The sequence below is a fragment of the Maylandia zebra genome, linkage group LG10 (genome assembly GCF_041146795.1).
Source record: "Maylandia zebra isolate NMK-2024a linkage group LG10, Mzebra_GT3a, whole genome shotgun sequence".
NCBI classification, from domain to species: Eukaryota; Metazoa; Chordata; class Actinopteri; order Cichliformes; family Cichlidae; genus Maylandia; species Maylandia zebra.
Window position 1 is genome coordinate 16649077 of NC_135176.1, and position 60948 is coordinate 16710024.

The window sequence follows — 60948 nt, forward strand, 5'->3', positions numbered from 1 at the left end:
CCTCAGTTTTGTATCACCACTATGCAGATGGAATAAAACTCTAGGTCCTCTTGCCACGTCAGTGTCACAATCTGGTAGAAGGAACTCAAGTGCAGAGCGGTAGGCGTCTCCAAAAAACAGGGGCCTGGAAGGAGGGCACAACGGGCTGGAGAGCACTGGCTTGACCTGAGACACATGAAATACATTGTGAATGCGCATGTTGCGCGGCAGTTTGAGGCGGACAGACACAGGGTTCACAATGGTGTCGATGGGGAAGGGGCCAATAAACGGAGGAGACAGCTTTTTAGACTCAGTCCGTAGTGGCACAAAGCCGGAACACGTGAGAGGTGAGGAGCCGGGCCGTCTCCAAGGCAGAGGGGAGCTTCGGGAGGGCGACAAAGTGTGCAGCTTTAGAGAAACGATCAATAATGGTAAGTATAGTGGTGTTACCTGCAGAGGGCGGCAGACCCGTGATGAAGTCCAAAGAAAGTGGGACCATGGTTGGGTTGGTGTAGGGAGAGGCTGCAGAAGACCCGGTGGAGGGTGGTTCGAAGACTTGTTCCGGGCGGAGGTCGAACGGGCTGACACATACTCCTTGGCATCCTTAGCCATAGCGGGCCACCAGAAGTAGCGTCGGAGGAAGGATAAGGTGCGAAGGACCCCAGGATGGCATGAAAAACGGGCGGTGTGAGCCCACTGGAGAACCTGAGAGCGGACGGCTGAAGGAACGAAGAGGCTTCCAGGATCCGGTTCGGTCTCCTGTGGTCGCCTGTAGGTGATAGTGAAGTCAAAACGAGCAAAAAACAGCGCCCACTTGGCACCCGGGATTTGAGACGTCTAGCCGAGCGCAGGTACTCCAGATTCTTGTAATCCATCCAGACGATGAATGATTGTGCTGCTCCCTCCAACCAATGTCTCCACTCCTCCAGGGCCAGCTTGACGGCCAGAAGCTCCCGGTCCCCGATGTCATAGTTACATTCTGCTGGAGAGAGACAGTGGTGAATCTCTCCTTGAGCAGGGCGAAGGCTCGCTGAGCGGCAGGATCCCACTGGAAGGGGACTTTGGGAGAGGTGAGTTTAGTAAGAGGGAGAGCGATCCTGCTGAAATCGCGAATGAACCGTCTGTAAAAGTTAGCGAATCCCAAAAAAACGTTGCAATTGGCAGCGATCAGGAGGAGTAGGCCATTCCACCACTGCCCGCACCTTCTACGGATCAGTCCCCCTTCTCGATGTTGCGGCACAAAAAACTACTGAAGTCACGTGAAAGTCACACTTCTCCCCCTTCACAAAGAGCCGGTTTTCCAGGAGGCGTAGCAGGACCTGCCGTACGTGGACTTGGTGCTCCTCGAGAACCTTAGAAAAGATCAGGATGTCATCTAAGTACACAAACACACAACGGTTAACAAAATCACGAAGGACATCATTAACCATCGCCTGAAACACTGCGGGGGCGTTGGTCAGCCCAAACGGCATCACAAGATACTCAAAGTGTCCCTGATGCGTATTGAACGCGGTCTTCCACTCATCCCCCTCTCTGATGAGGTCCGGGGTGTCGGACGATGAGGCCGTGGGCGGAACGGGTGAAGCCGCAGCCCGGAGGCAGTTCATGTGGCAGTTCACGCTCCAACCCAGTATGTCACCTTTCTCCCAGTCAATATGTGGGTTGTGGAGAACAAGCCAGGGGTGACCCAGAACCAGCGGAGTGAGAGGAGCTTTAAATGAAAAAACAACAACAAATCCTTTCTGTGTGACTGCCTGAGAGGGATAATGAAAGGAATTCAGAAACATGAGTGATGTCGTGCAGGCGCTGACCTGATGAACGCAGAGAGGGCGTGACAGAGGCTCCAAGGCGATGTTTAGTTTGCCGGCGAGCGAGGTGTCAATAAAGTTCTGCTCAGCCCCAGAGTCAATGAGCACAGAGAGAGAGTGAAAAACAGTCTGATAGCGTAGTTTAGCCAGTAAGAGAAGTCTGGGGAGAGGGCTTTCACTCGACAGATCGCCCACCAGCACCCTCTCGATCACTGGTGCCAGTGCCGGGCAGGAAGAGACAGAGTGGCCTTTACGGCTGCAATAAACGCACTCACCGGCAGCAAGGCGGTGCTGGTGCTCTGCGGGCGACAGCTGTGAGCGCCCAAGCTGCATGGGTTCTTCCTCATTCCGGGTGTCGGCGTCATGCGGCCCATGGGCTGCAGTAGAGGTCCCACAAAAATTCAGCGGTTCATGCCCTGAACGTGTGCGTGCACTCCCGTGTGCGCGCACTTGGTCGTCCATCCAAATACACAGAGCCAAAAGCGCATCTAGGGAGGAAGGTAGTTCACGAAGCATCAGTTCATTCTGTATTTCCTCATTAACGTTAGTAAGTAACGCACTCTTAAGGGCCTCTTCTCCCCATTCCGTCTGTTTGGCCAAAGTAGAAAAATCAATAGAAAAATCAGCCATGCTTCGTTTACCTTGTTTGAGCGCAAGCAAGCGCTGGCCGGCGGTGGCAGTTATGGCCTTTCTGTCAAACACACCTTTAAACTTAACAAGAAAGTCAGTAAAAGTGATGACCGGATCTGCTTGAAGCACAGCTTGTGCCCAGGTCAGAGCACGATCTTGGAGTAACTGGACAATATAAGCAATTTCGCACCATCAATAGAAAAGGCTTGTGGTTGCTGGCGAAACTGAAGGGCACATTGAGTAAGGTAACCAGCGCATTTATCAATTTCTCCAGTGAAAGCTTTTGGTGTAGGAAGAAATCTGTCATAGTGAACAGGTGAGGGAGCAGGTGGTGTGGCACTTACTGCTGGAGCTAGCGCCTCCTGCGGAGGAGCGGCGACAGGTGGAGCTGTCGTAGCGGTGTTAACCGGGCCACGGCCTGAGTGAGGTTTGCAAGCTCTGCTCGAAGGTGAACAAACATTTGCTCATGACGCTCCAGCAGCGCGGCCAAAGTGGCGAGGGTGGGGTTTGAGATCGTCAAATCTGCTGAGTCCATTTCCGTGGCTGGATGATTCTGTCACAATCTGGTAGTAGGAACTCAAGCGCAGAGCGGTAGGCGTCTCCAAAAACAGTTTATTTACAGCACCAGTGCACAATATATATACAGTGAAGGGGAATCCAAACTCCAGGGAATCACAGGGAAGCTCTCTCACACTCACTCACGTCTTCTTGCCCAAACTCACACACGTTCACACGACTGGGGGGGGTGTCACAGGTACGGGGAGGAAAGTCTGTCGCAGAAGAGAGGGAAGTCACACACAAATCACAAATCACAGGCTCACAAGAGCTGGGAGAAACACTAACGTCTCTAGTACAATCATCCAGCGACGAGAGGATCTGTGTTCCAGCCTCAAATAGTGCTCCTGGGTGATGACCGCTGATTGTTAACAGGTGTGTGGGCCAAGGGCGGGAGCCCACAGTGAGCTCCGCCCAGGCAGAGAGGGAGAGGGAGAGAGAGAGGGAGAGAGAAAACCAAAAAAACACATGTAGCCTTGTGGGGCCGGCCGGGCAGGCACGGAGACCATGACAGTCAGTCTTATTAGGAACCTTGAGGTGATTTTGACCCAGCCTTTACTTTGCATGCTCATGTTAAATCTCACACTTTGTTTATTAAATATTGCCAAGATAAATTCCATTGTGTCACACTCTGTTTTGGAAATTGTTATTCGTGCCTTTTCATTCATTCTTCACTTGTGTTAACAGAGCTTCCTTGGAATGACTGCAGGTTGTTCATAATGGCTCTGTCTGGCTTGTGGCTAATTCTTCAAAGTAATTAGCTGTCACACCATTGTTAATTCAGTTGCACTGACGCTGTTATCTGTTTTGAAAAGGAAACTTTGTTTTTAGCATTTTGTTATGAAGCACGTTGTAATATGGCAGCTATGTGAATACAGTCCCAATGCAGTGGTGTAATATGAAACATGAAGTCTTAGCTTAGAATATTTGATTTTGAGTAATCCTCATATGACCTGACTAAAAAGCTTAAACAAGCTGGGAAAAAAATATCATACTTTCACCTTAAAATGATAAAAAAAGAAGACTAATCTGAAGTGATGTGCAGCAGGTTCTTTTAAGGTCAAGGTTTCCCTTAAGGTGCTAACACATCACAGAAAATCAAGAATTATGAAATAATACTGTTTTCAAGACATTAAAGTCCATTTCATCAGTGTATATAAATGTATTATTACAGATCATGAAAAACCACGAGTGCTTTGAAGTTTCCTTTTTTAAAACCTGCTGAGTTCTTCTCAACAGGAGAGTATCTGGCATGCTGTTTCTGTCTTAAATGTGAAAGGGTCCTTGTGTTAAAAGGGCACACAGGTTTAGAGCACATGTTTTCTAAATCTCAGAATTGTGGCATTTTGCTCCCTTTTTACTCTACATATATGTGTTGCCAGTACAAAAGATTTCCCAAGAAACCCTCTTCAATTAAAAGTAAATCAAGCGATCTACATAAAGCTCCGGCCACACAGTATTTACCTCATATTTGCATACCTAATCTGTGATGATGATATGTAATTTCAGAAAACAGTGCTCTCTAATTTCATTTCATTTTAAACCTTAGGAGTTTTAAAATGAAATGAAATTGCATATTGTTGTTTCTGACTAAAATGAATACATGGATTAATCTAATGCATGGATTATCTTTGTTAATCCATGCATTAGATGCAATCAAAGTCCCCCTTTACACATTAAATGTTAATCAGAATTACTGAAGGCAATTGCATTCAGTGAGTTGAGCTTTGGTCTACAGCAGGCAGAGACGTCAGCTTTAAATATGACTTTAAAGTCTTTGCTGATCTTTTAAACTTTTGATATTCACTGTAGCCACTTAACAACAAATACTGAGGAGGATATATCTTTTCTGAGCTGAGCAGGGTGGTAATAATTACAGTAAAGGGGAACACAATAATTACACTTGTCATATTAATCACATTGATATAAAACCAGCCTACCTAATCAGTAGGTTGCTGTTATAAAGGGCCAAGTTTCTGTCTGTAGAGTATTATATACACTTAAGTTTCACCTAGTTAAGTTTTGAAATCTCATCACATCATATCCCCAGAAATTGTCATGTTGAATTTACAAAGTATTTCATGTGGAGAGAGTGTTTTATGAGGTGATATTACATGCTGTGTAGCTTCTATTGGAGCAGCTGATTTGTCTTTTTCCACTAATATCCCATTATAGTAGTGATGTGTGCACTGCGTTTGATAATGAGAGTGAGTAGACTACCATCTGGATATCAGCGCCTGCAATTATTCATCATGAGCAAGGAGAAGTTTCTCTAAACCACACCCTCATTTCTTAATCGTAATCTTTGCCTCCGGTGCTGAATCACCTCCAGCTACTCATCCCACGGTCTGTTGCAATCTAATCTGCTTTGACTTGACTAACAGCCACCCTTTTAGACAGTTCTTTCCACTTATATTTACTCTGCACAGCTATGTAAAAAAATATGTGTTTATTCTATTAAAGTGATTTAATTGAGAGCTCAAGAATCTAAATATAGGTTTGATAAATGGACTTAACTCTTAATTGCCCCTTGGAGATAAATAAAGTCTTTCTGATTCTGATTAAGTATACATTTTTTAATGTTTTTATCTCTCTGTGGCAATGTGAAGCAACTTTGCAGTCCCCCAAATTTAGATCTTCACCTTTCCCAGTCTAACATTCAGTGCGAGTGCAAAGCGGCATAGTCTAATGGCAGGGAGTTCAGGGAGTTCAAAAGTATGCACCACAAGCTGGCAAAAGCTTTCCAGCCCCAGGTCAGTCATAATTCTAAACCTTAGGAGAGTAAGAGGGTGTCTCATAAAAAGAAAAATGACCCTTAAAAAGTTCATAATCACACATCTACACAGAGATGAGTCATTTTTTAGTCAATTCAGGCTTTTAAGAAACCTTTTTAGCTGCATGCTGAAATATTATATGGAACAAGAGGCAACTTTTGTTGTGATTTGGTGCTATATAAATAAAATAAAATTGAATTGAATTGAACAAAGTGCTGGGAAGCACTTTTCTAAAATATGCCGATTTAAAAAAAAAAAAAAAAACAACACATCAATGACTAAATCCAACAAAGCATGATATATGAATTTTATTTTCCATAACATTGTGTTTTAGGAGAATTGTACATATAATTCATGGGTTGTTTTTTTTTTTCTTTTTACACACAGTTCATTTTAAGCAGACTCAGTATCACAACATTGTCTTTTTTTTTTTTCCTTTTTCTTTTTTTTTTGTGATGAAATTTTACATTTCGTTACATTCCACAGATTTCCCTTTGGTTACTCAGACTCAGACCTCTGGGCATCCTGCCCCCATTTGTGAATTCATGCCAATTAGTGTCAGTCATAAATAACATCAGACAAGCATGCACATTCACACAGCCTCTGGAACAGAAAACATTTATCATGACACAAGTAGTCAAGTGGCTACACACCTGAAATGTAACATAGCAACTGTCCTGCTTAATCTGGTGGCGTTTCACACCAAAAAAAAGTAATAAAGCATTTTAAAAAAATTTCACAAAAGCCATTTAGGACATTAAGATACACAGTCAGTTGCCACATTTAAATAGTTACAAACTGTTTATAAATTCTCCATCTTTTGCAGCACCTGGTCAGCATGAGCACAACTTCTTTTGTAAGACTGAAAAGATTTAGATGATTGAGTTCATCACTGCAGGCAGCAGACAAACGAAAAGTGTCTAATGAGCTGCAGACGATTAAGTGGCCACTGAGCATAAAAGTTAATCAGTTGAAAAGCACTTGTGCTTTGCAAATATTTAATTATTGTTGTCGTAGTCACAGTTGTAAATGACACATATAGGGTTTCTTATATGTAAACAGTACAAAAGGTGCATACACAAGGTTTTTTCTCTCTCCCTTTCTGTGGTTTGATTTTTTTTATGTCCTTTACAGGATACTGTAAGTGCATTCAGTTATGTTCCCAAGCCTATCATTTTATTTTCCTCTTCGAGAAAGTGCTTTGCTTGTAATTTGAGCAGTCTTTCATCCTTTTCGGCTGGTGTTGTCATGCTCTTAAATAATCTATTAGTGACACACAGACACGCACTCACACACATGCAAAACCGAATGCTGTGAAATTTGTGCAGATCAAAATAAAAGACAGGAACAGTGACATCTCAGGGTTAACGTGTTCATCATGTGCCAATATCCCTCAATCAATAAAAACTTTATATGAGGCATAATGTGTCATGTAGGCTTGTAGCTCAGATTTCGTGGATACCTTTTTTAATATTTGCTTGCCAGCCTGCTGCACGGCAGTCATTAAAAGGCTATGAAGGCTTAACGAGTAACGGCTTTAATAAGTGTATTCACCATATGAGTGTTTCTCTCTGATTCATTTAATTTTATGAAATTTTGACTTCATCAAGTTATAATTTGGGAATATCTTGTGATCTGTGTAGTAGCCTGTAATTTGGAAACCCATCTGTTGAAAGATGTAAAGCGAATGAATGATGAATGTGTTTACACTGCCAAATGGGTATTCGCTTTTTCAAATGCAAACTGGCACCTGGGCTCACGCTACAGATCACAATGTGGAAATGATCATTTAAAATGATTAGGACATTCCTCTTTTACTAGAAAGTCAATAGTGCGTTAATATTGCGTACAGTATTTGGGGAAGGTGTGAGAGAGACTCCAACACCATACTGACAGACAGACAGTGTGTGTCATCTCATTTAGCACTGCACTCAAAGTGATTAGTTGCACACAGAAACCTTGGCTTTAATCTTCCAATGAAAAACAGAGTGACGATCGTCACTGTTTACTTTGCGTATTCACTTTTTGAGGTAAAATTGTATGTAAATCATTCATAAGTAAGCCGAAAATAGCTTTTTCAATTCCAAAGTTGTGTGACTCAGAATTTAAAATGTTGTTTTGATTCATCTACAATTACACGTAGCACAATCGCACTGATAACTTCTGCTGGAACGCACCAATTTATCCCTTTGCTGCAGCATCTCACCTGGTGCAAACACAGTCCAGCATGGTGATCAAAAAGTAGGATGCCTTTAATATAAGGACCTCTAGGAATAGCTGTGCATTCAAGATAGTTATCTGTTACCATGCCAATGTAAAAACTCATCTTACAATTTACATGATTTAAGAGGATTGATGAATCACCTTGCTGCCATGTGGTAAAGCCCGATGAGAAACTGCAGTATGGTGGCTGGTTTTAAAAGTAAAGCTGGTGAGGGTGTGCTGTAGGTGATGGAAAACAGCATTTTAATTACAGCAAACCATTAATTTATCAAGGAATGTGTAATATTTGGTGGCATGGAGAAATAGGCCCACACTGCGAGCGCAGGGAACATAAATGAACAAAGCTACATAATTTTGCCCTAGTGTATACAAGACAAAGACACAAAGGAAAAAAAAAAAAAGATAACACTTGTTCTTGTGTTTCAGCAATTTAGTCTCCTGCCTGAGGTCTGCATATGAACTTATGTGCAATGCTGCAGAGAAAACTTTCTAAAGACAGCTGTCCTGAATACATAAAAAGAAGCAGTATGGAGGCAAACCAGGTTTGCTGAATGGGTTCATTATTAATAGACACTATGGCACTTGCCGTATAATATTTAAAAGTTTGACACGATTGTATTAACTATAAGGCAGTAGTTTTAAATTGAAGAAAAAACAAAAAGAAAAACTTTAGGGACTGAAGGTATTCTAAAAATGTCCCCCAGCAACATCATGATAAAGTGTATGTGCACATAACCCCCTTCACCTACATCCATTTCTTTGGTTTGAACTGAAGTCTTTAGCTCCCTCCAAGTGCATCTAAAACACTCTCCAGATTAGTTTTCTCTGTCAATACCAGCATCGCCTTTCTAGTTGTTGTTTTTACAACTTTCTCTTCCCTCCAGTGACCTGGGCACCACTTCTGCTTCCCTGATGGGGAAGTGACCTTCCCAATTCCTCTGTTCCCAAAGAAGCCGCACAGTCCCTCCATATGTTTTCCTTTCAAACACAAAATAATAAACCACTACTATTCTTCCCCGCCTTCCCTTTTCTGCACCACATATTTCAGTGTTTGCTTTGAAATATTCCCTCTCTGTCTGTTAGGTTTACACTTCTGTCTTTGTGGTATAACTTTGAGCTCGGCATCTGTGAGCGTCTGGCTTTGCACACGTCAGCCTGTATAGGAACACATGAATGTGCACCAACAGTGCATTTAAATGTCAGAGAAAAGCAGAAAAACAAATCTGTTACATTTTAATGCACATCTTATTTCACCATTCTTAGAATTTTTTAGTGATGCAATGTTCGTGTCAGTTACCTTAGAGGTTGTTTTAGATGCACTATAATGGGGTTAATGGGAAGAGATGATAAAAGTAATCCAATAATATAGTTATTATATGGGGTTGTTGAGTTTCAAATATACATAAAAAACACATTTTAATACATCTCTGATAACATCATAGCACAGGTAAAAACAACACTAACACTAATTTACAAAATATCCCTTTGAAATGTCTTCGGACTCCCTCGTAAGGTAGCTAATGAACTGCAAATGTTTTGGACAACAAAACATATCACAAGAAAAATGTTCAGTAGGCACCCTGAGATGGGAAAACGGATATGAACAGAACTTACTCGGACATCTACGATGTATAAAACACTGTTTACTGATAAGAGGCAATGAGTGTCATCCTCCTGTCAAATTTAATACAAGCAAGTGACCCGCTCCTTACATTTCACTAATGTACTCTCATTGCTTTTCTTTGTTTTACTTTCCACAATGAAAGCATCGACGTGTATCCATGGTGAATTCAGCTTTTTTTTTTAAATAAAAAATTATCACGAACAGCATTAATAAACAAAGATACTAAATTACCTATTAAATGAAAAGCTAAAGCTTTGCATAAGTATTTCAGCATAAATAAACATATCACCACTACATCGTACTGCACAGCATATGATGTAGGAGGCAGAGGAACCTGAGCCCAGTCTAAACTGCTTGCTGCATTCGCAGGGCTTTAGCAGTGAAAGGAGAACAGCTTCATGAACTTGTTGTGTGTCTCAGTCTTTTTGTTATTATGCGGTCTAGAGAGCAGCAGTGCGGCAAATCAGAAATATACCATGACATCTTCTTGAAATATGGACGTGCTAAGGTTAGGAACTAGCTGAGTTAACTTAATACTGTTTTCAGATGCAACTTATGTTGGAGAACTTGGATTGGAGCGCACAGTGTGTTTTGAATTGCATAGGAAAGTGTCCACAGGGAACTGTCCATTTGCTGCACTTGGATATTTGATGAAACTGAATAAGTTATTGCATTGCACTTTTATTTCTGTAGATTCAGATGGATTTAATGCTGTGTGTACCGAGTTTCTACCTTAGCAAAAGTACAAAAGGTTCACTATAACATAATACCTGTAGTATCAAAACTGATTATGATGCAAAATGACCATTTCTGGTCACCTTATGTAATTTTTTTAAATAAGTTTTATTTCACATTTATAGAACTTATAGAAATTTCTCTAATTTACAAGTATATGTTTGGGTCTTTTCTTCGGTATTACAAGAAGCCTAGATAGCCATATCACACCAACTATAGCAGATATGAAGCATAGCTTATTTGTTGAGTGACTGATTGGTTGAGCAGCATCAGCAGACACACAGGTATCCTCCACAAGCTACATCATGTGCACTAAAATAAAACAGATATGTCAATTAGCACATATTACATGGTTTGATGCTAGTTTTTCTCTCAACTTGTTTTGTGCCATCCATCACCTGAATTAATTTGTCATGTTTATTACTAAGATTTTGTTTCCTGTTGTTCGCAGTGCAAGAAGGTCAAACCAGGCAGTATTAAGTATTATGCTACTGCAGCATTTAGGCTTAGCACTTTCACCATATAAAACTCTATCAAACTGATATTATACTGTATATTATCAACAGTGAGACATCATTTCCTCTTGTACTAATCTGACGTTCAGGTGAGGCGAGTTTTACGATTTGAGGCTTCTGAAGTTACTAAAGACAAGTGTGTGGTTACCATTGCCACCCAGTTTGGTGAATTATGTCTTAAAGTCTACAGCAGCAGACATTAAAGGATATCACATTTTAGTAATGTGTCATTCAGATTGTTAGAGTAATAACAACATGAAACTGCAATACATGGCTTAGCTGTCAGATATAATCTCTAAAGGGTTTGCTCCATTGACGCAAATCACAGTTATTAAAACCTATCACTGGTAAAAACTCTGAGTTTAAATGATAGAATTCTTCATATCTTGATAAACTACAAGAAAACAAAGCCATGTCTTTCAGTTTCATTCATTACTTAATACTCTTTAGCTGCACAACTACCTGGATGTAACACAAAACAGGAATTAGCATTTAATAGGCTCATGAATTCAGACTTCATTCTTTGTTTGTGCGATCTCTGACTGACTCGTTGTTATTGAGCGGCGGAGGCGGCGATTGCTTGCTCCTCATGCTCCTTCCGTCCGTGACGGCTCGTGAAGTCTCCGTCACGAAGAGCCGAGTCACCCAGACGGAGGTGACAATGCGTTTGTACTCATTCCTGAAATTTCGGTTCAGTAAGCCATAGATTATGGCGTTCAGACAGCTGTTGAAGTAGGCCATAAAGTAGCTGACTACAAAAAGCCACTCAGGGATACGAGGAGCCACGCGGGACGGATCAATCGCCACCGCCAAGCCAATCAGGTTAAGTGGAGCCCAGCAAATGGCAAACAACACAAATACCACAAACATGGTGATGAAATTCCGCAAGTCACTCGGTCTCAGGCGAGGGCTTTCTTCTGTCTTCACTTTACGACGCACCTGGACATGAAGAAAACATATTGGACATAATTGTAAATGATGTGAATGAAAAATTCTTTGCTGAGAATGCATTTTTATGAAGTGAGCTTTTTGAAGTGCAGACTTCCAGCTTTTATTCAAAGGGCTGTAACAAAAATATTGCATTAACAGATTAGTATTTACAGCCAATTTTATACAAGGTACCCCATTTTCAGAGGCTCAAAAGTAACTGGACAAACTAACATGATCTTAAAAGGAAGGATTATTTTTATTGCTCTATTGGGCTGAGATCAGGTGACCGACTTGGCCACTTAGAATATGCAATTTCTTTGCCAGACATCTCTATACCATACTGTGGTATGTTTCAGGTCATGAGCGCTTCCTTTCCTTCTCAATAGTATACATTTTATTATTATTCTGGCACAAGTTAACCTTTCTATGCAGATGTTTTGTGGCCGTCTAATCTAGCATTCTTGTTCTGGAGTGTAATAAGTAGTTTGCATTTTGCTGTAAACCCTCCGTATTTACATTTATGACAGTGTATTTTGATCACGGTTTGGAAGTGCTGCATCAAACTCTTTCTTGAGTCGGTTAGATATTATGAAGTTCTTCAATCATTCTATTTAAGTATGTGTCACATTGTTGATTTTTAACTGGTTTATTTATTTATTTTTATTTATTTATTTATTTTTTTGGGGGGGGACTACAAAAATGGCTATGATTCATAAATAGTTGATGCAGTCCTTTTGTTAAACTATTTTGAATTCAAGCTGAAGGTCACATTTCAATCATATTTTGACTGTTTGATTTAAAGTCTAATGCAGTGGTTTACAGCAACAAAATTACAAAAATTTCGGCGCAGTATTTTTATTGACTGTACATTCACTAACCCACACAGAAACACAAATACGCACTAACCTTGTTTTTTGTAGCTTTAATTAAAAAAAAAAAAATTGCTCTAATCATTAATTGAAATTTAAATGTCAACCAAGGATTTTATGGACTGTGATGAGTCTTTCAGTACATGAAACTATTTATAATGTACACTCAGCAAGTAATGGGTCAATTATCCAGGGTTTAAACATAAAATCATCACATTTTTCTATTCTACTCTTGGTGTTTCTGTATTATTTACAGCTGGTATTGTATTTACTGGTTTTGTTGGTGGTATTGCTTTGTTCTAAAAGCTTTAATATAATTTTTGAGACTGTAAATATTAATGTAGAGAGCCTGGAAACTCACCTGAATAACAAGTACCCAAATGCGTAAATAACAAAAGGTAACCACAGCAATGGGAACCAGAAAGTGAACCACCACTACTGCCACTGTGTAGGAACTGCTGACATTCTGGGCGAAGGTGCAGGAGTAAACTCGCGGGTCATAACGCAGGGAACCAACGAAGAAATTCGGGACAATGGCCACTACGGTGAGCAGCCAAATTAAGGCAACAAACATCAAAGTGTTGCGATAGCTGTATAGCCGACTGTATGCGAATGAGTGGCAGATATAGCAGTATCTGTTCACCGCAATTCCAGTGATGTTGAAAATGGAACCGATGACACTGAGCCCCATAAGGAAACCACTGACCTGAACAGAAAGAAAGAGAGTGAAGTGTTTTTGTCAGACTGTGCTGGGAGTATGCTTATTGCTGCTGTAGTGGTGGTAAACTGAAACAAGCTGAAAGCTCTGTGGTCTTACCATGCATTGTGTGTTTCCCAGAGCCCATCCATCATGGAAAAGAGCGTAGAGAACCAGAGGGTAGGGGTAGAAGGCTACCACAAGGTCAGCAAATGCCAGACTCACCACAAACACATTACCTGTAGAGGAAGATATAAGGAGACGCTGTCATTTCTATGATATACATTTGCAGAAATGTGCTCTCCGATCATGTGTTGACTCGCATCACAAACACCATAACTGCTGCTCTCTTAGCACTAGCCTGACCCTCAAATGTGAGCATGATGAATTCAGCTGTCATCTTCTCTTTCTAAACGTTTGCCTGCAAATGCTCAGTCTTTAGTGTCAGTCACTGTACTGACAACTCTGCAGTACATCTAGAAAATGGAATAAAACCATTACCAAAACTATATATATCCTCATTTCCATTGTTGTCACTAGTCACTTAGGATGATCACCATGCAAAAGGACCCTTGTTGAAACTATTTTAATAATGGAGTTTTGTCTTGCACTGAACATTGTCCACCTTGACCAGTTACTGACTACTACATGGGATGCACTTTTCAGTGAACTAGGACCCTATCTCAGCAGGTCCAGCATGGTGTGCTTGTTGGCTGTGAAGACAGAGATTACAAACGGTTTCTACCCTCTGCCCACAGCTGATTGCCTCATCCCAGACAAAGTTTTATCACAAATGGCAGAGTCACTGTTTTGACAGAGTAGAAGGGCAGGAGTGTGGACACAGCTCTTGGGGCATCCAAGTCTTTTTTTGGCTTTTTTTCTGGCTAGTCCCCTGCCCAATTCAAAGAATGGTACGGTCGCTATATCTCAATGATATAGCTACAGCCAGATTGGCGTCTCAGAATAGGTTGTGTGGTTAATTCTAAGTCAAATATCTTTTGCTTGAAACAAAACATAAACAAACAAAAAGGAGAAAATGGAAACGATGAGAAAAATTGAAGAAGATTTGGAGGAGATTAAGGAGGAGGAGGTCTGGTGGAGATGAGCCCCCGGTGGAGGAGCAACAAACATTAGACCGTCAGGTAGTGGAGTTTTTTGCGAATAAAAAACTTCCCCTGCATAGCAACAACATCGCGGCGTGTTATACCCTCCCCAGAAAGAATGCCGGCGCACCTCCAGCAATAGTAGTAAAATTTGTGAATCGAAAACACAAAATTGAGCTACTGAGGCAGTCTAGACAACTGAAAGGGAGTGGACATCTCACAAAAAAGAACGCCGATATTGCCAGACAAGCCCGTATCATGCGTAAAGAAAAAAAAATCCAAGCAACATGGACAAGAAATTGCAAAGTGATGATAAAGCTCAACGGAACACCAGAAGAAGCCAAGGTTGTAATGATCAGGGATCTTCATGATTTGGACAACTACGGGGGATGATTACACTGTTGCAGTCGGACGGCAGAAGGTCTGTTATGATGTGTTTGCTAACAACTAGCCGAACGTATTCAATAAAAGACACTATTTTCAACTGTCAGAGGGGGAAAATGGCAAGGTATGAGACAGTAGACTGGAAGAGTATTAGTGTGAAGCTGCAGGTGGATATGGAACTGGGATTGATTATGCGTTGTGAAATACATGTTATGTCATAAGGATTACAGACATTTAAAGAATACCCAATCACAATGACTGAAGATTCGGATTACAAATTACATGATTTTGAAAATAATATAGATCCAGAAAGGAATGTGCTTAATGCAATTAATGTTACATGCGAGTATTATGAGAATCGATTTAGGGATAATGTTGACTTGGGTAATACATTTTCATTAATTCATTTCAACTGTAGAAGCCTCTATAAAAGTTTTGTTCTGATCAGTGATTTTTTGAATAATCTGAAAGGCAAGTTTAAAGTGATAGCACTATCAGAAACATGGGTAGATGAGGAACGGGGTTGGGACTTTCACATTGATGGGTATGAATTATATCATATAAATAGATCTAATAAGAAGGCAGGAGGTTTGGCACTTTTTGTTGATAGTGATTTGAAATGTAAACATGTTGAATATATGTCTGTGGAGTGTGTGACAGTAGAAATAGAAATGGAAAGAAAGAGTAATATAATTGTTACTTGTATGTATAGGAGGCCTGGGACACTGATAGAAACATTCACAGATGTAGTAGAAGATTTATTGAGCAAGGTAAAGGGAAATAAGACATTCTGTATTTGCAGGGATTATAATATTGTTTTTTTTTTAATGTCCAATCATAAGACATCATCAGATTGAGTTATTATTTGGAAGAGGGTTCTACCCTCTGATTACTAAACCTAGTAGAATAACTGAAGAGTCAGCTACTTCAATTGATCACATTTTCATTAATTGCTTGGAAAGCAACATTATAAGTGGTCTTGTCATAAATGACATAAGTGATCATTTACCTATTTTTGTTACTTTCGATTATAAAATGACACGAAAGGAGGAAGTGTGTGCGGACAGATATATAAGAATTAGAAATGATGATGCAATAAATGAGTTCAGGCAAGATCTTATGAAAGAAGATTGGAATGAGGTTTATGTAAATGACGTCAATGCTGCATACGAGATATTCTTAAATACTTATCTGGTTTTGTATGAAAATCACTGTCCACTGGTATTATATAAGCAAAAGAAAAAGAAAACTACTGGTAAACCATGGATAACAAAAGGATTAGAAAATGCATGTAAAAAGAAAAATAAACTGTATAGAGATTATATAAAACTTAGAACAAAGCCTGCTGAAATGAAATATAAAGTTTATAAAAAATAAGTTAGTATTAATGATCAGAAAGGCTAAGAAAGAGTATTATAATAAATTATTTTACAAAAACAAAAATAATGTTAAGGGTACGCGAAATATCTTAAAAACATATTGGGTAATAAATATACATCTTTAAATTTACCTTTAATAAGAAAAATAAGGTCATAAGTGATATGAATTAAGTGGTAAATTAATTTAATTCTTTTTTGTAAATATTTGGCCTAACCTGGCAAACGTAATTAGAAAACAGGATGATTCAGAATGGAGTGACGAATGGAAAGGAGATAGCAGAGTGGTACAGTCTATGTTTTTAGGGGAAATCACTGAAAAGGAAATCATAGCTATTGTAGCAAAATCTAAAAACAAGACATCGAGAGACTGTGATGGGTTAGATATGGTCATCGGAAAAAAGACTTTGGATTGTATAATCAAACCTCTCTGTTAAATTTTTAATCTCTCATTTTATACGGGTGTATTTCCTGACCGAATGAAAGTGGCAAAAGTTACTCCCCTTTATAAATCAGGAGACAGTCATAGTTTTAATAATTATAGACCAGTATCATTGCTATCACAGTTTTCTAAAGTGCTTGAAAAACTCTTTGCACAAAGATTTGATAGTTTCATTGAAAAACATCAACTGTTAAGCGAAAGTCAGTACGGATTTCGACGGAACAGATCAACAGCAATAGGATTAGTGAATACTATTGAAGACATTTCATCAGCAGCACATAATAATAAATATTCTATAGGGGTATTCATTGATTGAAAAAAAGCTTTTGACACTCTGCAACACTCCATGTTGATTTCTAAGTTAAGCAGTTATTTAGATAATAGGTTTCAGTATGTGCAGTGTTTAGGCAATTCATCTGATAGAATGAAAACAGAATGTGGGGTCCCTCAAGGTTCTGTTTTAGGACCAAAACTTTTTAATTTATATATAAATGACATTTGTGATGTGTCAAAAATGTTACATTTTGTTTTGTTTGCAGACGATACAAATTTTTATTGTTCCGGAGAAAACTTGAAAGAATTGGTTAAAATTATGGTTACTGAAATGAAAAAAATAAAAAAATGGTTTGATGTAAATAAGTTATCGCTGAAAGTTTATGATATTCGGAAACTGTGTAAAGGAGGAAAAGTATTAATTGAAAGAGTGACAGAATTCTGTTTTCTGGGTGTAATAGTGGATGACAAGTTAACATGGAAACCTCATATTGAACATAAAAAAAAAATTTGCTAAAAGTATTTATATCCTGGGTAATGTAAGATATATATTAGATTACAAGACAATGAGAATAATATATTTTTCATTGTTTCTACCCTATCTGAGTTATTGTGTTGAAGTATGGGGGAATACATACGTGACTAATATGAAACTATTATATTTATTACAGAAGAGAGCGCTTCGAATTATGCATAATGTTAAATATAGAGAACACACTAATAGTTTGTTTATAAAATCGAAATTATTAAAACTAGAAGATATAGTGAAATTACAGACATTAATTATTATGTTTAGTGCAAAAAATAAAACACTACCTCTTAAGTTACAAAGTTTATTTGTATTGTGTTCAGAAAATGGGGACGGCAGAAGGAAGTTTTATTTTAAGCATCGGTTTGCTCAAACCACACAAAGGCAAATGTGTCCAACAGTCATAGGCATAAGAAACTGGAATTCTCTCAATGATCATCTTAAGTGTTGTACAAATGTTTCTCAATTTAAAATCTGCTATAAGAATAAAATGATAAACCAGTATGAAGAAGTTGAAAATAATAGAATTTAATTGTAGAAAAAATGATCCTTTTAGTTTGATATTTAGTGGTATTGCTCATTGTTGAGTATATTGTTCTGTTGGTTTTGTTTTGTTATGTGCAGAATATTCTCAGAGTGTAATTTTGGTTGCCTACTTGTATTGTCACAGATAAGGGGCAGGTGTCAATAAGAATTTATTCTTCTTACTGCTCCTTTTCATGCATGGAAAGTGTTACTTTAATTGAAAGGAAGGTTGTGTATGGGAAATGAATTACTGCTGTACCATGTGTGAAGCAAAATAAATAAATGAAATGAAATGATGCACAAGAAAAAGACAATGCATTGATGTTACCCCAGCTGCTGATTTGAATTGTTTTCATCCATGTTTTTAGCTGGAAAGTTGTTGGGACATTCTTTGGCAGAAATATCTGCAAACAGATGTGAAACTGAATCTCAGCCCATGCGTGCAATCAGATCTAAATTAAATGTTAAAATAGTCTCTAAATCTGTAGTGGATTTGCTATTCAGAGCAGGGAATGTGTCAACACAGGCCCCTTTCAGTTGGAGGTCTTTTTACACGTAATTTTTTTGCTACGCTTTTAGAGTTGTGCCACGGTAGATTTGCAAACACCTGTGGCGATTTGCAAATGTGTGCTGAGATATTTTTTTTTCTCTTTTTTAAATCAGGGTTTTGTTTGCCCTGAGCTCAGACTCACAGGCTCCCGCTGTCAGACGGTGTACTGCTCTGCCTGCACATATCTAATCTAAAATGCAGTTCATTCCATACTATTCTCCATTTTGCGCTAAGCTTTAGGTATTGTTGATTATACTAAGTCTCCATGTTCATGTATGCATGTTAAGTTGGGATTAGTTCTCTCAACAGAATCCTCACTGCTGGATTCTTTAACAGCTCACTTAAAGTGCAGAGTTGTTTCATGCAAGCTCAACTTAATAACCATTTTCCATGAATAATCATCAGTTATACAAAAAGTGGGAACCAAAGACACTAGTAGGTGCATTACTTGGAGATGTTGTACTTATTTCAAAGACGTTTGCCCCCCAAAAAGAAACGAAAACAACACAAATGTCCAGATAAACATGGCAGAGCTTCACCAGGTCTTACTGTCTTTCACCTTCTACTTTTCATATTTTTGGCTCACCCAGTATTTCATCTGCTGACACCTACAGAGGTGATTTGAAAGACAACTTTTGTGCTCATGAGGTGAAACAACTACTGATCATTCCCATTCCTTGTCAGTGGTGATGACAAAAGACAAAGGCCTCTTGCGTGGCAAATTCGCAGACATATCTCAAAGGGATTGTGGGAGCTTACTGTGTCTCATATAACTGTCAAACCATGTCAAAAGTACAGGATGCACAGCACACCAGAAATGTATTTCTAGCTAAACCATGTACACATGGATTCTTTTGTGCGCTCCCATGTGGCTTCGGTGTGTGTCCATCAGCCCAGCGCTGTCACTGTGCACTTCAACTGACAAGGAGAAATAAGTTATTCAGCTTGGATGGACATCAATCATTTTGATATTCCAGTTATATCCCAACCAGCCCCGTGTGACCAGATTGTCACAGATGGCTTATAGACTTCAAATGTAAATGTCAATGATGAACACCACTTTTCTAAACATGCAGGGGATGTTTTCTTGCACAAAATGTCATCATCTTATAATTGAGATCACTTACCAGTGTTCCAGTCTGGGGTTGTTTTTATATTTGGACTTTAAATCGATTTTATATTACTTGAAAGATTAGCTGCAAATTAATATTAGTTTTAATTCAAGGAGTGCACAACAGAAACACAGATTGTTATACACTGATTTTCACCAGGGAATTCCACAGTCACTGTAATCATTTCAGTCATTTAACACGATTAACACTTGTAACTGTTGTGTGTGCTGTGCGTATGTGACAGCATACATCAGTCACGAACAGGGGCGGAGCGTGGGGGTGGCTTACGGGGCTTAAGCCCGGGTTGTTTTGTCAGAAGCCCGGGGTATTTTGGAGTGTAATTTTTTCATAGTTAGATGCCTGGGTGACAACTGTATAAAACAAAAAGTACACACAATATTCGAAGCACATAGTGCACACTGTGGGAATTTACGACTGTGCGTGAATCCCCCCCTGATATTGGTATGATCCAAGCTCAGGCACTAAGCGACTGAGCGAGGGGGCGGGGCAGCTGCTGCCCGTGAGTGCGCTGTTGGAGAGACGGAGCCAGCCATACTAAGGAGAGCTTAAGTTTGAGCAGGTACCAAAGCAAATCATTCGTACCGTACAAATAATGTAAATATGACGGTGAATCACGAAAGATTGATATGAAACTGATCACTTGACCAATATTATTTTACTTGCTCTTCAAGTGAATCAACAAATGGCGAAATGAAAAGCTGAACAAATGCTATTTTTTTAGAGAGTCTTAGCTTACGTGTGTTTATTTCATATTTTCAGTTCTTACCCTCCCCGACTAATTCGGTTTCAGTTATGTACTGAAATATAAGAATGGACATTAGAGGCTTCTTTCAAAGAAAAAACTCAGGTAAATGTTATTTTATATATTATGCTTTGTATGTTGTTCAGTATATTTCTATGCAAAACAAGAGGAATTTCAGTACACAGCAGGATATTCACATTTGTAACCAGATATTTACACTTTAGGGAGAAAACATAAAACATTTTTACTGTACAACATCAATTTAGAGTAAACTTTTGTTTTAGATAAATATTGAAATATATTTTGAATTAGTTAAATGTCAGAATAAAGAGAGACAGAGCTGTCTATTTTTTATCACTTTCATTAAATTTAGGAGTACATGTACACTAAGTTTATTGTTAATTAATAAGAAAACTCCAGACGATTCCATTCTGAGCTGAAGAAGCTTCTGATAGGTTAGTAGAGTCCATGTGAGTAAACTGGTGGCACAGCTGTGGATGCATATAAGGCAAAACACAGAGCCTGTTTCTTTGACATGGGAAAATCAAGAGATGTCAACCAAAACACCAGGAAAAGAATCGTGGAGCTCCATAAGTGTGGCTCAGTTTGAATACAATTTGGTGCCATTTGCAATTAAAAAACACAGACAGTTTCTCTCTTTACTCTTAAAGTTAACAAATATGTTTTTATATTTATCAATCTAAAAAAATAAACATTTAGTCTGATTTGATGTTACAATTAAAAAAGTGTTTGCGTTTTGATCTGAAGAGTTTGTAAATATCTGGTTTCAACTGTATATTTGATGATTGTCAGCACAAAGAGGGAGAGAGAGGAGCAGAGATTGAGATGGAGAATGAGGACAGAACAGAGATGAACAAGAGCAGGTGAGACACACATGTTAGTCAAATGGTTGCTTACTAAAAGTATCACTGTATCATAGGTACTCATGTATCTCGTACCTAGTGTTTCTTTTTAGGTTTGCTATTTTTCAAATTCTATATTTATTAAGTTCTGCAGGCTTGTTTGCACAACAAGGATAAATAATTATATAAACTTTTCTCAATCTAAATATTGTACTTTGGTAGAATTAAATAAATAAGTGTAGTGCAGGTCTATGATGATTTTTAGTGCTACTATCATCTAGTTCTGATTGTGGTTCTGTCTTGATTAAGTCCTCAGTAATCCTGCTTTTGAACTGTTGTAGTCCTGTTTTAATTCTGGATCAGTTCTGGGTCTGGTTGAATTGGGGTTTAGTCCCTGTGTCTTGATACAGCCCCGACTTCGTTCTGTCTTGCTGCTCAATTAAAAAACTAGTTTAAGGTGTCCTGCATGTGTGATATATATATTTCCCTATATGAAGTCATTCTTTTTTGAACAAAACTCAAAACAGAGCCTATTAATCTTTCAGTCATTTCTACACCCCCCCCCCCCCCCCCCCTCAAAAAAAAAAAAAAAAAATCCCACATGCATACTACCCTTTAGGGCTAAGCCCCGGGTGTTTCAAATGTCTGGCTCCTCCTCTGGTCACGAACCACAAATATAAGAAAAATGTCTATGGACAGCAAGATTTTTGTGGCAAATGCAGCATGACATCTTCAATTATGGACTGATAAGATTTTGTAATCTAATACTGTTCATTTCTTCTAGTGGATATAAATATAAATTGGATGTGCATATGTGTGACTCTTTTGTACAGTTCCCCAATGTTCTGACAAAGCACAAATTATCTGTGGATAGATTAATGTTCATTACTGACAGGTGTGTTTGTATAGGCGCGCATTTCCCACATTAACAGTTAAATTAGGCACTGCAGAGTGATGCATAGAGCATGGATAAGCATGCACACAGAGATTTACACTGATCAGGTCCAACATTAAAATCACTGACAGGTGAAATGAATACCATTTATCATTTCATTACTATGCAATATTCTGCCGGTAAACCTTTGGTCCTGCAATTGCTTTACTGTGATTGATTGTTGAAGTCCAACAGAAAAAGGCTCTCGTCAGTGGCCGTTATTGGCATGACAAAGCAAAAAGGAGATTTCAAGTTTCTTTCTGATGGAACTTCCTTTTTATGAGAAGCCATAGTGTCTAAAATCCCTGTAAACTAAGTTCTTTTTACTTTGGGTACATGCAAACATGACAGTTTTTCAACTTCAGAAAGGTCATGCATGCCTTATTTTATCTACTCTTTACTGTTGTAACAGTCTTTATTCAGCTGTCAGCCTGTCATTGATCGGTTCACTGCAGCTGGTCCAAAATATCGCAGCTCAGCTCTTTTTTTTTTTTTCTTTTTTTTTTGGCCTGTCCCGTTTGGCTCTTTTGCCATCAGAATTGTTGTCTAAAGGCAAAGAAAGATGCCCAACGGATTTACTTTACCAAACTGACCATCCCAGCCTTGCCGTAATGGTCCATTTGATTCACCTTTTATTGTTTATTTTATTTTCACTTACTGAATACGGGACAGACTTGACTGGGGGAAAGAAGGGGAGAAAGAAAGAGGGAAAGAGAAACAGCTGAGAAGAGGGACAGGGGAGAAGGGCAAAAGACAAAAACCAACAGAACGGGCAGAGAAAAAAAAATGCATATATCTAAAATCCCTGTAAACTAAGTTCTTTTTACTTTGGGTACATGCAAACATGACAGTTTTTCAACTTCAGAAAGGTCATGCATGCCTTATTTTATCTACTCTTTACTGTTGTAACAGTCTTTATTCAGCTGTCAGCCTGTCATTGATCGGTTCACTGCAGCTGGTCCAAAATATCGCAGCTCAGCTCTTAACTGGCACATGCAAGTGAGACGACACGTTCCTCCTCTCAGCTTCCATACAACTGGCTACCAGTCTGTTTTAGACCTGATTTTAAGATTTCAGTGTTTGTTTTTGAGATGCTGCATGGGTTGGCATCTTTTTGCATCTCTGATCTTTTTACTTTGCACACTCTCTGTAGATCACTGAGGTCTACAAAGCAAAAATTCGCAGTTGTCCCAATTTCAGATTAAACATAGGCATGATTGGGAAGTTTGCAGGAACTGCCGCTGAACTGTGGAATAAACTGCCTGCTCATGCCAGGACCCCCTAAACATTGGACCCTTTTAAAACCCATTTCATTTGGTTTTTAAACCAGAATGAGTTCTCATGCCTTTTTATTACCTCCACCCAGGAGGTTATGTATTTGGTAGCGTGTGATAGGGTGAAAGGTTTTGAATGAATTCTAATAAAACTTTGTAGTTGTGTAGAGTGGGGTCTTTTTAACAATCCATCTAAAATTTTGGCATACACCCAATAAGGCATTCAAGGTCAACTTAAAATAACATGTAGCATTTGACCTTTGACCTCACCTTCAAGGTTAACAGAGTGATCTGAAGGTGAAAGAACTAATAATGCTCTATAGAGCTATTTATTATGGCAATGGGTTTTTAGACTGACATGTTGGCATGGGATACGTTTTAAATTTACTTTACTTTAATTTTGTTGTCATTTTGTTATGTACATGACAGTAACAGGTTATAAATGCATAACAATATGAATATATTGTAAAGTGTTCCTGAATTAAATAGGAACTAAACAACGAAATGAATGCTACACATGCACTATATCCATATAAATAAAAAAAATTAAATTGTACCGAAAATTATGTCAAGTAATTAAAAGGTGCAAATAACAAAAGTCTGCAGTTTGCACCACAAACCTCTTGTTTATGCTGCTTTATTTGATTATTTGTGCTTAAAAAAAATCTGTATTTTGTTTTATTGCATTCTTTTTGCTATACAATATTTCACCTACTGTTTATAATTGTCTTTATGAATCTTGAAACTTACTTTACAATTTGTGTTATTTCTACTCGGTCGTTGTTAATTTCCCTGCTACACATGTAACTGTCTGCCCCTCCTTCGTTAGCACCTGCTATCTGTCTGCTACAACTGTTCTCAGTCAGCCAGCATATATATAGCACACCTGTGGGATTGTCTTGAAAATCAAACCTTAGCAGTACTAGTGTTCCTTTGTGGTTTCCTTTGTGTTGCCATTTAATCTTCTCATGTAATAACTTTTCCTCACCTGTTTTGTTTGCCATGCTACCTGCACCTGCTCAACCACTGTTTTTGGAATAATGTTTTACATTTTAGACTATATCCAGGGCTCATGCGTCTTGTGTTTGGGTCCTCTCTCGTGTGAAACCATTTAAGATACTTAGGAATGGCCAAAGCCTGTGTTCATGAACTAATGGAACAAGTGAAATATATGTCTTATTAAGAATTACTAAAAATTCTTTATGCAACACTTGGAGTACCAAGTAAATGTAATCATTTTAATCACACTCATTATGACAACAGAATGTCAAACATTTAGTGGCCTATAAGTGTTTGAGGAAAAGTAATGAACCATCAAGTAATCAAGATTCAACCAAGTAGAAGTAGAAATAAAGCTGACTTTTTGCTAAATGTTTTTAAAGAAGTGTCTTTTCATATGGCTCGTCATTATTTCGAAGTTATCATCTTGTCCTCAAACATCAAACCAGCATTTTTGCAAGGTTTTTATTGCAGTCAGACATATAAATACATTTTATGATTAGTGTGGGAATTTCATTTTCAGTTTACTGTTGGACTGAATCACATCCAATACAGAAAATAGTTTTTATTTTGAATAGTGGTAGTTCAGCAACAATATGAATATGAACAATATGAATGCTTGAAATCACAGTACGATTTCAAGCATTCATATTATTTTAATAAACGAGTTACATCATGGGACTGTTATGCTGAATGAAAAACATAGTTATTTAAGTATGTTAACAACAGAAATGAATGTACTAGTTTGTTTCTTTTATACATACAGTAGCTAGCTCCTCTAAGACTAGATAAACAGCCACATGCTACGTGAGCACTGTGTTGGCATGGACATAGAAATTTCGATTTGGTTTTGTGAGAGAGCTGGCTGCTTCATTTCCTCTGTCATCAGATAGCAGCAACAAAGCAGCAAACAAGTGTCCCACATGTGTGAGCACACATGCTGAGAAGCCTGGGGGAATTTGTGAGAACCATCTGGTTGCTAAGCTATAGATTATGATGATGATCACATTTCATCATTATTCACTGAAGAAACTCGCACTTAACTTGGTTTTCCTGTTTTGTGGTTTAGTGCAATGTAAAGAGCAATTACATTACACTAGGGCAATTCTTCAAATTTTAATATTGATCATGTATTTGTGTCCCCACAATTATATGAGCATGATTGAGCCATATTTGAAATGCATGCTCTCCCAGTTAAAACAGAAAGCAAAAGCAAACTGAGCGTTCTCTAAATCAGTGCCTCGCCAGATGCCTGCATACAACAGTCACAGCTGTTCCCTGCACACGGCAGCAGGAAGTTTTCTGCATATTTTGGTATCAATCCAATACCATGTAAACACAAGGCCAGTGGTGCTGATGACAATATCGTTACCAATACTTTTTACTTGTAAAGGCAGCTTATTTCTATTGTCCCTTATCTGTGTTTTTGCTGGGGTGAACCTGTAAAGCACTTAAATGTACTATACAAATAAAGTTGAAGTAATTTATGATATGAATCATCATCAATTTGAACATTTGTAATGACTATTAATCACTGTGATTTTTAATTTCCACGATAATCAGCGCAACAAAACACACCTTTCAGTTTTTCATGTGTTTTAAAGCAGGACTTTTTGGAGACCCTGAAATTTAATATGTCTGTCTCTGAAGCACTTTGGGTCATCTTGTGTTGTTTATATATATGTTTGTGTGCATTCCAGAGTGTTCTGGCATTCACACCTACATCCTGGGAGCATGGGAAGAGGTCGTACCTTGTCTTATTGTTTTATGGTAGGATAAACGTAGCTATGTCAGTTTTAGGCTAAGAGCCTTTTGTTTAGATGGACCCTGTGAAGACTCCTGGCACCAGCTTTGGGGAGTCTTCACAGGATCACATCTTGACTTACGCAACGCACAGGCAAGGTACTCTTTGTGTGTATGAAGACGTCATATGTTAATGAACCTATGTATATTCATGTGAGCTCAATAAAAGGAGTGCTATGGGGAACCTGGCTGAGAGTCTGACGGAGGTCAAGTGGGTGGAACGACACTTGGCTCCAGACAGGTCTCCCTCATGCATGAGTAACACGAAGAAGTTTGCCTACTTGGTGTTCAATGCTTTTGCTGTGTAATTAAATTATCCTGAACGTTCCAGCGAATAGGTTTAAGCTACAAACCTATCAACGACGGTGCAATAAAAACATTTGTTTCTAAAATTAATGAATGATCATGACAAACAATCGTGACCTCAGTATAGGACTGTATTTGTGATTAGCATTTTTGCCATAATCATTGCATTACATTACATCGTCATTGGATTTTTCACATTTCCACAAGAAACACATATACACAGTCCGAAGTCATTATGATATATATGCACTGAAGAGGAAACACACAAGCATAAACATGTCAAAGAATTATTCTTATTATTACTTTGCTTTTTTAAATTTTTCTAATTTTTATGCTTAATGAGTGGAAAATATGTTGCTAAATTTAAATTTTCGGCCACACATGTGCATAATTACATATTGAGCTGTTGACAGAAATGTGATGCTCTTTGATAAAAAGAAATCATGAGCCTTAAATGACTATAACAAACAATATAGAATCAAAAATCATTTCATGCATTTTTCCTTAACGACTATATAAGAAATGCCTTTTGGAAGGAAATTGCAATGATTTTTTTTCTTTCATTTATCCTTTTTCCACATCATTCCTGTGGGAGGACATGCAAGGCTGTTTTGCCTTTTTTGCATTTAAATTTGTTTTTAGTGAAGGAATGGGGACAAGGAATAGATGCCAATAGAAAGATGAGAGAATTGGAGGCTGAGTCCAGAAGGGAGTGATGTGGAAGCCGAAGTGGTCAGGTGTGATAAAAATTGCATTTTCATGAGGAAATGCTAAAAGTAAAAAGTGAGAAGTCAGCAAAGGTGGGTAAATAATGTAATTCCCACATGACGTGGACGTGTACCATCAGGTGCCCTGGTAAATCATATGTGAAAATTATGCAAGAGGAATAAGTATATTCTCTCGCTAAGTCTGCAGAGATGAATGAATAAATCGATTAGCAGAAAACATAAAATTAGGAAGATAGGAAAACATGAAAGAAAAATAAAGGTCACCAGAGAATAATATTGTTAGCAGTGAAGGGACCTAATTCGTTTTTATATTTATCTAATTATTCATTATTAGTTGTGTAAAATTACTGTGCCGTTTAATGTTTTAACAGACCAACCAGAAGCTGCCCTCCTAATTTCGTATTTTGCACAGTGCAATGTCAATAAAGCCTTTTTATTCTTCTTTTCCGAGGTAAAGATACGTTCACTAGGCCCTTTACCTTACGTAGTACTGGACTGGACACCATTCTTTACTTCACACACATTCAACAAGGTGTTGGAAACATGTCTCGCAGATGTTGGACCATATTGACATGATAGCGTCACACAGTTGCTTGAGATTTGTGGACATGATTTTCACTCATCCTACTAGATCCCAAAGGATGGTACACTGTTGCAATAAATGGATGAGCATGGTCAGCAACAATACTGTGGCATTTAAATGGTTTAAACAATTTATTTGCCTTTTCTTTTGCTTCTTCCTCTTCTATAAAAACACTCATGTAGAGGCTTTTTTTTGTCAGTGGTGACACCTATTGTTGAGGAGAAAACCGCAGCAGTTATGTGCACCATTACAGCAATGTGGCTGTGTAGTAACGTATATCGGCTGTGCACGGAGCAGCGGGTATACACCACCACCACTACCACTAGCCTGAACCACTGATATGCGGCAGGAAGGATCCATGTTTTAATGCTGTTTACGTCAGACAGGGGCGTAATTTTCCAGGGGGGTTATGACCCCCCTCCAATAACCAGACCCAACCAATATAACCCCCCCCCCCCCAACAAAATTATGAATTATCTTGCATAAATAGGCTGTTGATTTTCTTTACTCATTTCAGTTATTAGCAGCAAAATAGTTGCATGTTTAATCATCTGGGAATTTACCCAGATTTATTTATTTATTTAGACAGAGATCTTAACACCCCCAATGTTCAGCACAGTTTCGCCAATAACGCCAGACCCTAAAATTCTGATGTTGTAGCAAAAATTTAAACACGCCAGACCAAGCAACTTTCTTCCAATCTTGTGTGGTAGCCCCACTATTTAGGTGTAGTTACCAGCCACACTTCTAACCTTAACAATCTTTCACTTTGTAACCAGCTTTTGCTGTTTAAAACTGCTAGTCCAATGGAAGCTAACAAGCTATTGCTGGTTACGTGGTGGAAAAATTGTGCTAATATCAACTCGCTATGCTGTACGGTAAAGTCAGTGGAACCACGCTAATGTGGTCCTCTGAACATACTAACCAAGATTAGTGCCGAAGGGGTGTCAAATTTTTAGCAATTTTGCAATGTAACAAGTTTTTTTTAAGAAGCATTATAGAGCTGTGTGGGTTATTCATACAACTTTTTATAATACCACTCTGGGGAGAGTTGCTGAAACAGTGCACAAGATGGATGAGTAATACCAGTTTTCTCATAATTTTATAGGCACGTTGTAGGCAAGCAATAAACAATCTTGTCATCACTACCATACATCATGCATCATCAGCGCATGTCTGTCCATGCTGGCAGTTCTCTGTGCCAGAAGCTTAATCACTCTACTACTCTGCCTACTGCCTGGTCATACATATCAATTGCAGTCTGGATCCTTTTCTGTCACTCCTCCACTGTCTGCTCTTTATTTTATTAATTCACTTTGCTGCTCTTCGAATTTCTCAGCTAGCGAGTGTTACTTTTGAACGAAGTGACCCATTAATCATCTTTCATCGCTCTCAAGTAATCCTGGTTTTTATACCTTAAAAACGTGTTTTTCTCTGAGCTGAAGAAAAAACACACTTTAATTTCAACACACTCTCAAGGGAGCCAACAAAGTCTGGAATATCCCTGGATTATCAGAATCCCCACTTTCATCATGGCCACACGAAGGCAACTCAAAGGCTCCACAAAACTTCACACAGTCTATGATTCTAGACAGAATGTGCTGGTTTTTTGTCACCTCTTTGCTTTCTTTTGCCAATTCAATTGCCTTCATCCAGCTGTTCTACTTTGCAAAGCCTGCCAAAACAGCTTGTCCAGCTACTTGGACATGATATTGTCCAAGTAGCTACAATTACTATTGTGTCTTCTGCACTCTTCTTTTAAGTGTGATACACCTGTGGTGGTCCACCACAACTTTTCCGTAGGTCCGTGCATACGCTCTCCCATGATCTGTGGACTGCTGCTGAATATTATGGACGGTCGGGTCAGTGATGCACAAATTGTGGCCAGAGGGGTGAAATCCAAGCTCCAGTTGAAACTCTGCCTCAGACCCTCATGAGTGCAAAACTTTGGGTCTGTCCATAGACTCCCATTCGGCTGACATCCATACAAGGAAGATGATACATAATTATATTCTGCGTAAGAACTTAACGCATTATGTAATTATAATGTAAAAGTTTGACCACAAAATGGATCCTGGAAGGCACGTAGGCTGTATTAGCAAACTGTTCTTATTTGCAATGTGTGTCGCAGTTTTGTAGTTAATTGTATGTGAAGGATTTTTTTCAATCGATATACATACACACTCAAACACACAGAGATACAGGATTGTGTCAGCCATGTCACAAGTCTAAAGTCGATTTAAAGCCAGTCTGAATACTACAATATAATGAAAATAACCCTAGAAGTGCCCTTTAAACACTTGGAATATTATTTATATTGCATAACTTCACAGACGACACACAAAGCTTGACTCTTTGACTCTGCCACCAAAATTTAAATTACAGATGCCATGCATGAATACTGGTGATCACCTAAAGTTAGTTAAACTCTCAGAAGCTTACTGCAGCAGCAAGGACAAACACAGCCTACAGTACAATTCCTATTTTATCTGTGGCTTACCAAGTTTTCTACTCACATTTGGCTTGAGACACACGCACACACTTATTTGACCCTGCAGTTATTTCTGTCAAAAGTCAGCCTGCTTAAGTTAATTGGTATAAACATCCCTGAGGTCATATTTTAATTAGAAATGTGCAGCAATTTAACCAGTAAGATGTGACAAGTCCTCTTGATTTGACTATCCAAATTCACCTGGAAATTACTAGTGGACTCAAACACATCAAAGAGCAACACGCATATTTGGATGGGCAGTAGATCTATTAAAAAAAAAAAAAAAAAAAAAAAAAAAAATATATATATATATATATATATATATATATATACATATATATATATATATATATATATATATATAAAAAGGGGAATGCCACATTATTTAAAACACCAAGCACAAAGATTAAAGTGTAAAAACCAGCGTACTTTTTAAAGACAAAGTCAAGCATTTAGGGGTTCAAAATCATCAGTCAGTGATGATGTCCTTCCCTGTCATTAGGGGACATGATGAAAAGTGTAGTCACTCGGGGATTTTACTGTGCAATTACATCACACTGCATCTGCCTGACTAATAAAATGCAAGTGGCTACTTTGGTGGAGAGGTCTGTAGTTTCAATTACAGATAATAAAATGGTCCAGAAAGCCTAATTTTAATAGGAGATTCATAAGTTGGAAGCTTTACAGACAGTAAAAAACAGCACAGCACAGAAGTTTATAATTTTTTGAGACAGGATTATGTAACTCTGGAAAGTAATCATGATGACAGTTCTGCATAAGCAGCTCCTTGCTGGATAATGCCACTTTATGGTCCAGCCAGGGGTGAGCCTTTTAATTTTATTTATTAATTTTTTTACTTAGCAGCAGCCGGCTGGCATCCCAGTTGCACTGAGCAGGTGGCAAGTAGTTACTCTCATCACCACGAGAGGTTGCATATACTGTAAGGTAAATGTAAACATTTAAACAACGGTCATATAAAGCTTGCAGAGGACAACCTGAGTTCACATGTCTGCCTCCATCTTAAAAGAACAAGCTGAAATGCAGTTTCAGGCACTTGCACCTCTGATCCCCCACCCTGCCACAACATCACGTGGGCTCCACCACCTCTAGCTCAGCTACATTAGTGCTGCACTTCAAGCCTTTGGAGGTCAGCAAATATTCTTAAGCTGGTGTTAAGTTACTGTGAGAGCTGCAAAGTTGAAAACACTCACTTGTGGAAAGTGTGTAGGAACTGGCTACTGAATGTTTCAGTGAATATGATTCAGCTGCTGGTCGGCTGCTGCTTTGAACCCAGGTTTCCAAAGAAGCTCTGCTTTTAGCTGCCGCCCTCAGGTCTCTCTCTGTTTGCCTTTGTTGCCTCCTTTTAAATTGCACCAACGCGGATTGTTTACAGTGTAAACAATGTGCGACACTCAATACAAAGCCTCTTCAGAAAAATACATTAACCTTAAGTAACCACAGGCAATCATTGTTATGGTACAGAGTTAAGAAAGTAGCGGAGCGATAGCTAATGCAACATGATGTAATAAGTAATACACAGCTTTCACAGTGGTGCATAAATAATTCTCAAAAACACTATGAAAAATGCCCAAATCTGAGAGCACATCACAAAAATCTGCATTTTTTTCAAGTTGTTCCAGCTGGAGATATTCTGAGAATTCTGCTCCCCTATAGAAAGGTTCATCTGAACAGTATGGCCATTTTTTTTCTTCTGGAAAAGCCAGTGATGTGACATCCCTTTGCTTTTGCTTTTATGCCGTGTTTATGAATAACAAAATAATACAATGAATGCAAAACCAAACAAAACCCTCATACATTACACTAATTAAATGAGAAGCAATTAAATGCCTCGTAGCGCAACCCTGGTTTCGGGCAAACCACTACAACTGCTGAGTAAATCACCTTCATAATAATGAAGAACAACTTAAATCATGCTCAGTCAGGCACAAAGAAAGAAAGAAGGCACAGAGGGGAAAGGGTACTGAAAGAAATGAAATGCAATGATTATGTACGTTGACAAAATCGCTCATTAAAGAGGGGCTTGCTCACAGTTGTAGAATAACAGCAACAGCAGTGACATTGGTAATAGGAGTGGATTAAGTCTAACAGTGTGCAACATTTCAATAAAGCGATACTTTATCGTGAAAAATGTGAGCAGTGTTTTCTAAACATTTTTGTAGTGCAAATGTATGATCTGTTTGCCTGAGCCCACAGATAATTTACATATTAAACTAGAATCAATAGTTCTACACAGGGTCACGGGGGGGTCACTCTTCTGGCCTTTCTGCTGTCATATAAGTTAGCAAATAACCAAACTTCTCCAAGTCATTCATCCTCTCAAGTGAGCATCAATACATGCAGCTGCACATTCATCAGAATACCACTCTTACATGTTGTTCCAGTGGACCTTATGGTGTGCATTAGCACACCTGTATAAACTGCTTAGACATGAGGAAATTGTACCTTTAGAATGCATACAATGAATTATTCAGTATGTCATCTGCTATCTGGCGTGTGGGGGGAAAGAGACACTTCTCTGGTATTAGGCTGTAACCAACTGGGATGTTTCTCCACACGCAACAGAAAATTGACGGAGCTATTCCCTGTAATAGAAAAGGTAGATGACCAAAGAGCTTATTCCAAAGTTCCTGCTCAATTATTATGACCACGCTGAAAAGAAATTCCACAGTATGATACATGTGATACACAACCCAGTAGTTTATACTATATTATATTGGCTGTGCTGAAGTTAGGAAGCAAAAGTACAGCAATTTCAATACGATGAAAGATGTCAGCGAGAGAATAATATGTGTAGCTGTAGCATATGGAACTGGTCAGCCAATAAGGAAAACCAAACACTTACAGGAAGGAGGCTCTATTCACACAATTTGTAAAAATTAATCAGAAAAGACTTAAATCTGATAGACTACAACTACAATGACTTTTTTTCAGTCTATGCAGCAAACATTATCCAGTTATCATGTGACAACTGAAAAACATGGCTCGCTTCCCGTACATGAAGTCATGGAATTACAAAGTAAAACCTCTCGTTTTGAGGTCTGCACTGTATTATATTTATCAAATCAAATATCTCAGTGGCAAATATCACAGCACTGAACTGCTCCCCCGTCTGCAAGCACAATAATGAGAGTGAGTATACTAAATAGTGTCTGGCCTTTGCAAATAATTAGTGCTGCCAAGTGCATATGGCTGTTTTGTGTTCAGGCACGTGTTTTGAGCAGGTCTAGGCTTTGCCACCGCAGCGCTCGTGCTGCAAGAGACTTACCATGTGGACAGCATTTGGGTTATGAGGTAATACAAAGCATGTCAGGTGGAGGGATGAGTTATGGGATGAGATTTAGAGCTGGTGGTTGTATTTCACGCTCGGATATTCAAAACTTCCAAGACCTTTCATGCAATGTATTTATTTGTGATTGTGTGTCATCATTGCACTCTGTGAATAGGTTTCTTGTGCATGAAACATTTAACTCAGCTTGACTTCTTGTTGCCCATTGCCTTGTTAAAAAATTCAATATTAGAGGTAGAAAGCCATGAACTCTGACCTTGGTTAAAAGCAAACTGCGTTTACATCACTGTTAAATTAAACAACATGAATTATTCCTTAACAGCATGATAAAGGACCTGCATATATGTGGTTTGTGACATATACATGTGTGTCATAGGTTATTGGATCAAGGGAAGAAACAAACACTGCTGTGTCACGGATGGATCACATGACATGAACTGTAAAGCAAAGATGCAATAATCGCTGTGCAGTTGTACTACCCTGTGTTACCCAGTGAATGCAATGTCTTTTGTCACATATTGTTAATGCCCTTTATGAGAGAAGGGGGGGTCGCCACAACAGAGCACCAGAATAACCAGAAAAGCTGCTGAATGTTGTGCCTTTGTTTAAAAAAAATAAAAATAACATGAACTATAAAAAAATACATTGTTGTAACAGAAATTGATGGACAGAAACTGAGACGATGCTTTGCCTGAACTGCTTAAGAGCAGGATAACGGCACGCGGACATTTAACACTGGTGAGACATATAGCCAGTAACCTGGTCGCAAACTAATAATCTGGAATTTAACTGGACACTGTGAAAGACAGAGAGCGAGGAGCAGAGCGAGAGAGGGAAATTAGAATTTCTTCTTTTAAAAAATGTGTGAAATCCAGCAGTTGAGATTTCGTATTGATCAGTCGCTGAAGGAACATCAGAAGTTTCAAGGACTTGGCACTGGAAAGTTTAAGTTCATCGATTACACAAGTCATGCACACCAACTTGCAAGGAAGGAAGCTGAAGTTTATCACTAGCTCACTCTAAAATCTCCACACTACTCTTACCTTTGTGATGTAGTGAAGGAGACCTGCACTTAGTTAGCATCAATCTGAGACTGAAGCAGGTCTTTGAGGCTCACCATGAATGTGAAATAAGAGGGTGCTTAAACGTACACTTAGACAAGCATCTTAAAAGCATCAGTATTTCACGACACACCTTTGTCCGTTTTTATTTGGTAATAGGAAGAGTGAACAAAGGTCTACATAAAATCTGTTCAAAATCCATATGAATTTGTTTGACTTCATTTTACTTTATGTAATGCATCATAAAACTGACTGCTGCTCCAAATGAGTCTGTTCTCACTAGGTGTGTATAATATAATTTAGGATTGGTCTTTTTTAGAAGTTAAGGTCAATTTTAAACTCCTTTGTTTACAAAAAGCAATTCAATTCTGTTCAAATCAAGTCAAATAATTTCAGTTCGATTACACTTTACTTATATAGCACTTATATATATCACAACAACAGTCACCCCAAGCAACTTATATTGTAATGTAAAGAACCTATAATAATACAGTCAGTTACAACTTATGTCACAAGTTTGTGTCTAATGTGTCTAAAAAATAGTTTTTAAGTATTTATCTTTCGTGATGTTGCACTGACCAGAGACATCTTTCAATTTCATTGTACTTGTGACAATGACAATAAAGAATATTCTATTCTAATCCACCTTACTGAACTGGACAAATAGTTAAAATGGCCCTAATCCTAACCCCTTATCTACTTTGGGGTTGCAGTGGGGCTGCAACCTAACCCAGCTGTGGTAGGGCAAGAGGCCTAGTACATCCAAAAATGATATTCTTTAGTATTTTGTTGGCTCAAGAAAACAAAATGACTGTGATTTTCTGGTAAGCTGTCTTTTTGGAGAAAGATAAATGACTAAGCCAGGTTTAAGAAACATATTACCAGTTACCCAGTAGAATAAATCCAACTTATAGGAGAATCATTTTTTACTTTTTCTAGTTAGAGAGCTCCCGGCTGCAAATACATGCAGCATAGGTGTGATAAAGGGTATAAGGATGCTGAATTAATAGCAAATACAATATATACAGAGGGAAGCATTAAATTATTTTTTTTGTAGGTAAAAGACTACTTAAGGCTCTCACACTGGAAGAAGATAAATGTGCTTCCATTCCAGTGGGGCTTTTGCCCAGGACTAGGAAGTGTACTGTATCCGATAAGACAAGAAAGCCCCGAGGAGGAGCCATATTTTCAGCAGCTGTAAGTGTGAGCTCATATTGTTTCTACCTACTGAATAAAAGTGTTTCTGGTTGACTTCTTTAGCACTTGACACTTATTTATTCTCTCAGTCTATTTTTTTCAGCAAAGTTTCAAAGCCTCCACGGTCTAACATTTTGATGCTTTTCTCTTTGTGCTTAGATTCGTGCATAGTCCAAAAAGAATTACAGGTCATGGTGAAATTCAAAGCAACACAGGTGATCTACATTATGTTTACTTGGGAACGGTAAATACTGCCAGTCAGCTCTGCCTGCTGGTTCCCGAACGTTCAGTCCTCATCAATTTTGCTGAAGGCCCTTCAGGCCCCCCAACAGCTAGGCTGCTATCTAAATCCAAGCTGCAGTATTATCAGCTGCATGCTTCTCCACCCCCACCCCCCCTATGTTGAATTATTTTTGCAGGAGTGTTATGGAAAGCGTATTACACTAAACAAAAACTACACCAACATAGAGTTCAAAGTTGACTTTAGTAAGAAAAAAGAAAATGCCTGTTAATTTTAGATGCTTTAAATGGAAACGTTGAGTCGATTCACTAGAATACGTCTGAGAAGCACTGTGTTTTGTGGTCTTAAAGAAAGTCTGACCCAGCTATATTTAAAGTAAAGGGATCCCCAAGAACTTACTTACTCTATTAATATTTTGATCTTCTAAAAGTTCTTCTTCATACGTTTGATGTTTCCTCCCTCAGATATACAGGGAGTGCAGAATTATTAGGCAAATGAGTATTTTGTCCACATCATCCTCTTCATGCATGTTGTCTTACTCCAAGCTGTATAGGCTCGAAAGCCTACTACCAATTAAGCATATTAGGTGATGTGCATCTCTGTAATGAGAAGGGGTGTGGTCTAATGACATCAACACCCTATATCAGGTGTGCATAATTATTAGGCAACGTCCTTTCCTTTGGCAAAATGGGTCAAAAGAAGGACTTGACAGGCTCAGAAAAGTCAAAAATAGTGAGATATCTTGCAGAGGGATGCAGCAGTCTCAAAATTGCAAAGCTTCTGAAGCGTGATCATCGAACAATCAAGCGTTTCATTCAAAATAGTCAACAGGGTCGCAAGAAGCGTGTGGAAAAACCAAGGCGCAAAATAACTGCCCATGAACTGAGAAAAGTCAAGCGTGCAGCTGCCAAGATGCCACTTGCCACCAGTTTGGCCATATTTCAGAGCTGCAACATCACTGGAATGCCCAAAAGCACAAGGTGTGCAATACTCAGAGACATGGCCAAGGTAAGAAAGGCTGAAAGACGACCACCACTGAACAAGACACACAAGCTGAAACGTCACGACTGGGCCAAGAAATATCTCAAGACTGATTTTTCTGAGGTTTTATGGACTGATGAAATGAGAGTGAGTCTTGATGGGCCAGATGGATGGGCCCGTGGCTGGATTGGTAAAGGGCAGAGAGCTCCAGTCCGACTCAGACGCCAGCAAGGTGGAGGTGGAGTACTGGTTTGGGCTGGTATCATCAAAGATGAGCTTGTGGGGCCTTTTCGGGTTGAGGATGGAGTCAAGCTCAACTCCCAGTCCTACTGCCAGTTTCTGGAAGACACCTTCTTCAAGCAGTGGTACAGGAAGAAGTCTGCATCCTTCAAGAAAAACATGATTTTCATGCAGGACAATGCTCCATCACACGTGTCCAAGTACTCCACAGCGTGGCTGGCAAGAAAGGGTATAAAAGAAGAAAATCTAATGACATGGCCTCCTTGTTCACCTGATCTGAACCCCATTGAGAACCTGTGGTCCATCATCAAATGTGAGATTTACAAGGAGGGAAAACAGTACACCTCTCTGAACAGTGTCTGGGAGGCTGTGGTTGCTGCTGCACGCAATGTTGATGGTGAACAGATCAAAACACTGACAGAATCCATGGATGGCAGGCTTTTGAGTGTCCTTGCAAAGAAAGGTGGCTATATTGGTCGCTGATTTGTTTTTGTTTTGTTTTTGAATGTCAGAAATGTATATTTGTGAATGTGGAGATGTTATATTGGTTTCACTGGTAAAAATAAATAATTGAAATGGGTATATATTTGTTTTTTGTTAAGTTGCCTAATAATTATGCACAGTAATAGTCACCTGCACACACAGATATCCCCCTAAAATAGCTAAAACTAAAAACTACTTCCAAAAACATTCAGCTTTGATATTAATGAGTTTTTTGGGTTCATTGAGAACATGGTTGTTGTTCAATAATAAAATTATTCCTCAAAAATACAACTTGCCTAATAATTCTGCACTCCATATACAGTAACTATTTACCATTTTGCAAATGCAACATCTATTTTTAATCCTACCCCTAATGGGTAACAGCCAAAATGATGTAAGGTTGGTGTATAATACTTTTGACTTTAAACATGTTACATTTTCTTTCAGCTTAGTTGGAGGCTGCAGAATGTGTGTGTAAATACAAATTGACATATTATGCAGTGAAGGGGAATTCATTACCAGCTATTTACCATGTCCACATACTTGACCAGCAGTTACAAAGAAATATCACTGTGGCACAAACATGCAATGTTCCCTGCTTTCAGCTCTTTTTTGGTCTCTACCAGCTCACCACTGTGATTCCCAGTTGCTGTGTTCCTTGACTTTTTTAAAATCTGCTGACTTAAAGTAAAGCTGAAAGCTGGAAAACCAAAAACAGCAAGCTTAATATTAACCAAGGTTATTTCTATTGCCTCCACCTTCCGCTGCTGCTGTCAAATGAAAGTATAATCCAACCCCTCCTGTAACACTTTGTCACCATGATGAAAGTATCCAACAAAAAATTTCAACAGCATTAGACACACTGCCAACACATCACTGGTCTCCTTACACCTCCAACCTCACCTCTTACACCTCAGCAACAGAGCGTCATGCACTTACCGTTGCGCTTTACACCTCCTCAATCACCCCTTTAGTAACTTCCGTTTAGTGAGCAACACAGTACTTTTAAAGTCTAGTATGACACAATAGCCCTACACAAGTTATGTGTGTACGTAAGTGCTTATGTGATTTTGTTGTTTTTTGTGCTCTTCCCCTGTGTATGCTTCTTCTTTGCTTCCTGTCAGACATATCCAGTGTTTTCTGAATTACTTTAACAGTCTCTCACATCGCTGTGGAGGAATTCTGCCCAATTTTGTTTTCCAACAATGTTTCAGTTCATTGAGGTTTGCAGACATTCATTTATGCAGAGCTCTCTTAAAGTCCCGCCACAGCATCTTAATCAGTTTGCAGTCTGGACTTTGACTGGGCCACTGACACGTTGATTCTTTTCTTTTTCAGTCATTCTGTGTGTAAATTTGCTGTTGTGCTTGGGATCGTTGTTCTTTTGTATTACCCAATTTCTGCCATGTTGTCAGACAGATGGTTTCACATCTCTCTCTAGAATACTTAGTTCCAGGTGCTGTGGCTCAAGAAAAGTCCAAATCATCACCACACCACTAATTTGTTTAACAACTGCTAAGAGGGGCCCAAACCACTTCACTTTGGTCTTGTCTAACCAAAGGACACTATTACAAATTTCTTATGGTTTCCAGGAAACCCCCCAAAATGGTTTACTGTCCTGAACTTTCACATTTAGCATCTTAACTGAGCCTCAGTCTCTTCCATGTAGTTATTGAGATTTCTCTGTGCATGCATGGTCGAACCATTGGATGAATTTACTAGGACCTCCACCTCCCAGAAGACTGGCATCTGTCTTGAATGTTTTCCACTTTTGAAAATTTGTTTTTACAGTAGAATAAATCTACATTGATTGCTTCTTTAAGACCATTGCTGATGTTGTTCCTCTTTGCCCTTGTGTTAACACACAAAAGACCTACAAACCACCAAAACCTATGTTTTTATATAGGTGCTCACACTTGCTGATGATCAGTTAATCAAGTGGTTTTGATAAGCAGAAACTCACTGCCACTTACCCTCTTAACTACTACAGAAGCAGTAACAATGTCCTTCACAGGATTGTACACGCAAATGTTTTGGGACACCAAGGTCTATCAAGCACAGACCATGTATCTTTGTAATTGGTGCAAAAAGAGAAAAACATGCTGTAAATCATAAAAAAATAATATCCCATTTGAATGTTTGTTTGTTTTGTTTTTTTGAGAAATGTTGCTAGCTAAGTAGTTGTAAAACATTTTTTTTTTCTTTTTTATGCTCTCTGTGGCCCCGTGGTTGCTTTGGTACCATAAGCAGCCACTTAGTTCAGTCATGCCTCAGGCTAACTGAAACTGTCGACATTAAAATGTGTCACCACTCTGAGTAATATGGGAACAATGTGGAAAAGATTAAAGGTTCATGTTTTGATATCAACATCCCACTTCATTACAATCTTAATAGGGGGTTTGACGCCTCCTTTATTCTTATGGACCTTAAAGTGTTAAGTTTTCCACCAAGTGTAACTGAAAAGTATAATCAGGCGTTAATCTGCTAGTCATATCAGCATTTCTTTTCCTTCCTGTTCGAACATCTTCAAGCATCAAAATTTTAATATGCAGCATGAATGGTTTATGTCTTTTTTTCCACTTCATTGTCAGTGACTTTCAATTTGTAACTTTTGTACCTTTCATGCATGCCACATTAGTGATGCTACTCTGGTTTCTAGACTGACCTTAAGTTAGAGTGAAGCAAAATAAGTTTTCAAAAATGTATACATTTTTTTCATGGACAATAATTCCCCTTAACATGCCATTTATATAAATGAAAAATTATATATAAAATATAGAAGTGTATCTCATTTCAAACATTAATAAAATCCACTTTAGGAGGAAGAATTCAAGGGATTTACACAAATACCACTGGAGTGTGAATCCCACAAGAAACTTTCAGTATAAAATTGCAGTAATTTTATATTGAAATTGTTTACATAGAATTTCTATTAAGTATGTTTAATACATGTTAAACAGCTCAGCTGTCTTAGCGCTGGTCTAAAAAAATATTGACTCCAGAAAACTTGAACTGACTGTCAGAAGAAAAAGGAAAATTGATGTCCACATACACAACAAACAAATCTCATTCTGTGACTAATTCACAAATTGTCTTGAGACCAACACAAAAAGATCTGTCAGTACACTCTATTGCTGGATTTCTTAGTACAAGTTTTTTTTTTATCACCTATAATTACTTTTCTTGCTTCCCCAACATGCACAAGTGTCACATATAGTTATGCATGTGCTTAGTGGGAGCCGGCATCTTTTTGTTGTAATTGATGTATTCTGAAACAGAACAACAGACCCCTGAGCTGAAGCTTCAGTCTGGTTCAGCAAGTGCTTTGATGGGCCTGGTTGTACTTCCCATTACTTTCATGAGACAAACAGGCGACACTACACAGAATATAAAGCACTATAACATTAGAAAACACATTTGCACTCACTGGCTACTCTTATGGATGCACCTCTTCAACTGCATTTGCCAATCATATGGCAGCATTTCAGTTCATTTAGGCATCTAGACATGGTTAGGACAGCCTGTTAAGTTCAAATCAAGCATCAAAATAGGAAGGAAAGGTGATGTAAGTGACTTTGAACATGATATGGGTGTTGGTCCCAGACGGCATTACAGAAACTGCTGACCTACTGGGATTTTCTCACACAACAACAATCTCTAGGACTTACAGGGAATGGTCAGATAAAAGAGAAAATATCCAGTAAGTGTGAAATCGCTGAGTGCTAGAGCTCAGAAGACAATAGCCACACTGCTTCAAGCTGATAGGAATGCAACAGCAATTTAAATAACCACTCTTTATAACCAAGATAGTCAGAAAGGCATCTATGAATGCACAACACATCAAAATTTGACCACACTGAGAGTTACTCCTGTCATCTAAGAAGAAAAGCCTAAAGCTACATTTCAAATGGATTCACCAAAACTGGACTATAGTAGATTACAAAAATGCTTTGTATGATGTATCTCAATTTCTGCTGCAAAATTCGAATGGTAGGGTCAGAATTCTGCAGAATAACATGAAAGCATCAATTCACCCTACCACGTATCAGCAGTTCAGGCTGGTGGTTGTGTAGTAGTGTTGGGAATATTTTCTTGGCACACTTTGGTCCCGTTAGTACCACCTGAGGATCATTTAAATACCACAGCTTGTTCCTGACCATGCCCATGACCCTTTATACCCACAGTGTACCCCTGTTCCAGTGGGTACTTCCACCAGGATAACGTGCCATGTCACAAAGGTCAAACGGATTTCTTGAACATGACAATGAGTTCATTGTACTAAACTGTTTCAACAGTCAACAGATCTCAGTACAACAGAGAACTGTTTGGATGTGGTGGAACTGGAGATTCACACCATGGATGTGCAGATGATGCATCTGCAGCAAAATTGGTGATGGCATCATGTCAATAAGAACCAAAGTCCCTTTTTTTAATCTGTGCCATGAAGCAAAAGGAGGTCCAATCCATTACTGCCAAGGTTTATCTAGAAAAGAAGTTGCCAGTGACCGTATTAAGAATTTAATGATCTTAGCAGGGTTGAAAAAAAAAACATTTTCCCACTGCGCAAAGTGGCATCAGAGTGCCGTCTTTTATATGTATATTTGTGGACGTCCAATTTTGGTCCACTGAAAAGGTTGTTTTGTAATGCCAGATGACGTTTTGTTACATCTATCAATAGACCTCCATGTCTATTTATAGTCCAAATGTAGTCGTCTTTCAACGTCAAATTTAGACTCACTTCTGTGGTACCAATTTTTCCAGAGGGTGGAGGATGTGTTTTCTATATGCTACCAGTTAATTTTTCTGTAGCTATGTTTTTCACCTTTGTATGCATTTCCAGTTATCATTTGATAAAATGACATTATTAGAAAATGATCTGGAACAGTATCCCACCTTCTGATATGGGACTAAATAATAAGAGTTACGTGTGAAGGAATGTAAAGTGATCAGCAGACAACTCCAAGTTTGCAAAATGCGCACAATGACAAAGGCTGTCAAGCAGATAGTCGAGTTCATACATACGCATTTGCACAAACTTCTCGTACTTTCCGTTGCAACTTCTCTCAGTCCAGCTACTGATCACAACCACACGTCGTCTTACAATCATGAGCTCGTCACACTAAAACAGGATACTAGTAAAGCTGAACACATATCATGCAAATGCTCTTTTAAACGTATTAAACCCATTGCACTCCTATCAAAATACTTTAACCATTATTATTTACATTTTATCATGGATTTCAATGTTTTAAATATTTCAATACATTTTAATTAGTGACCGTTTTAAACTTGTTACTTCAAATAAGTTGATTAACTGGAATAAATAAACCAGTTAAAGAAAAACCAGAAAATCAACCTTTATTAATCATGTAAATTCCCTGCACCTGTCATTAGATGTCCACATCATGTCCAAAAGAATTACCCAGTCCAAAGTTCAAATGTTGAACATCATATAATGTCATGGCTGGACACCCAAATTGTGGACCTAGTTTGGACGTCGTATAGATGTGCAGAATTGGTCATGGACTGATGGATTCATTATAGACACTAGAGATGGACCGATCCGATATTACGTATCGGTATCGGTCCGATACTGACCTAAATTACTGGATCGGATATCGGAGAAAAATAAAAAATGTAATCCGATCCATTAAATATCACGCAAGCACCTCACAAAACTTGCAATACGCCGTAACTCACCTCAGAACGTTAGCACGTTGGAGCAGTATGTATCACGTGATAGAGCGGCTGTGGCATGCGGGACCTGTTGGTGCTCTGGATAGCATGTGGAGCTTCGCTAGCAACCCGGCATTTCATCTCCGACAAAGTTATCCCCGAGAGAAGTAAAGCAAGTGTGTAAGTCCATCTCTGAATGTTTGTAAAGCATTCCTGCGTTAAGCTTAACAAACGATATATGGAGCGACTGCCTCTTCTTGCTGCTACTTCAATCATGAAACTGCTTAACGATCAGCTGATCGGCTTTTCTGTCGCGAGTCCGTGTCTCTAGTTTGCTTTTGGCCCACTTTGCACCAGAAAGAGGAAACCAGCGGCTGAACAACAGAAGCACGTTTAAGCTTGATCAGCTGTTGTTAGAATGTATTTAATATTACTTTCTACTCGAGGATCTTTTTCTACGTAGCTGACGCTGGTAACTGTGCAGGGGCGGATCTAGCAAAGTTTAGCCAGGGGGGCCGATAGGGCATTAACAGGGAAAAGGGGGCACAAAGACATACTTTTCTTTCTTATTCTCATTTAAAATGTCAAGCTTTTAATAAATAATTATCTGACACCCAAAGTTTTAATTTGATGCAAAATGAATAGAAGTCCATTACTGTATATAGTAACTATTAAGTCTAATATATATACCCTAGTAAGCTATAGTACTTTTTCCTTTGGGAAGGTACCATCTGTGCAGTCTGCAATTTTGTTGAAGAAAGATGTTGAATCTATTTAATATTTCTTGAAAAATAATTGATTTCTGTGCATTTTTTTCACACTGCATCAAATTAAGGTTGATTACGTCGATTAAGCATCATGAGGTGGAGCGTGAGGGGTGGTTCCCTATTTTTTATTTATTTATTTTTGTTGTTGCTGGGAGTTGGAACCCTATTAGTTAGGTTGCTTAATATTTATGCTAAGTACTCTTTAAAATACCAGAATAGGGAGGATGGTGTAGGTTTAAGTTTATTAGATTGATCAGTATTGCTGAACTATGAAACATTTTTTTTGCATACAGGTATAACAGAATAGCTTTAGTGTAGTTGTTGTTTTAAACTTGAGTATGAACTTATACAAAATGCAGCAAGATATTTAAAAAACAGTTTTGTTGATTAAAAAACACTATATCGGATTCATATCGGTATCGGCAGATATCCAAATTTATGATATCGGTATCGGTATCGGACATAAAAAAGTGGTATCGTGCCATCTCTAAAGACACAACCTGCACGTCTAACCAACGTCCAGTGTTAAGTAGGTAACTATTACTGTTTACTATGTGACTGCCACTTCAAATATTACATTTTCAAAATATTCAACATATTGGTTGTTTCTATTTATTAATCGTATTGCAACTTTTCCTGTCCCGGAAACCAAATCTGAAGAGCTTAGTTAGAACTACTACTGTTGTTTATTCACAGACATGACAGAGACATGTTTCAGTAAGTATTGCTGGCTATTAGTCTCCTCTATAAAGAAAAAAATATATGACGTAAAAAACAGAACATGTAACATGTCAGAGGCTAGGGGAGCAGACATGTAGCTGCCAACTGTTTTGCAAAACCGTCAATCCAGCTCAAGGCAGATAAAATCTTACTGTTAAGTTGTACAGTGAGTGGCATATGAAGAACTCATAGCACATGTCCCAAGCCTACAAATAATGTGTGTATTAGATAGTTTTTGCTATCCATTGGTAAGCTTTTGTTTGAATGTGGAGATGAACTCAGATCAGGACAATTCACATTCAATATGCACTTTGCGGACGTTTTGCCTCAGGCAAACCAAACCCTTCTTACCTCCTACCCCCTGCATTTCAAATGCACAACACAGACCCTCGTCCATTCCTCCCTCTATTCCTTCACATTAAAAATGCTGCTGTGCTCGGTCTAGTGGCACATGCTGCCAGGCTTGCCGTGCAGTGAGGTTTAACAGCAAATACACTTCACTCTTCCACTAAATTCATGCGGCATTTGCAATAGTTTATTGTAGAGTTTGGAAATCAACAATGGAGGCAGTGGGATGGGAAAAATCTTCAAATTAGACTGTTATATAGGATTATACTTATATGTATCACAAACACAAAGCTACGGTGGGGGAAAAAAGCATTTACCTTCCAGAAGAGTAGATTCTAAGTACAACACTATACCTGTGATTTAGTACATTTACATAGTGGACCCACATATTGCTGCGATTCTGTGGCTTAGTGGCTTTTCTCCTGAGTCCAGCACACAGACATTAAGTCTGGTTAGTCCTAGCAGATTGACCTTTGAAGTGCACATTGAACTGTAAAGCAAAGCAGATGATTAAATCAGAAAGCTGTCTTAGCTTATCATTTTAACAGTGAACACAGAGAAAATAAAAATCAGGATTACCGCTGCACTGCACACATGGAGAAATGCCTATTGACATTATTGATTATGAAACCACAAAAGAGAGTCTTTAAGGCACAGCCTCTTTCATTATGTAAAATATTGCCTTTGTCTCTTCACATCATTACTTACAGGATTACATCCAGTTGACTGACTGTAGCCTTTGAAGGGCTTTAATTTCTCTGGGCACTTTTGTGTTTGATCAGAAAACTTGGCATTTTGGATACCCAGCATCTGAGTACTCGAACTGTCTTGTAGCAGCTGCCAAGACATACCCGAGCTGCGAACATACTCTGATCATAAATTGTGGAATGGAGGGGGGGTAAACACGAGAGGACATGAAAAGCGATGCTTGTTGTTGTTTCAAATAATGGCTTAAAATACCCTTGATGCTCAACTGTGGCCGTAATGTGATTTAAGTGAGATGCAAAAGGCCTGAGGACAGCCTGACGTGCCCTGGCAAATACATGTTTGAAACTTGTTTAAGTGGACACAATAGAACAACAATTACCTGAGTGAACAAATGTCTTGTTCGCTCAAGCTCTCGAGTCCATTCAGCTGCAAATGTGAAAAGTACAAAGGAGAAAGTTGAACAACTTTAAAAAGGTGAACATGACGAAAAATGAATTTATGTATGAAATGAGATATTCACATTATAACTCTGGAACCTTGAGAATCTTTAACTAGAGTTTGAAAAAGACTAAACTATGCATGAGTTAAAATCAATGAGTTTTGATTTAGTATTCAATTCTCGGTATTTGAAATCAATCAGAAACAGTTTCAGCTTTCTTTACACATACCTCTTTAATCAGTGCTTTCTTTCAGGAAGAGGCTGATTATATGACCTCCTCTAACAAGATATATCAGAACCGCCGCACTGTATTAAACATGACTTCAGGGTTTAACGAAGAGAAAACGGGTTAAATAAAAAACACTTTTCCTTTTAAAATTTTGTTTGTAGCAAAGCACTCTGTATCATAAATACCAGCACCGGGGTTTACTGCTTTGGAAACGGGTAGATGTAATACATTTTAATTTGTGCATTTTGCTATGATACAAGTTGTGCTATTAGGGATTTTAGTTATTTTTTAATTTAAAAAAATTACCACTTTTATATGGACACAAACTCTTGTATTCATGTGATATTAGATAAAAGCTCTCCTGGATGAGTGTGCAAGGATACACAGAAGCCTTGGTGTGTCCTGCAGCGGTCTGGGCTTGATTCTGCCTCAGGCCCCTTGCTGTATGCCACCTCCCCTCTCTGTCCACCTACCTTTTCGCATGTCAAACAAAGACTCAAAAGGCTTCCCAGCCACATTTAAAGTCAGTATCGTGTTTTTCACACTTGGCCTTTTAAGCTTTTATGTACACTGACCATGTTTATCTTATTCTCTGTAGGGCTGCTTCGACGTGCGGATTAGAAAGAGGCGTCAGTCCCCCTCCACTGTCTCCTTTGCTGCCACAAACAAACATTTTGCCTGTCTTGTTTTGAAGTTGCTTGCATGAATACAGTTCTGCACATCCCTGTAACACCTCCCTCCTTTATCCTATTCTCATTTTCTCATCCTAGATTGCCCTTGATTTTTCAGGGCTTCTCTGTTTCACCTCCCTCCTCTTTTCGCTTCCTTTCTCCTCCTTCTCTTGCAGCAAATCCCTTGATTCTTCCACCTCTTCACCCACTGCTGCCTGAAGGTTTTGAGAAATTGTTACATAATGCACTTCAAATTATCACAATGCATGCATTATGGATACGGGTGGGGTGGGGGGTAGTGATACGGCAGACACTACAGGATTTGATAAGGAGTAAAGCAATGAAATTACCAATCACTTGCTTTGCAGATTAAATGGGTCAACCTATCATGTTCATGGTTATTGAGATTAAAGGAGATTGTTCTGTCAGTTGCTGCGTGCGCGTGCGCGCGTTCATGCAAACTACTGAATCATCCCCCATCTCAGCACCAAAGTACTGATAACAGCTGGGTGATTCTGATGACACATGACAGTAGTTCTTACATTGTCTTGGCTGCGCCTGTGAAACACAACATCACTCTCCTACTTTCCATAGCAAGGGATTTCAGTCCTGTTTGTCTCTTATATAAACACTGGGCTGTCTTTCTGTATTTCATAGTCCGTGTCCTTATAATTTTTCTGTTTTTGAGCTCTTTCTAAACCGCTCTTTCCTTTCGCATCTCTCTCTCTTGCTTTCTGTCTGCTTGCTGCTCTCCATCTAGATGGTCTGAGGTCCTCCTGTTTCCTTTATCCAGCTGTCTGCGTTCAAGGGAATTATGGAATTCATGCTTCACCCAAAAGAGACAGGACAGTGCCTGGGCACAGCTCTGGCAGAAGTAGATTCCCAGAGCACTTAATGCTGCAGAAAACATCCCCAGCAGTCATGTCCAACCTTCACTTCTGCCTAAATACTCACTGAGTCGGACAAAAAAAAAGAAAAAAAGAGAAACAGAGAATCCGAATGATGAAAGAATTATATGCCAAAGCCCAGCACACATACAGAAAATCCCCCGAAGCCCCATAGGCACTCTTTTTCTGTGCATTATAGATCAGTGGTAACTCAGCTCCCCTATGGATTCTACTTGAAATTACAGCCTATAGGCTTAGTGGCTAATATTTGTCACAATGGGATGTAAGATGCATGTTTCCAAATAAGTTAATATAAAATAAACAAATTGTTGCAAATAAAACTAGCAACAGGGCTTTGCACCTAAAATCTTCCTTTAATCATTTTGAGCTACAGTTTAACATTGCCCCATTTTCATCTCTGTTATCGCTACCTCTCTGCCTGTTTTTCACCATCTCCTCTGTTGTACAGGTTCCATTAGGGTGGTTGGGAAAATGCTATGAATCTACCTTCATCTGTCTGCCTTTTCAGAACTTTCTTTTTTTCTTTTTTTTCTTCTTTTTTTTAAATCTGTACTCCAGAAAGCTGAGAAAGCTTTTCAGGATTAAACAAAATCTGACTGAACTGACAACCTGTTCAGCTTGCTTATCTCCTGTTTTGATTTTAATGAATTAAAATCAAACACCCAAGTGCCCCCATGGCAAAAAACCTTGGTTGGATGCATAAATTATGAGAGGAACGAAAATGAACCAAGGATCTAAAGATGCCTACTGGGTCTTGTTGGAAAAGATGGGCCTAACTACTGTATTTTTTTAAAGCAACGAATGGAATATTAAAATCTATATAATCTAACAAGAGATGAGATGCTGGACCAGAGTAAGGGAAGTTTTAAGTAGCTAAAATTTTAGGATAGAAGTTAAACTGCATACTTTTGTACGTTTGCTATTTCCCTGGAGTGTAACTTGACCATCAGGCTTTTATATTATTGTTGCACTTTATATTACAGCTTGGTAATGATGTGGTAGTAGTGGAAGCAATATTTGTTATAATATTTGTAAGTTATTACCACTTAAATACCAATATATATAATAACCAAATAATGACAAAGTAATAGTAAGTCTAGTTTAACATGGTGAGCATTTTGTGGCTAACTGAATCTTTTAAGCTGGAGGAAGGAAGAATTGTTTATGTAATTAGCAGAAAATTAACCATATATACATTCACAGATGCTTAAATTCAATTTATCACTCAGTAACACTTATATTATGTACCCTGATTACTTTTAGAGGGAGACTGCACATTTACAATGTTAGTTTTCTACCAAAGGTCTTCCAGGTAACAAGCTTCATGGTAATAAGCCACAGCATTAATTATAATATTTAAACTGTTATGCTCAAATTGAAAGGTTACTGGGGACAAAATGCAGTATTAATTTCAACATTAAAATGTGGTAACACAATACAATTTTTTAATCATCGATTATTACTTTGATATTACAACTTTATTACATACATAAATTCTAACTGACATCGCTCTTTATTGCTTTATTAAATAAACATACATTTGTTTCAACATTATTTCTCTAGGTTCTGACCCTGTATCACTCAATTAAATAATCTTCTATGTAATATTATTCTATTAAAACCATTTTTGTTATAACTTATTTCCATGTTATTACCTTCTTGTTTCCACCTTATAACCCCACTAATAGCACATCATTGCTGGGCTGTAACAGAAAGTGTTACCTATCTATGGGTGACATTATACATTGTTACCTTGGCCTTAATAGCTGAGTTAGTTATTATATGTGATCAGAGGCATCACAAGTTCAAAATGGCAAACATTTCAGTTCATTACCAAAAAGCTTGCTGTGTGTGAGGTGAGACCTCTACCATGTCCAAGTTTCCACTCTACACAAGTAAGAATGTACATAGTGTTCTTCACAAAAGTCTGCTAACATGAGTGTGGAAGCAGTAGGTTATGGTTAAGAAACAAATGAAGCAGGAAATAAGGGTTATAATGAAGGGTCAAGCAAGTGTGTGTGTGTGTGCGTGTGCGTGTGCGTGTGTGTGTGTGCCTGCAGTTATTCAAAAATGGTTATATTACATTTTCATATCTATTCTAAGTTGGATGATTTATTTTGAAAATAACTGAATGCGTCACTGTGTGTTCATATATCTTAGCCTAATTCTCAGCATTTATCAAACAAATCACTTGTGAATGCATAATGGAACTCTTTTACTTTCTTCTTTGTACAAAAAGGAGGGATGTCAGTCTCAGTTCTCTTAAAATCACCGTATGCCATAGCTGTTAATAGCCTATTGCTCAGATTGACATTAAATGCTCATCTGGTAACAATTACCAGTATAGACAGGACAGCAGGACAGAGTTAATATTCAGAGAGATTGTCTGCAATAGTCTGCCAACAGCTGTATGTCCTGTCAAAATGTCTTTGCACAAGACAAAGAAATCCCCCATACTTATTCAGTGGGACACACTCTGGATTAAAGTGTCAGCTGAATGCCTAAAAATGTAAAGATGTGGAGTGTAGACTTGGGAACTGTCCAATAAATTAAAAAGCTGAGGTTGTCCATTAGCAGCTTAACAGAAGTTCTCTCTCTGTCTCTCATCTCATTTCCTACGTCATTCATGCAGACCTATTTGCAAACTTCTCGGACAACTCATAATCACTACATAGAGCATCTGCGCACCCATTTGTAGCCAAGTCCCTAACCATGGCCACAAAAACCGGTCAGCTCCAATGTCAGGAAGACATTTGCCTTTGCAATCAAATTGTCTTAAGAAGTGTCTGAGCTTTCAAAAGTATCTCACAAGAGTAATTGTAAATTTACAGGCTTGACATTTCTCTCTCTCTCTGTTAAAGTCATTCCTTAATCATCTTTTTCATGTCTTATCACTGTGAAAACAGCCAACTACATCAAAGCTATGACAGAGAAGTAGTATAATTAAGAATAAGAGTAGATCCAACACAGACAAACAGAAAGGCATAGAGTATATTGAGAGGTGGTTTGAATGCTTTAGCACCATTAAGAGCGGAGGGGACCAAAAGACCCAAGGCCATTCTCAGTATGGTGTATGCCAAGTTCAGACTGGCATTCTTGGAACTTCAAGCTTGATGAGTTCAGCTTGGGAGTCCAGACTCCCAACAACATAGTGGTGAAGTACTCTATATGCAGTTGGAACAGCAGTGCTCTCGCTGACATTTCTGGCTCAGATGGGAGGCACTAGACTGCACTGCACAATTTGTTCCCAAGCTTTCATCCTTTTATTTCCTTAATATTATTTACATCTGGGTTTTTATTTCAGTAAAAATTCTATTCTTCATGGCCACGGATCAACCTTGCATAAATCTGTAGATTTGTTTCCGCACATAATATTTTTCAGCTCTTATAATACATTAAAATCAGGAGACATACTTGGCCAGCTCACAGTTTTTTCATGTGTGGTACAGTGTTTGAAATCATTGTAATGTTGGAAAATGTTTTCTTATTTCAGGATTTGTAGTTCATCTTCATTCATTCAGTATTCAGGTATACAAACTTGCAAACCACAGTGCCATTTATAAATGTAATTGCACATATAGCCTTTGTATTCATGCATCCCTTAGCAGCACGCCCGAACTTCCCTGTTTCACCATCAGCATTATGCAGTCACTGTGGTAGTCCTGGCCAGACCCATGCCAGAAATCCTGCACAATTCATTTTGGTTTCATATTGCCAAAAGTGTGTTGCCAATATTCATAAGGCTTCCTTTTATGTGCCCTTTGTGCCATTTTGTAAACAATGGCTTTCTTCTTGGGCACTGAGTATAGAGGTTGACTTCACACAGTGTCGACAAAATACCAATTCCCACAGTCCGAAGCACCTGCCCATGAATTTTTTGGATTCAGGGTTGTGTAAGCAGCAAATTGTGTGTGACAGCATTTTTAGTGAACAGCCTCGGCACCTTCTGGTAGCATGGCTGTTCTGGCTTCTGGTATCTGGCTCCCTGATAAGTCACCTTAGGTGACTGTGGATCTCAGGAGCTGTCCAACCATTGGCAGAGGCAACCATGATGTGATGTTGGAAAATCTCTAATTTTTTCACGACTGATATTCCATCTTAATTTTATTCAGTATTCAGGTATACAAACCCGTATACCACAGTGCCACTGAAAAATGGAATTGCATGCATGTCACACATGGACAAAACATCCTCACACTTTGCTGATGCATTTATTATTTTTAAAGCCATTATCATATGAGCTACTAATTCAGTGATACAGTAAATATGTGGAATCAAATTGCAACATTTATAAGCTGTACTTACAGAATAGCAGGCTCCATATTAGTTCACTCTTTCATATGTAACACATGTTAATGTATGAGTTATGAGTATGCTGTGACCATAGCAGACAACTTTCTTTTTCAGCATCTGATTTACTGTTTATAATTCTGCTTTTTCAAAAAGCATCTAGACTGCTGTCATGCTGTCTGTACTCTTACTTGACTGCTGTGCAAAGGTAAATAAAACTCATAAAGGTAACCTGCCTGTGTTCACCTACATTCATTTCAGATTTCCACAGCAGCCATTAGTTTATAGTGGGATACCTGTCTACTCTGGGTACGGAGGTTTTAATCTAACCTGGATACAGCTGCAAAATAAGAGCACCTCATTCATACATTGATTTGGACTGTACTTACATGTGCACACTTTTAAATGGACACTGAAAAAAGTTCACAGGAGCACAATTTCAGACAAAAACACAGATTTAGACAGAATACAACTGGTTTTCACAGTTCGCTTCGATGTTTAGAGGTAGACTGAAAGCAAATTGTGTAAAACTTCACTGGGTAAAGTGTGTTTTCTTCCCCCAAGTATTAACTAAGGAATACTTAAGCATTATATTTGTGCAAGCAGTGAGTTTTAGAACGTAGCAAGAGAGGGAATGAGAGAAGCAGGAGGAGATATGATGTAAATAAAGTCTCTTTGAAGAGAGTCTCTGTAATGTGTGATCCTGTCTAACACTCTTTGAAGGCTTGCAACACCTAAGTGCCTTCAAAGACAAATCTCAGGCGACAAAAGCCTCTGCCCCACACAAGTACAGCAGGCGCTTTTCCGTGCAAACACACACATTCCTACAAAACTGCACAATATTACAGTTGCATTTCTAGTTAACTGTATTTTCCTGAACAAGTGATTTCATATGAATAAAAACTTTTGTTTTACTGGCTTGTGATTGTGTGCCTGTGGCACCTGCTTGTCCATGCACAATAGCCAATGATGAGAGGGAGAAACTTTAACATGGAGGTGCCTGAACAGACAAGACACAGAGATAATTGACAGGAAAGAAGTTAATGCGCAATCACTTCGCATTCCACACACGGACTGGTTGCATGAACAATGTGCTTCCAAGTTCTGATTTGTATGAATAGCCGATATCTTGATGCCTTTTCAGCCAAAGAATAATGAGTCTCTACTATTCAATTTTCTATGGGGATGCATACATCATATACGTGGGTTGGTGAGAGCTAGTCGTCAATCATCAACCAAGCATCTTATGAAAAATTACTCTCAGCTGTCAGTATACTTTGTTCACTGCCACAGGGGAGACTTATGCAAAGCCATGACAACAATGGTGAGCAATCGTGCGCTACCCTCCTGCTCCTGCTGTGGCTGTGAATATACCACTGTTAGGTCAGGTGTTTTCCCATCTAAACTGTCGAGTGGGTTATTTCAATCTACAGAAGCCATCCTTCGAGTTCACCATCGTGGGTTCAGTGTGGTTTTTGAACTGCTGAGTGGGCTGTCTCAGTTGAGAGAGATCAGCTTTAAGGCAGAAATATGCACATGCGAGTGGCCAAAAAGAAGAAGAAAACAAAAATATATGGGAAGACTAACCCCTACCATCCAAGTACATCTTGAATAGAAATTAGAGATGGCACGATACCACTTTTTTATGTCCGATACCGATACCGATACCATAAATTTGGATATCTGCTGATACCGATATGAATCCGATATAGTGTATTTTTTAATCAATAAAACAGTTTTTTAATATCTTGCTGCTTTTTGTATAAGTTCATACTCAAGTTAAAAAACAAACAAACACTAAAGCTATTCTGTTATACCCAGTGTTGGTCAAGTTACTTGAAAAAAGTAATCAGTAACTAATTACTGATTACTTCCCCAAAAAGTAATCCCATTACTTTACTGATTACTTATTTTCAAAAGTAATTAATTACTTAGTTACTTAGTTACTTTTTAAAAACATGATTTACAACCTGAAGAGGTGATAAAGCGATAGATCTTTCAGCCCAATTCTACTTTTTCTACATAATCCATCATACAAAATGTAATCAAATGGAAAAGTGTATTTTTTTAACTTGTTTTATTAGTTTTAATCTTTTAACTTTATGCATCAAGCAAAAATTTAATTATATGCAACATTCTCTGACTTGAATAAATTAGTTTAACATTTAAACCTATTTTCTACACATTCCAGCACATAAAATAAAATATTTTGTGTGTTTACACTCACTCTTTCAAATAGATGCAAGTAAAACACAGCAGAAAATAAATAAAGTCAAAGACTCAGCGGTCCTGTTGCTCTATTTTCACCTGTAAAGCAGGACTTCGGTAGGCGGAGGTTTACCCTGGTGCAGGTGTGCCGCGGTCAGTTGAAGAATCCGCGAGTTTCTCTGTGAGTTTCCCATTACGTCGTTGCGCACTCGGTGCTTGCTTGGAAGTTTAGGGGTTTTTTTCGCTGTAAAAAGAAGTTTTCTTCCCACGCACGATGGACACTAATGTTTTTGTCACTTTTTATGGAATCAAACTCAAAGTAAGGTCAGTACTTCCACGCTTTAAACGCTGCACGCTCATACTCTCTCCCACAATCGATATGTGATCCACTGTTGATCTGCACACAGCTGTTGTCACTAACGGCGCACTCGCTTACGTCACTGTCATGAGACATTCTCGCAAAAAATCACGGTTTTAGTAACGCAGTAACGCAGTGTTACTACGGGAAAGTAACGGTAATCTAATTACAGTTTTTGCAATAGTAATCCCTTACTTTACTCGTTACTTGAAAAAAGTAATCAGATTACAGTAACGCGTTACTGCCCATCTCTGGTTATACCTGTATGCAAAAAATACACTGCACCCAAAATATTTCATAGTTCAGCAATACTGATCAATCTAATAAACTTAAACCTACACCATCCTCCCTATTCTGGTATTTTAAAGAGTACTTAGCAGAAATATTAAGCAACCTAACTAATAGGGTTCTAAAACTCCCAGCAAAAAAAATAAAAAATAGGGAACCACCCACCCTCCACCTCATGATGCTTAATTGACGTAATCAACTATAATTTGATGCAGTGTGGAAAAAAAATACACAGAAATCAGTTATTTTTCAAGAATAATTAAATAGATTCAACATCTTTCTTCAACAGAATTGTAGATTGAACAAATGGTATCTTCCCAAAGGAAATAGTACTATAGCTTACTAGGGTATATTGGACTTAATAGTTACTATATACAGTAATAGACTTCTATACATTTTACATCAGATTAAAACTTTGGGTGTAAGATTCGGATAATTATTTATTAAAAGCTAGACATTTTAAATGAGAATAAGAAAGAAAAGTATGTCTTTGTGCCCCCTTTTCCCTGTTAATGCCCTATCGGCCCCCCTGGCTAAACTTTGCTAGATCCGCCCCTGCACAGTTACCAGCCGTCAGCTACATAGAAAAGGATCCTGGTCTAGAAAGTAATAATAAATAGATTCTAACAACAGCTTATCAAGCTTAAACGTGCTGCTGTTGTTCAGTCGCTGGTTTCCTCTTTCTGGGGCGAAGTGAGCAATAAACAAACAAGAGAGACGGACTCGTGACAGAAAAGCCGATCAGCTGATCATTGATCAGTTTCGATTGAAGTAGCAGCAGGAGAGGGAGGGATGGAGAGAAGAGGCAGTTGCTCCATATATGGGTTGTTAAGCTTAACGCTGGAATGCTTTACAAACATTCAGAGATGAACTTACACACTTGCTTTACTTCTCTCTGGGATCACTTCCTTGGAGATGAAATGCCGGATTGCTAGCGAGGCTACAAATACACACAGCCGCTCTATCACGTGACCCGTACTGCTGCGATGTGCTACGGTTATGAGCCGAGTTACGCCATGTCGCAAGTTTTGTGAGGTGCTTTTTTGATATTTAATGGATCGATTACATTTTTTTATTTTTCTCCGATATCCGATCCAGTAATTTACGTCAGTATCGGACCGATACCGATACGTAACATTGGATCGGTCCATCTCTAATAGAAATTAAGCAATTTTTAATCAAGCGTTTGATATATTGTCTTATGCTAATGGGTGTATATGGGGAAATTGCTGGCATGTGATTAATCACAAGATGTGCTGATTGTCCTTGTACAAGCAGTTGTTGTTGTTGGAATTGTAGATGCGCATTTTATACAATTAAAAATTGATCCATTTGGTGGGATCATGCCTCCTAATCCCCCTTTTCCAGAAGATCCAAGCCATTTGAAAGCCTATATGAGAGATTTCCACTGGACAAATGACAGTTAATGTTTTATTCTCACTGGGGGCACTTGACTGCATGCACTCACTGCAGATTTTCTCCTAAGTGTACACCAAAGACTGATCATGCTTTATATTCAAAAGGGTTCCATCAAAGTAATGCCTGAGTCACTGTGGGAAAACAGCAGAGATGAAGATATCCAACGTTTTCTGTGGTTACAGCAGCAGCCAACCTTTTCTTTAATAGGCTATAATCTCTGTTTTAGTCTCTCAACAAGTGGGAAGCCTTCTTTTTGATTATCTAAATCCTCTGAATGCTGCTGTCACTGTGTGTAAAGTTTAATAACATAATGATTATGAGGATATCTATAGGTCATGTCTTGCTAAAAGAAATGATTCATGCTGGCACCCGACTTGTTACTTCTTAATTTTCTGAATTCTGCTTCTTGATAGCTTCAATAAATAAATAACCTTGATTAGATTTAGCGCTATGAATCCAATGAACCTGACCTAAACCTCTATTTAAAAAAATTGAACCTGAAGACAGGGTTGCATTCAAATGCTCCAGTGATCACTGTGTATATCTGAGTGAAAGAGAATACACCCAAATGGAATAAAAAACGTCTTCATGAGAAGCCCTCATATCCACTCGTGGATGTGAGGGCAACTTCATTACGTGCTTCAATGAAAGTTTGTAGTTGCTTTGATAAATCCTAAGGGTTTTTTTCCTATTGACTAATAAGGGGGAAATGAGTCCTGGTTGCTTCCTACTGGCTGAAAAATAGTTGCTGATTTACAGATTATGCAAATAAATGCATACTTCCTGCCCTAATTGTTGCCTGATAAAGCACAAAATAGCCAGTCAGCACTGTGTGGCAGACTTCACTGCATAAAATATCCATCTTGGCAAGTTTTTAATCTCAGTCTCGTTCTTAAGCATTTTTTAAAATTTCCATTAGAATAAAATATTAGTTTTCAGTTCACAAAAGAAGCATCTCAAGCTTGTAATAAATATGGAGAATTAGGGAGAAACCCAGTCACATTAAAAGTTTGAATGAGTCACTAAAAATTTGTAGTTATTCATTTCATTTATAATTGGATGAATTAGAGGTCCAAGAGTACTTTTGTCCTGCATGCAGAGGCGCCTACATTCACAACAAAATAAGTTCATCAACACCATTATAGCAAGCTTTTCAGAGGGACTCCTCTGCTTATTAACCAGCCCTTTCATAGTAAGTGTGACTCAGAGTGCTGGTGAACTTTACTATAGTAGAGCGTGTAAGTGTGGGAAAAGTGGGATGCCAGACTGTCAGAGTAGCTTTAACAGTGCAAGCTATCAATAAGAGCTCCAGTGGCAGCTTAATTCATCTTACACGACATTTACTTGAACACACTATTCCCTAACTTGAAGCACAGGTGAAATCTGTGCCTGTATCATTTCTGTGCCCATCTGCACCTACTGTAAGCATCCTGTCCATGTGCCTGGCAGCTTTTAATCAGCATCAATGTATTAACTGAGCTTTACCAAGATGTTTAATTTGAAATCAAGTTAAAAATCCAAAAGAATCAGGTTAAATTGGACAGTACCTAATGTGAGTTCAGTTTAGTCACTGATTTTTTATATTTTTCCTCAAGGTAAGGCACATAAAATGCACAGTTTACTAGAGTAATTTCTTTTGTTGTTGCTCTGATGACAGTGGCACGGAAAGGCTAAGTGCGCTCTGAGGTCAATAGGTTAATAAAGAAATGCGCAGAAGTAGCCCGAGATTAAGAAACGTGCGGGGTGAAACAAAAACAAGATTTTATATAACCAGTGTTCACCCCCGAGCAGATGTCACACTCAGCATTGCCTACGTAACCTACATCATTATGCAAACTCTCGCTAGACTCCAGTAAGTTGTATCTTTTCCATCTGGGTTAATGGCGAAGTATTGTTAGTTCTGTGATCACTGATCATGTGGTTTGACTTTGTCCGACCTTTGCGTCCTTTCAGACTATCGGAATTGGGGGAAAAACTCCTACCCGCGTTCCTCAGCTTGCGGTTCCTGAACACCGAGATGATCACCAGCAGGTTCCCCAGCACGTCAACCACCGTGGTGAAGATCAAAACACTGGCCAGGATTGCAATGACCCAGGCGGGGCGGGCGGTCCCCTCTGTGGCCAGGGTGCGATCTAGCTGCCCCAGCCGTGGCTCTGTCCGGTTCTTTACAAGTGTTAATGTGTCCGGCATCACTGGCCCACAGCCCGAGCTGCTTTTGAATCGCCGCTGTAAATTTATGTCCCGCAGGTACCGTCGGTACCGGCGTGTCCTAAACGAAACATTAAGCGCACCCTTTCGAGTTCCACAAGAGCCCAACGAGAGTCTGCCACTTAAAGGCGATGGGAATGAATTGCCGGGCTATTGTGCGGGAATCACGTGTGGCATATAAAGTTACACGTACTCTCGGCTCTTTCTTATGTTCGCACAAAAGTCATCCATCCACGTGCCACGGGCAGCTCGGACACGCGGCGGTTGCCACACCTTCTCTCTGGCAATGAATGCAAATTATTTGTCGTTCAGAAAATAGTCCTCCAGATAAGGTCCAGTCCATTCATATTTTAAATCTCCATCCTCGTCAAGTGTCCCCGGGTTGCTGGCTGGCATCTCCAAGTCTCCTCCTGCATGTGCCCACGCGGGAAAGAAGAAGGCTATTTCTTCATATATATATATATATATATATATATATATATTTAAAAAAAATGCCAAATCATCGCACCGCCGGCGGAAACCTCATTTAATTTGCTGTTCTGGGAACACACGCGTGAACAAATTGCCTTCCCTGACCGTTTGTGTTGTCCTTGCCATGCTCTGAACTACGACGCAAACGGCGCTGTCCGTGGCGAGGCGGCACTGTGGCAAAACATCAAATCCACAGACTGAGCATGAGGAAGACACGGCTTCACAAACAACGTTTGTGCCTTCCACTGGGCTTTATGCGCATCTCCATTTCTCACACCTCTTGCCGTCTTTGACTTTCACTCTTCATCTCCTAACCTACTTTGCCGAGGCATGCGTGAAAACAAAGATTTTCCCTCATTTTCCCCTCTGCCTATCCCCAGCGTGACATCCCAGAATCTGTCTTTGATCTCAGCACAAAGCTTGGTTATGCTCTAAGTGTACACACAGCGGTGGGTCGGCATGGGAAGTCCAGTCAGCACACACAGACTTGTGTGAGGCATGCGTCGTAGGCAAACGACAAATTTGAAAATGTAATGATTGTTTTTTCTTTGTCCGAAGTTATTCGTGTGCAAGTACAAATATGCTGTTGGCTTTTGAGGTATTACAATTAGCATTTCCATGCAGCTGGAGCCAGGCTATATAATTGAAGCCTTTCATTTGCAAATACGGTGCACTATTGATTGAACCAATGTCCTTTAGTAGTGTCTCTACTGAGTGCCACTTATGGACTAAGCTATAATTCACTTTGTGCACAGTGCAGTAACAGTAAATGGAGGTTGCAGGCTAAACCCATTCATCCTTAATAACACGGGTAACAGTGCAGTCAGTCTCTCCATCAGATCTGGTGGATTCATATGTCATCAATACTTGTGGTGACACATTGAGGACAGTGCCATTCCACTTGTTTAACTCTTCACTGCTGGGCGAATGGATGACTCTGATGTCCTCAAGCACAGCAGCAGGAACAGATTAGAGCAGCCCAGTGTCATCCTCAAAGCAGTATGATGAGTTCCACATGAGCCTGATGTGATGACCAGGAGACAGACAGCTCTGGCAAGCGAGGTCAGGGCACACAATCATACGCTTTGAGTATGTGAATAAACTTGATAGAAGGGACAGTGACTGAATGAATTTATAATATTACTCACACCAGGAAAAGAAAATCTATAGTCTTGATGGTACAGACCACAAAACATCTAAATCTGCTAATTGAAACTGCAAATCCCCGATAAGACTGCGCTGACTGTGCTTCACAGACTTCGGAATCTCAAGCTAATGTATTACAGTGCTCGTCTGCTTTGAAGGAACTTTTGATAATCTTAAGCACTTAAAAAATAATAATAAAAAAAAACT

At 38.8% G+C, this 60948-nt stretch overlaps 1 protein-coding gene across 1 annotated transcript; it reads right to left on the reverse strand.

Annotated features, from left to right (window-relative positions):
* Positions 1-6036: 6036 nt before the first annotated feature.
* mtnr1bb (melatonin receptor 1Bb) lies at positions 6037-60048 on the reverse strand. Its single transcript, XM_004550047.4, has 4 exons — positions 58899-60048; positions 13460-13578; positions 13004-13348; positions 6037-11782 (listed from the first exon to the last, which is right to left on the reverse strand). Exons 1-4 carry the CDS (start codon positions 59104-59106, stop codon positions 11360-11362), a joined length of 1095 nt encoding a protein of 364 aa, XP_004550104.1. The 5' UTR covers positions 59107-60048; the 3' UTR covers positions 6037-11359.
* Positions 60049-60948: the final 900 nt, after the last annotated feature.

Excerpts from the sequence above, each read along its gene's own strand:
- mtnr1bb (XM_004550047.4), bottom strand. The coding sequence starts at position 59,106 with ATGCCGGACACATTAACACTTGTAAAGAACCGGACAGAGCCACGGCTG. Across the intron at positions 13,349-13,459 it reads TGGGAAACACACAATGCATG|GTCAGTGGTTTCCTTATGGG; the intron begins GTAAGACCACAG and ends CTTTCTGTTCAG. Across the intron at positions 11,783-13,003 it reads TTTGGGTACTTGTTATTCAG|GTGCGTCGTAAAGTGAAGAC; the intron begins GTGAGTTTCCAG and ends CTTCATGTCCAG.